Source organism: Bidens hawaiensis, unplaced genomic scaffold (assembly GCF_021521415.1).
Source record: "Bidens hawaiensis isolate Kalapana, Puna unplaced genomic scaffold, B.hawaiensis_p1.1 tig00009623_1, whole genome shotgun sequence".
NCBI lineage: Eukaryota > Viridiplantae > Streptophyta > Magnoliopsida > Asterales > Asteraceae > Bidens > Bidens hawaiensis.
In genome coordinates this window covers 156,147-228,235 of record NW_027491722.1, presented here as the reverse complement: position 1 = coordinate 228,235, position 72,089 = coordinate 156,147, and the positions used below count along the sequence as shown (strand labels likewise).

General features: G+C 35.3%; 5 protein-coding genes and 1 pseudogene across 5 annotated transcripts; 5 read left to right on the top strand and 1 right to left on the bottom strand.

The window, feature by feature from the left end:
* Positions 1–48,252: 48,252 nt before the first annotated feature.
* LOC143533193 (uncharacterized) lies at positions 48,253–49,422 on the top strand. The gene has a single exon (XM_077028047.1). It carries the CDS (start codon positions 48,375–48,377, stop codon positions 49,248–49,250), a length of 876 nt encoding a protein of 291 aa, XP_076884162.1. The 5' UTR covers positions 48,253–48,374; the 3' UTR covers positions 49,251–49,422.
* Positions 49,262–49,874, top strand: LOC143533184 (uncharacterized; annotated as a pseudogene).
* Positions 49,875–53,624: 3,750 nt separating this feature from the next.
* Positions 53,625–54,085, top strand: LOC143533183 (uncharacterized). The gene is made up of 2 exons (XM_077028038.1): positions 53,625–53,930; positions 54,029–54,085. The coding sequence occupies exons 1-2, from the start codon at positions 53,625–53,627 to the stop codon at positions 54,083–54,085; spliced, it is 363 nt and encodes a 120-aa protein (XP_076884153.1).
* A 44-nt stretch (positions 54,086–54,129) lies between these two features.
* On the top strand, positions 54,130–54,800 carry LOC143533182 (uncharacterized). Its single transcript, XM_077028037.1, has 2 exons — positions 54,130–54,591; positions 54,696–54,800. The coding sequence occupies exons 1-2, from the start codon at positions 54,130–54,132 to the stop codon at positions 54,798–54,800; spliced, it is 567 nt and encodes a 188-aa protein (XP_076884152.1).
* Positions 54,801–57,595: 2,795 nt separating this feature from the next.
* On the bottom strand, positions 57,596–60,777 carry LOC143533192 (exosome complex component RRP45A-like). The gene is made up of 8 exons (XM_077028046.1): positions 60,665–60,777; positions 60,271–60,415; positions 59,990–60,199; positions 59,827–59,922; positions 59,616–59,730; positions 58,392–58,472; positions 58,111–58,299; positions 57,596–58,025 (listed from the first exon to the last, which is right to left on the bottom strand). Exons 2-8 carry the CDS (start codon positions 60,405–60,407, stop codon positions 57,774–57,776), a joined length of 1,080 nt encoding a protein of 359 aa, XP_076884161.1. The 5' UTR covers positions 60,408–60,415; positions 60,665–60,777; the 3' UTR covers positions 57,596–57,773.
* Positions 60,778–64,303: 3,526 nt separating this feature from the next.
* Positions 64,304–68,319, top strand: LOC143533202 (V-type proton ATPase subunit H-like). Its single transcript, XM_077028057.1, has 11 exons — positions 64,304–64,373; positions 64,732–64,857; positions 65,009–65,111; positions 65,251–65,323; positions 65,457–65,522; positions 65,612–65,717; positions 65,814–65,975; positions 66,452–66,577; positions 66,657–66,782; positions 66,858–67,037; positions 67,812–68,319. The coding sequence occupies exons 1-11, from the start codon at positions 64,338–64,340 to the stop codon at positions 68,058–68,060; spliced, it is 1,353 nt and encodes a 450-aa protein (XP_076884172.1). The 5' UTR covers positions 64,304–64,337; the 3' UTR covers positions 68,061–68,319.
* Positions 68,320–72,089: the final 3,770 nt, after the last annotated feature.

Genomic DNA, 72,089 nt, shown 5'->3' with positions numbered 1-72,089 from the left:
TAAACGTGTCAAAGATTGATCGAGCGTGTGTTGATAAGAAGAATAGAGTCGAAGTGCTGCCCGAGTGAGAAGGGAATACTAAGCCGACAAAGGTAGGCAAAATTCCCGACCAAAATAATAATAAAATATTGAAAGGGCTTAATACCCTAAGTCGAAGTTATTCTCGATAATCAAAGAAAGAAATAACAAAGAAAATAAAGAAAAGAAAAGAAAAGATATAATATATGAATAAATATATATATATATATAAGTTTATTCTTTGTTATTAAAATATATTATTTAAGTATAATGAGTATACTTAAATAATAAAGAAAAGAATACGTTTCTTAAAGAAGAAGAAACGTCGGGTTTTATAAATAAACTAAAGGTTTTTAAAGATTACTTTTTAACTAAAGGTTTTAAAGTAAAATAAAATAATGAACTAAAGGTTCATCGAGATGATAAGACTAAAGGTCTTAAGCCGGATCGTGTATCCGACAATTGAATGTTATACTCGTACTATAGGTGCGAGATAGAGAAGGAAAGACTAACGGACGGTGTTGGAAGCCGATCCCATTGAAAGGTGAATACGCCCCACTTTTACAAACTTGTTTTCAAACGAGTCAATTTGATTATATGAAAAACTTTACATGAGGCTACGTGTCTCTAAAAACATTATAAATAAGACTATAAGCCAGCCCTCAGGCTATGGTATACGTTTGTCTGGATCCTGTCATATGTGGAACGCGGTGGGCACATCGCACCACGCCTGGTCACGACCTCCAGCCACGATGGGCCGGACCTAAGTTACGTCCGAGTGGGGAATGGCCATGTGTATATTTATAGTACCTAAGTTATGTCATAAACGCTCCGGTGTTTCGCTGAGGTGACCTAGTGCAGAGACTCAAATTTATGATGATTGTTTAACTTGATTATTCCTAAGCCAAGATGGGACGAGGCTTACGTGGTCTTGAGGGGTAATTAAGTAAAGAAAATATTTTAGCGTCAGCATATTCACCAGCATACGTTGCTGACGTATTTTATTTAACATTTTGCAGGTAATCAGGATTAGAGCTTGAAAGGACGAAGAAGCTCAAGTATCTGATGGCTCGGATAACTTTTATGTAAATATTAAAACGTGGTGGTTTTGTAAAACATATAAACAAGTAAAACCAAACGAGACTTTTGTCTCGTATTTTGTATTGTAAATATTTATAATATCGATCCTTATATTTTTATAAAACTTCCACTAATAACCGTAACTCTGATTTATTTACAAATACGATACCAACTATGGTTCATACTCCTAGCCTAGAATGGGGGTGTGACAGTGGACAAGAGACATCACTGGTTCATAAGTAATGTCCTGCCTCTTCAATCACCAACGCGTTTTGGGCAACCAAAAACAAATCCGTGAACTCTTCGTGGGCAGAGCGCACAATATTGGTGGTGCGAGGGGCCGCATGTTACAATATTCACGGATTAAACGTATTAAAATGAACATAGATGTATCATTCAACGTTTGCATTTAACCATTAAATCAAAAGTGAACTAAAAAGTACAACTGTTTAAATGTTCATACATCCAAATACTAAAAATCAAAATAAATCACTAGCAAGTCTAAGCCCGATAGCATCTCTATGCTGATCATGCTTGTCCTGAGTTATTGGCTTAGTGAACAAGTCAGCTAGTTTTGATCTGTGTTTTCTTTGCTTATCACAATGTCTTTATGTGCCAGTAATTATCGTACATAGTGGAACTAAAATGTGCTTGGCCTTGTGATGAAAATTGGGCTCTTTGGCTTGAGCAATAGCACCTGTGTTATCACATATTACGTCGATTATGAGCGAGAAACATCTCGGTCATTCTGGAAGTTAGCGTCAGTGTAACACCTTACAATGAGCTCCTCTTCCACTCCTCCAAACACGCTTACGAGACGTCAGGTCTAGTGCATAATACAGCGTACATGACAGAGCCAATCGCTGAAGCATATGGAATTGCTTGCATGTGCTTTGTCTCAATGTCCGTTGCCAGAGATTGCGATTTGCTAAAACGGTTCCTTTAGCAATGGAACAGCTCCTATCTTGGAATTGTCCATTGAGAAGCGTGTCATGACTTCGCTTATGTATGTACTTTGACTTAGCCCTAGAAGCCGCTTAGATCTATCTTGGTAGATCTCGATTCCCAGAATATAAGCAGCTTCTCCAAGATCTTTCATTGGAAAACAAGATTCCAACCAGTGCTTAACTCCCTTAAGCATAGGAATGTTGTTTCCAATTATCAGTATATCATACACATACAAGATGAGGAATGATATAGTGCTCCCACTAGCCTTTCTGTAAACATAAGGCTCATATTCATAGTTGATAAAACCAAACTCTTTGATTTTCTCATAAAGTGAAGATTCCAGCTTCGAGATGCTTGCTTAAAATTCACTTGCTCCCTATTGCCCGACCTTCGGGGGGTAGCTCAATCAAGTTCTAGACTTGACTGTCGTGAATAGATTGCATCTCGGCATTCATGGCATCTCGCCGTTTCTCAGATTCCGTATCCAAGATTGCAGATATGTAGTTAGTAGCTTCGTCGCCAGACTCGGCTACTAATAAGACTTCCGGACCATCCAGATGCTATAGGTATCTAGGATTGGGTGCGAGAGTCCTAGTACTTCTGTGAGCGCTCGAGTTCATGTCTGATGTATCAGCAACAACAACTTGTTGATCAGACACTCTAGCTTCTCAGCAGTTGTTTGTGGTTCTTGAATATCTTCAAGATCGACAAAATAATCTCCAGTTCCATGATCGAGAAATTCTTTCTCGAGGAAGTGGTCTTTCCTTTTGATAGAAATCATATTTGAATAAGGATGAAAGAAGTAATAACCGCTTTGGTAGTAGTATTTGACGAATGCGGGAAACGGTCATAAGGGCGAAACTCCAAAATGAGTGAAGCAAGTTAGTTCTACACATCATTGATCGAACCATGTTTAGCAAAGTTCGATTCCTCCTCTCGCTCACGCCATTTTGTTGGGGTGTGCCAGGTGGAGTGAGCTGTGAAACAATTCCACGCTATTTTATATCAGTGATGAACTATGGGCTGAGATACTTTCTACCCCGATCTGATTGAAGTATCTTAATGTTTTTACCAAGTTGGTTTTCCATTTCGTTTTGAAACTCTTGGAACATTTCAGAAGTTTCATGCTTGTGTTTCATAAGATACACATAAGCATATCGACTATAATCGTCGATAAAAGAAACGAAGTATCTTTCATGGTTTTTAGGCATGGTTCTGAAAGGTCCACATACATCAGTATGTATGAGTCCTAACAGATCTCTTTCTCGTTCACTTTTATGAGTGAATGAGTCTTTGGCGAGTTTGCCAGCTAAGCAAGACTCATAATTGTCAAAAGATTCCGGTCCTGAGGATTCAAGAATCCCTTCGGATTGGAGTCTTTTAACTCTTGCCTTGCTTATGTGGCCAAGTCGGCAATGCCATAGAAATGTATCATTGATGCCAGATCTAATATGTTTTGAAAGATTATATATACGTTATTGTTAGTTTGAACATCAATCTAATAAATACCATTTCGAGGTTTAGCCTCAAAATAAAAGATATCATTTTAAGTAAGTAGGAATAGCCATGCCATTGAAAACATACATAAAACCTTGTTCAAACAGTAAAGAAGCTGAAACGATGTTGCTGGTCAAACCAGTAGTATACAAACAATTATTCAAATGAAAAACTAGGTCAGATGGACAAGTAAAATAAAATACTCCAGTTGCCAGAACTGGTACTCTCTTCTCATCTCCAACAATGAGTTCCATGCTGCCTTTATTCAGTTTCTTCCACTTCTCAGGCTCCTGCAAGACATTAATGATGTGGAAACCACATCTGGTATCAAATACCTATGTGTTGCTAGAGACAGTGAAAAGTTTAATAACCTATATGGAAATACCTCAAGAAGAGCTTTCACCATTGGCTCTCTTCATCTTGATCTCAGCAAGGTACTCGGGACAGTTTCGCATCCAGTATCCCATTTGGTTGTATCGGTAGCACTTGCGCTCCTCAGGGGGCGGCGGTGGTATCTTTGGAACCCCTTTGTTAGCATTGGTGGCACAAGTGGCAGCAATGGTAACATTCTTCATGCCTTTACCCTTATAACCCCGGTTCTTGGGATTAGGCTTCTTGAAACCAGCAGATCGGATCATAAGAACTTGATTGGTCCTTGAAGGAATGTTCATCTCAGCCGTCTTGAGCATGTTGTGAAGCTCCGGCACTGTCTTCACCCAGCCATTCATGTTGAATTCATTACGAATTGGTCGTATGAGCTGGGGAGAGAGTTGAGGATGAAATCAGCTGCCATCTCATCAGGCAGGGGATAATCAAGTTTCTTGAGCTGATCGATGTGCCCCTTCATCTTAAGAACATGCGCACTGACGGGAGACCCTTCTGCCATCTTGCAACTAATGAGTTGTTACATGGTGTCGAATCGTTCTTGACGGGCTTGTTTCTGGAACATGCCCTTGGGTTGCTCAAGCATCTCATAGGCACCAAAGTCTTCCAAGCCTTTAGCAAGCTCAGAAGTCATGGTGGCTAGCATAATACAGGAGACCTCAGCCGAGTCATCCTTATGCTTGTCAAGAACTTTTCGAGCAGCGGCCGTGTTGTTTTCAGGCTCGGTTGGAACAGGTCCATCGAGAACATACAGGCGCATTGCCATGGTGAGAACAAGTCTCAAGTTGCGGTGCCATTCGATGAAGTTGGTACCATTCAGTTTATCCTTCTCAAGGATAGTCTTAAGGGCGTAGGGTGAGTATTCGTTTGACGACATCTGATTAATTAAGCAAAAGTAAATTTAATTAGTATTTTCGACGTTGCAGTCCCATTATTAATGACCTAATAACATTAATGAAATAGGAGCATGAGAATCCGACTTTCAGTTATTAAAGGCAGTTGTAGCACACAACATTAATAAGTGGTTAGGCAGACTGACAACGATTGCCAATTGTGTATAGAGCACAACTCTCGGTTATGAGACCTATAGAGACAACGATTGTCTGTATTGATACGTTTAGCCTCATCTTTGCCCACTTTAAGTCTCCAAACAGCTTTAGCACGTAATAGGAAAGTAAAGTAATAGTTATCCTAGTATAGTGACGTGTGAAAGGGCCGAATAAGTCAACGAAACGCTTTCACCTTGATGGGATATGCTAGAAAACAAGTGCGGTGCTGTAGCTCCAAACACTTGAAATTTCGCAGTATGCCTCAAGTGTGACTTGTAGTAGGATTGGCATGAACTATTGGTTTTAAATTGGGATCACTTTTAAAATTACCAAATAGAGTAAAAGTCAAATTTTACTGTATTTATTATCGGGATGAATTGATGAACTCTTTCATCTCTCAGGACACTTAGTTTTAAATAACCTATTAAAAACTAAGTTTGTCGCGATACGACTAACCAATTTTAAGTTAATATAAATCTATTAAGTTATTAGTTTTGGAAATCAAAACGATTTTAATTTGCAAAACATTATTGGTTAATAAAATGTTTATTTTCAAATTTATTTGGTATTAGATCGGTGATATTATAATCCTATTATAAACAATCCAAGCAACCACAAAAGCAAATAATAATATGTAAATCCTTATGGCCAAAAGGTGATCGGTCTCGCTAGAGCCAATTAGGGAGACCGATCGGGTCAAGGGGTTCACAACACAAAACAACCACAAGGATGGACTTCTTCGTGCATCCCGTCATCTTGCTCGAACTCCCACAAACTCCAAGAAATCCTTGAGCTCGTCCTCGGTTATCTTCGCGTCTTCTTAATTACAAATTTATAAACTAACAATAATTTGCCCTATTACAAATTTGAACCATCTTTATGGCCAAAAGAAAACCGAAAAATAAATAATAACCGTTAACAACTTTTGAACCATCCATATGGCCAAAAACAAGCTCAACAACCAAACACAACCAAACAAACATAGGTCGGGGCCGGATTTATATATCCAAAATAAATAAAATTTCGGGTTCTTTCGACTTGGTCAAATAAAATAAACAAAATTTTGACCAAATCAAAATCACTCGAAGATAAATCTATATCAAAACTTTAAACTATTTAAAGTTTATGACGTAGATCCGGTTTTAAACGAACCGGGATCGACTCGTACGTTGTAACCGCGGCTTTGATACCACTGTTGGGTTTCAACGGTGGTTCGGAACGAAAACGGTCAAACTATTTTAACCCGTTTTAGTTAATTATTTCGTTTGGATAAATATTAATCAATATTAATATATATGTATAAACGAACTATAAAACGCAGCGGAATATAAACGATTAACACGAACCAAAAACCGAAACCCAAAATCCGGATCCGATTACAACGTAACACGAGCACGATTAATAAATAATAACGAATCAACAATAGTAAAGTTTGTCGATATACCTCGGTTATCGAAACCGGGAAGACACCGAAGGCTTAACGAACTAAGCTAGATATGAACACAAAGAGACCCGACAATGATTCCGGCGATGGACGGCGGCAGATTACGGCGGCGAACGGTGGCGGGTTGTCGGAACTGGAGCAGCAGGTTGACAGTTATGGTGGACAGCAGCGCCGGCGACTAGAGGTTGGCGGCGGTGGTGACTTGCAGTAACTGATAGCAACAGTGGCCGGAAAATCGGCCTCACCGGAAAAACGAAGTGGCTGCCATAAAGCTTAAAACGCCGCTGTGAACGACTTGATGTTTATCCGGTGGTGGTGCGAGGTTATAGTGGTGCTCTAAGGGTAAGTAGTGGCCGGCGTAGGGTGGTGAGACCGGAAAAGCGTCTGGCAGCGGCGGCTGTGATAGAGGTATTAGGGTTTTATTGATTGTTAAAGATTAGGTGATAATATGTATATATATAGTATACTATATATGGAAAATATCTTTTAGGGTTTAATCAATTAATCCATTGGGCTTAAAGCCCAAATACAAACTCAAAGCCTAATCCATTATTTACCCCTTTTGATTTATGTGTCGGGCCCAGTTAACATTTAATTGAGCATGAACTTCGTTGCCCTCGGTGTAACTCATACCGGGTCACATTCGGGTCGGTCCGCGTTGACTTAACCCGAACCGACCATTAAATCCAAAAACCTAGTCAATGCCAACGTTGTAATGTGATGCCACTATCACCTCGTTGTTCTTAAAGGTATTTGTGGACAGTATTATGGTTATTTATGAAACTATAGCCTATATTAAAGAATAAACTCATAATCATAACTTTCAATATTTATTTGGAGTTGTTTTAAAAGTAAAGGAAAAGAAAAAGACTATTAATCGTAATGATCTGAAAAAAAATAATTAAAGTTAAATAAAATAAAATTAATAGAGATTGGAACGTTAGCTAACATGGAATCTTGAAAATGAATTCAAATAATATTATAATGGTGTTTAATTTATTAAACATTAGTTAAAGACAAGAGGTAATTTGTAGCATGTAAAACACCACAAGCGCCAATGGCCCAATGTTGTCATGTTCATGTAAAGTAAACTATTTCCCTTTTTTGGCGTTGGTTTTTGTTGGCGATTATTTTTAATAATTAACTTTTTAACTAGTTCTAACTATATAAAGGATATATTATATTGCGTACGTTTGTACTTATCCAACTTAACTTTTCAGAATTACGTATATTGTTCTTAGACTATAAGCTACTGCATATGATAAATTATAATCAAGAAATATAGCTTAAACTAACAAATTTGATAATTCGGGGAGCATTAACCGGGAAACGAAAAGTGCACAATCTGCAAGTAACTTCATATGTGACAGTATATCTAGAACTAGAAGTACACGTTACTACGTTAGTGTTATATTTTAGTCTATGCATATGTGATTGTGTGAACAAGCTTGAGAGTTGAGGGTATGCTTAATAGGGTGAGTAACTGTGTACGATGAAAGATCAAGGGAGTATGTTGAAATATATGAATGTTTTAATTCAATAGAAAATTTATGAGAAAAAAAAATGTTAGTATAAATTAGCTAGACTTTATTAGATGGCCTTTTAGCTACAGCTGATCAACATGGGCTTGCAATTGATTATTAAACATTTAAACCAGTGAAGTGAAGCTGGCGTACAGTTGGGCCTCATATATTTTAGTCCAGTACTTTTTGCTGGCGTTAAAAATGCCAAAAGATAAAAGAGTTAAAAACGTTTTTAATTAACGCCCTAAACGATCTCTGATCTCGTTTTTCAAAATCGCTCTTAGTCTCAGTCTTCGTCTTCGTCTTCGTCTAATATAGGGTTTCATCACGTTAGCGATTTTTAGTTCTTTTGTGATTCTAATTGTATTCGTTTGTGTGTCAAAATCTTCATTTTGATTATTTGAATTTTGTTGTCCATTTGATCTAGTTTGTATTTCTTCATTTTTGTATAGTTGTAATTGCTACAAAGAGTATATATCATGACAAATAAATCGTAGCAAATAATCCCACGTAGAATAAAAGAGTTTATTTGTTTAACTTTACTTTGAAGATAATTATCCTTTTAGTTATTTTTTTATTAGCATCTAAACTAACCTATAAAATGTAGTGAATAATTCCTCGACCAAAGAGATTATTATTTATGTAAAATACTCCGAAAATATTACCCTCTTAATCATTTTTATTAACATCTAATTTAACCTAATAATTAATGCTTCAAACTTTATACCTACCTATAGTTTTCTTTAGCAAATTACCAAAATAGCCCATTTCATGAGAGAGAAAATACAAAATAGCACGTGAGATTTCATTTTCCTAAAATAGCCCTCGAAATCCAACTTCCACGTGAGATTAGGATATTCCCCGTGAGTTTTCGTGGACCAATCAAAATCTGCCATGTGTCAAGCATCCCTACCTACCACGCAAGTTTTCATCACAAATCCGTCTTAAACGTTACTTTTCGCATCAAATCTAACCTTATGAAAACCAAGTTTAACGTGATGTTTCAAGCAGTTTTCGTCTCCAACGTGAGTTTTCAAAATTATGTTTTTTTTAAGTTTTTTTGAAATTCATCTCCGAAGATGAAATGTAAAAGAATTTCGTCTTTTAAAAAAAACACATTCTTCATCATCTTCATCATCCTACTGGAAACCACCACCACCACAACCACCCACCACCACCATGAAATTTGAGCCGAACCATGTTCCACCGCCACCACCGCCGCTATCACCGCCGGTGATTATTCCGGTCACCGTCACCGCCACCGCCACCACAGACATCCACGATATTGTTGTTAATGGCAGCAGTGGTGGCGGTGATAGCGGCAGTGGAACATGGTTCGACTCAAATTTCATGGTGGTGGTGGGTGGTTGTGGTGGTGGTGGTGTCCGGTAGGATGAAGATGATGAAGAATATGAGATGATGAAGAATGTAATTATTTTAAAAAAGACGAAATTCAAATGAAATTCATCTTCGGAGATGAATTTAAAAAAAAACTAAAAAATCATCTTTTTTGAAAGCTCACGTTGGAGACGAAAACAGCTTGAAACATCACGTTAAAGTTGGTTTTCAAAAGGTTAGATTTGATGCGAAAAGTAACGTTAAGACGGATTTGTGATGAAAAATTGCGTGGTAGGTAGGGATGCTTGACACATGGCAGATTTTGATCGGTCCACGAAAACTCACGGGGAATATCCTAATCTCACGTGAAAGTTGGATTTCGAGGACTATTTTGGGAAAATGAAATCTCACGTGCTATTTTGTATTTTCTCTCTAATGAAATGGGCTATTTTGATAATTTGCTCTTTTTTTTAAATCCTCAAATGATATAAAATTTAAAGAAGAAAATAATAATATTATCATAAAATTGTTTTAAGGCCATTCAAACCAGACCACATAGGCACATTACACTTTTTCTCTAGATAAAAGGTTACACGTGGCATCAACCCATTTGTGATTGTCCTCACAATCCAGATAACAAACAGATCACCTTTCACATAACAACTTTAACCTAACATATTCAACCAACACTTTGTTTCTCAAATCACAAACTTCTAATCCACTTCAACAAATGGCATCAATGACAATGGCATCCTCATTCCTCGGTGGGTCCGCCGCCATCACAACCACCAAGCAACCCACCAGCCGCCGTGGAGTGGTGGTGATGGCCAATGCATCAAAGGTGGCTGAGAAAGTGGTGGTGGATGAAAAGAAGCCAAATGGGCGTAGGGACATGATGTTTGCGGTTGCGGCGGCTGCGGCGTTGTCGGTTGCGAACGTTGCGTTGGCGGATGATGAAGAGCCGAAGCGTGGGACGGAAGCGGCTAAGAAGAAGTATGCTCCGGTTTGCAACACGATGCCGACTGCACGTATTTGCCGGTACTAGGTCATGCATGGATGGATGATTGATTATATGTGAAATTGTTTGTGTGTTTGGTTGTTTATTTGATGGAAAACAAATGTTTATCATGCTCCTGGAACATTGTCCTTTTTTATATTATAAGTTATAAGTTATAACTGTTAACTAAATAATCAAAGATGGTATGGAGTGTTAGGGGTCTTAATTATATCAATGAAAATGAACCATAGTTTAAGTTTGTTGTCATACACTTTTGCTAATTAGGACACTAGAGGTGCACAAATCGGTTTAAAACTCACGGTTCGGGTTGAAACCGGTTCGATTTGGTCAACAAAAGTCAAAACCGGTTTATGATCAGTTTCGGTTCGGGTTGAAACTGGTTTCTTGACTTGGTTATAATCGGTTTCGCTTTGGGTTTTTGATCAGTTTCGGTACGGGTTTGACCGGTTTTTGCTCAATTTTGGCCGGTTTCGGTTCGGTTGACTGGTCTAAAACCAGTTTTGGTGAAGAAAATTGCAATCCAGTTCCGAACATACAGTTTCAATCGGTTCCAAACCAGTTTTTGCATAATCGGTTTCAGTTTAGATTTCGGGTCGGTTCGGTTAACCGATTTATTTGCCCACCTCTATAGGACAGTAAGAAAGATAAAGAAATTACGATAGACGTTAGGCCGGAGGGTGTTTCATTGTTGATATGTAATAAACTCTATTCTTCCGGCCAATAATATATGTTGCATATGTAGATCTTCTTCATTGTTGCATATATTTAGACTTCAAGAGAAGATTGAATATTTGACTTCTAGACTCTAGTACTTGAGGGTCGTTTGGTTCGTTTAATCTTTTAGAAGGACTTGTAAATAATCCAAACTAGGATTTAAGACCCCGCGTTTCGTGACGGGACCGTTAAATCGAACAAAAAAAGATAAGTAAAAAAGTTAACCCATAAACTCGCTGCAAGTCGATGCGAAGTCATTCTATATCAACTTACGGCATCGAAACTAAACAAAATAAATAAATCTTTCAATGTCAAAATACAACAAATTATCATATGTAGAACCAAAAAACCGGCACATTATAGTTGCAAACCAACACAAATCCAATTAGTATCAACGGTACCAACACAAATTCGTAAGTATAATAGTAAGCAAAAAAAATATTTTAGAGGGGAGGTATCAAACGTTGAAACACGAATATAAAACCATGCGATAGGATATTTTCAAGTCATGAAAAAAATTTCGCTCATGTAATGACGAACTATAAAAAATATGAAATAAAAGTTTAAGAAAATCGTTTTAAAACAAAACATGTAAAACCGACACTTTTTTAAATTTAATGTTTAAAAATATAGTTTATTAAATGTTTTAATTAGTTAAAATGAAAAGTAAAATATAATAAATAAATAGAATTATATTTATTTATGGAATAAGAGCTATTGATTTAGTGCTATAATAAGTAATTAATATAATACTAAAAAAATGTATAGTAAAAGGAATCGTGATTTTCTGGGAGAGTTCGATCCTGGCTTAGGATGAACGCTGGCGGCATGCTTAACACATGCAAGTCGGACGGAAAGTGGTGTTTTCAGTGGCGGATGGGTGAGTAACGCGTAAGAACCTGCCCTTGGGAGGGGAACAACAGCTGGAAACGGCTGCTAATACCCCGTAGGCTGAGGAGCAAAGGAGGAATCCGCCCGAGGAGGGGCTCGCGTCTGATTAGCTAGTTGGTGAGGTAAGGGAAACTCGATGGAATTCATAACTATCTCAATTTTTCCCGTTTTTCTTTTTATTGTCTGAATATTCGTGAGCTAAGACCATTCCAATGCTCCATTTCGCCATGCATAAACTAAACCAACGATTAAGATAAGCACAAAAATTAAAGCTTCTACAAATATAGATACACCTAATACATCGAAACTCATTGCCCATGGATAAAGAAAAATCGTTTCAACATCAAAAACAACAAAAACTAGAGCAAACATATAATAACGGATTCTAAATTGTAACCAAGCGTCACCTATTGGTTCTATACCTGATTCATAACTAGAAAACTTGTATCCTCATTTTAATATATATATTAATAGGAATTTAATGGAATTTGATATAAAGTGTAAGTACGAAAAGGTAATAGAAATTATGGGTGACAATCTTGACCTAAACCCTTTTAGATATATGTTGTAATTGTTTAGCGGCGGGGGAGTCGGTGGACCATATATTTGCTTCATGTTACGTTGCGAGCGTGGTGTGGCAAAGAATTGGTAGGTGGTGTAACATTCAAACTTCCCATATCAAAGACGTTCAAGGGCTATTTGTGGCTGTCAATCAAGTTCCAGAGGTGGAGCATAAAAGAAAAATGGTATATTCCATTGTAATTGCTGCTATTTGGTGCTTATGGGAAACCCGAAACAAGTTCATCTTCGAAAATAAACCGGTAAAAATTGATAAAATGAATGGAGACATAAAGGTTTTGAGTTTCTTATGGATAAAAAATAGGGCGAATAGTTTGAGTCTAGATTGGAATAGATGGAAAATGATAGTGTTGTAGTTTCTGTTCTCGTTTGTTTGTGGTTCCAGCCCTTGCTACTTTCTTGGTAGGAAGGGTTTTGGTTGTTTTAGTAATAAAAGTTGTTCAAAAAACAAACTAAATGGGTCAAAATGAGTCATTTGAAATTACATTCTTTTATTTTCGGGTCAAAATGGGTCGAAAGTTCACAAAAATGGGTTGATGTGGATTAGTGTCATAAGAAAATGTGACAGGTTTCGGATCGAAACGGGTTTTCGTACAAGACAGGTTTCGGCACGAAACGGGTTTCAGATTGAAACGGGTTCGGTTCACGTTTCAAGCCAACACGAGTTTTCACCCGTGACGTGTTGGGTTTTGGTTTCTTTTGTTTCTTTCTGGTCGATTCCGGACTCGTTTTTGTTCGTTTTTTCAGTTTTGTTTTTGTTCGGTTTGGATTCTTTTAGTTTCGTTTTGATTGATTTTTTCGATTTCGATTGATGTGGTCCGGTTTTGACTTTTTGTTTCTTTGTTTCATTTTCATCGATTCTTTCGTTTCGGTTCGATTCTAGGTGGTTTTTTTTATGGTTTTTATGGAACGAGGACAGCGTAGGAAACATTTTAGTGTTTTTACTTTTTTTGTTTATGATTTATATTTTGAGTTAAAAAATTTTTATTATTATTTTTAAATATTTCTTTGAGGGTTTTTGATCTTAATAGAAAACCCTTAAAAAAATTCAAAAAAAATAATAAAAAAATCATAACTTAAAGTATAAATAAAAAACGAAAAATCTAGAGAAAGTAAAATGTTTCCACCGTTATTCTCTTTCACAAAAAAAAAAAAAAAAAAAAAAAAAAAAAAAAAAAAAAAACTCCAAACCCGGTTAGACCCTAACCTATTTCGACCCAAACCAAAACAACCCTTTTTTTAATTGACTCATTTTGACCCAAACTCATTCTGACTCATACTCGTTTTGGCTCATGACTCATTTCAACCAATGACTCGTTCAACCCAACTCAACCCATTTGCCACCTCTAATAGAAATAGAATTTTGTTTTGGACACATTTTTATTGATAAAAATGACCATGTTTGATTTGTAAACAAGTTAAAAAGGTTAGAAGTTAGAACGTCGTAGTATCCATAGTGGCAACGAAGGAGGTGGATGTTCGCGTGCTAGGTGAACGCGGTGGTTACCATGTTGGTCGTGGCTACTCATTTGGTGATCCTGGAAGCAGGGCCGTCTCTAAGAATGCAAGGGGCCTTAAGGGCCTTGTGCGAGAAAAAATTGGGCTCTATATTTAAAATGTTTTAAAAAATAAACAAAAATATGACCCCTACTCATTTTATTTGGCCTAAAATACAAGTAAGTTTTATTCTTTAAATTATCCAAAACTAAATAGGCTTTTATTTTAACTTTTAGTTGGGTTTTAAATTTAATTATGGTTCTTTATAAATAAAAAGTATATATAAAATATATAACAAAAAAGATCATAACGTAAACAAATAAATGAACATGAATATACCACCAAATAATAAAAAGGTACGAAAATTTTGATGCAATCAAAGATACATAAATAAAATGAATAAAAACTTTCCTAATATAATCAAAGAAATTAACATGAGTATGTAATTAATAAAAAAAGATGGTGGAATAAAAGGGAAATATACATTCGAATTGGTAAACAATTAAAAAGTTAAAAAAAATGGTGAAATCAAAGGAAAACATTACACATCAGGGAATAGAACTCATGTGGCCCAACTTACTTATGGTACAACTTACCATGTGAGCTACAAAGGATTACTAGTTCTTTAGCATTTGCTTATAAGTTATCTATTAATATTTCAAAGTTGATTTTTCTTTCGGCCCCTAAAATTTTGGGCCCTGTGTGGTGGCCTAGCCTGCACAACCCACGGGCCGGCCCTGCCTGGAAGTGGGGACAACGTACAAGAGTAGTGGCGAAAAGAGTGATTTGCAATTGTGTGGAAAACGGCATTTTTGTTGGCAATGATGATGGGGTGCCAGGGTGGTGGTGAAATTTTAGAGTGTTGGCAATGATGATGATGGTGTGGTGGCGAAATTGTAGATAGGAGTTCATATAAGCTAGATTCAACTTTCATATAAAACCTGGCTATGGTAATGACACAAATTCTTAAACACTGATATTAACATGGTAGGTTATATAAACTTAAAAAAAAAAAGAATTATGAACGTGTTGTTCGCATAGAAACAAGTCAACAATTAAATAGAAAAGAAATAAAAGGCTCTGGTAATATGAAGATAAACACTTAAAGAGAGTCGAAAATGATATTGAAGAACAAGGTGTGCACGCTGATTCGAATGACAGGTCATGTAGCAACCAATGTAGAAAGATCAATTATCGTAAAACCTTGAAAGTGTTTCACAAATAAATCCATTGACTTTGAAAGTTTTGACTTGATAAAACAGTTATCAAGATTAACATAAAAATGATTTTATGTAATAACATTACAAATTAGTTAAGATAACATAACAAAATCAAAAGTACAAATCTATACTAGTTATGAATTCCCAAGGCTAACTGTTATAAATTTCATCATCTTACTTGTTTAGTAAATATAAAGTGACCTAGTGTCAAGAAATCACGGTCACAAAAATGAATGGCTCTTGACCGGTATCCACACACAAATTATCATGAACCACCATAATCTCAAGCGCTAGCAACCGAGATCTACTATTTACGAAACCTTAAAGTCAAATTTTTTATCCGGGCATGTTATGATCCCATACCATAAATGCATCATTTCGATTTATTTAACACGGTGGTCTCATATGAGCTCGAGGAAAGAAATTAAGAGTTCAGCTAGGTAAAGATAAGAAATAAGACAAGCACTAATTTAGTATCAAGAGAAACTAATAGTTTGATCAAGATTTCCTTCAAGTACAAGAATTAAAAGGACATAATATTATACACTATAAACTAGAACACTTGATCAAACACATACCAAACCTATAAGTTACACCACTCATGGTTACCTTATCTAATAAATATTTCATGGTTACCATGTACATGTACGAACTTCAAATCTACAAGATTTGGTCCATCATCATCAAACTAGTTGTTTCTACCACCACAACTCGTAGCTATATCATTGATTATCGTTTTTATTATCGTACCCCTTGGTGGAACCGGATCTTTCTTTTTATTCGCTAGCATTTCGTTTAAAACCTGCATCGTTCTTCGAGTCGTCTTGCCAACTAGCAGCTTGGGTTGGGTAGGTGGGCACGGGAGAGCGTGAAGTGAGGCTGGCACAAGAGAGAAGCAAGTAACCACATTATTATATAGATGATTGATGATCGAGTGACGCAATAAATAATGACAGAATACTTCTTATTTTCTATTTTGAATCATCAAGTGACGTAATAAAAATTAAATTATCATATACCGTAAGATATTATATTTCATACTAGGTTTGATGAATATTAGACGTATCTTGATAAGGTATAAAACAAATTAAGAAAACGCCTTAATACATTCTAAGATTATTAAAAACACAAAACACTTTCAAATGAAATGTGGTAAGGCTTTTGATGAAAACAAAAGAGCATAACGAGTACGACCAACGCCCCCTGGCGCTCGCGTTTTCATCCAAGCTTCACCAGTGATTAAACTTAAGTAATACTTAAATTTATAAAGGCAAATTCATTTCTTATCAATAATATATACAATTATTCAAAAGTAATATTCATGTCTAATACATCACCATTCAAGTTATTCAATGTACAATTGAAATTACCAAAAACAACAATTTATAAATTAAGTCCAACTACCACCCAAAGAGATAATGAAGATGCAACATCATTCTATGGGGGACCAAACGAGACACAACCACAGTAGTACCAAAGTTATATCAGATTATCAATAATTCACACAAATTGCTATCACCAAATTAGGTGCACCATTTTCCTCATTAAATTGACTCATAACTGCAACCGGTTTATCACACGAACATTAATGATATCTACTTGTATTATTTGTGTCGTCGCGACTCATAAATGACAAATAAACACACATGCTGGAATTTAATTATTATTCATTATTAGATTCTAAATAATGAACATTGTATCACCAATCAATTGACAAAAAGATCGACTTAAGTGACCAAACTTCATGTCAAATTATAAAAACACTAAATGAATAGAATCTAATGTCAATCATCCAATAATCTAATACAGCTTTGATAATCAAGAAGAGAATTGAAACTGCGACCATGTTAAGGCGGGCTCTTACCTTCATAATTTAGTCACTTTTATAACATAAATTGGTACATTATTTCCTAGTTAAAATGCTTTGTATAGGAAAAAAAAACAAAGGCGCGTTCGTTTCACATAATGGAATGAAATTGGAATTGGAATTTGCATAGGATTGGAAATTTGAAAGAATTAGATTTGGAATATGAACATTCCAATAAGAATTGGAATTAGAGGGAATTGAAATCCAATTGCATTCTTAATGTGTTCGTTTGACAAATGAATTGTAATCTATCACCACAAATGAATAGGAATCGTCTTTTTTTACCGAGGATAACGGTGAAAAAATTTTAGTTTCTTTAGATTTTTTGTTTTATTTATACTTTGCGTTATGATTTTTTTATTTTTTAATGGGTTTCTTATTAAGATCATAAACCATTAAAAAAATATTTAAAAAATAAAAATAATAAATTCATAACTCAAAATATAAATTAAAGCTAAAATTGTTTTTAAACTTTTTGTCATCACAATTAAACTTTTGTTAATTGTTCTTGAAATTGTTAAACTTTTTAGTTTTCCCATCATGTTCAACAACATTAACCGAGGATGAGGCTTGATATTTATCTTTGGTTTTATCCACTTCTTGAGCCCGAAGTAATTCTTCAATTCGGATATGACTTCCTAATTGAACCAAAGATAATTCCTCCTTTTGATGTTTGAGGTTATACTTGACATCCTTCCACAAAGATGGAAGTTTGTCAATTATACTCGAAACCGAAATCGACTCATCTATTTTTAAATCATGTTGTGTGAATTGACCCAAGATATGTAAAAGTTCATTGTATTGCTCCATAACGGGCTTGGAATCAACCATTTTATAGTTATTAAAATTACTAACCAGGAATTTCTTACTTGAGGCGTCCTCCCCCATATATTTTGATTCAAGCGAATCCCAAAGTTGCTTTGCGGATTCTGCATTTTGGTGAACATCAAAGAGTGCATCTGTAACATTCGTTACTTTTCAAATCCGAGACCTGGCCCGTTAATTTTTTTTACCGCAATTATTAATACATCGATGAATTTATTTTAGTTTTATAATTTGTTTAGAAAGAACATTTCTTTTAGTTAATGGGTGATTTATTTATTATATAAAGTGGAAGGATCATTTTTGCCAAATCTATAAACTTATTATGAACACCTTTCTTCTTCACGCACACTCCTTGAACATTCCGGCGAATCTTTAACACCAAATTAATGATCAAATCCGACAATTTATTATACCGTTTAACTCGGGATCTCATACCAAACTTGTCGCCACCATTTCTGAGGCCTAATTTCATTTTATTGTTTACAATTATTCAAGCATGAATCGCGGATTTACCAAATTTGGTTACGCGGTTATAACCCTATAAAAAGTGTAACGATTTTCACTTGTATACTACGCATCACAACATCCGCCCCTTTCCTCACTCAAATCGGCAGCCTCCGTTCTCTTTTCCTCCGCCGCTGCCGCCAGTACTCCGGTGAAGATCGCTGGTTATTGTTTAGCATTGGTTCCAGGTAAATCATTCCGCTAATCGTCTAATCGGTTCGCCCGAATTTTCTTATCAAAAGCTATTTCGTTCCATTTGTTAATTGCTAGTGTCGAGATCGAACTCCTGAGTCAAATGTAAGTTTAACTTGTGAAGAAAATATAGCAATATTATTAATATTATTTTCACATCTGGATATAACTTTTTTTTTTCTATTATTATTAACTTTATTTTATTATAACGTAACGCATATGCCTACGTGGTTTATTATTATTAGAGAATTCTGCAATTTATCTCCCTGGTCAATATACACATTCGATGGGTTTCCCCCTGAAAAAGATTTTGCGAAGTTTGGGCCCCTGTGTTTCTTCGGCGGGTTCCTCTGACTTCTACCGTCAGTTGACCCGTCGTTGACCGTTAATGTCGAAGGGTGATATAGTCTTTTCCTTATTTACACACCCCTGATTCAATAAAATCCCCGATTTAGGGTTTTTTTCCCCAAACACCCAAATACAAACCAACCATTCGAACATTGAACCCCTAATTTTTCCGATCACCGTTAAAATCAAACGTCAACTTCACACATCGCAATGTCGACCTCGTATTCTATTAGGCCGGGCAGTGAGTATTGTGACCCGTACGACCTATATGTTAAGGTGTTACTGTGTGTTCAAAATTTTCGTTTTATTTACTTGTGTGTTGTTAACGGGTTGATGTACTGTTGTTATAGGTGAAAATTATTCGAATGCGTTCACCATAAAACTTTTCCATGGAGGGTCTTTCGCTACCGAGGGGCAGCGAAGATATGAAGGGGGGAAGATCACTTACGTTGATGAAGTTCAAGTTTCAAAATTTTGTAAAAGTTTGTTGCTTGGAATACTTTGTAAGTTACAATATGGTTGTGGTACAGCTTGTTGTTTTCATTACAAACATCCGCGTATTAGTTTGGACTTGGGTTTAAAGCCGTTGGTTGAAGATTATCATTTTCAAGATGTTTGTGACATGATTAGAGGTAGTGATGGTATATGTACTCACATTGTTGAGATTTTTGTAGAACATGGCAGGACTAGTGGTATAGGTACTGAAATTGTGGTCTATGATTCTGGATTTGTACGTGGTTATGGTTTTGATAGTGTTCATGAAGTGAGTGGTCAAAGTGTCCATGAAGTGAGTGGTGAAAGTGTCCATGAAGTGGGTGGTGAAAGTGTTGATGAAGAGAGTGCTGAAAATAGTTATAGTGAGGAAGATGATGACAGTTATGATAGTGATCGATCAGATGAAAGTGATCCTGAGTACACGGCTGCCTTTCAAACACCTTTGGAGGATGTAGAAGTTGACATGAGGTTGTATAAAGCTATTATAGATTTTGATGTGGTAGAAGTAGCAGCTGATCATATTAGTGATGATGATGGTTTAAATCCTTGCATGGATACCTATGAGAGCTCTGATGATGAGCGTCTGAGTGTCTTGAATAGTATGCTAAGAAAGTTCAAGGGTAAGGAAAGGAATAATGATGATGAGTGTCCATTTTATGTTGGTCAATTAATACCATTAAAGGAAACATTGAATGAAATGGTTAAGAGTTATGCTATTCATGCTAGAAGAGATTTGTATATCAAGAAGAATGATCCTTTAAGGTTTAGGGTGATTTGTTTGGGGACCAATCCTAATTTGGTTGCTGGTGAGGGGTCAAATGTGTCAAGTCAGGAAAAGTTGAAGGTAAAAAAAGGGAAATGAAACCCACTTGCCCTTGGACGCTTCACATCTCAAGACAAAATGTTGAGGATAATTGGTGTGTGAAGGCCATTCCCAGAAAACACGACTGTCTAAGAAGTAGAACAATTGGTTTGTACACAATGTCTACTATTGCCAAAGAGATTGAGGTTGAGCTACAAACCACCCCCAACTTATATGCCAAAGAATTGAAGGCCAAATTCCAGCAGATGCATCAAGTACAACTTTCTGAATCCAAGATGAGAAGAGCAAAGACAATAGCCTTGCAAAGGAAGGATGGTGACTACACCAAACAATACACCCACCTCAGATCCTATATTGATGAGCTTCTTAAAGCAAACCCAGGTAGTACCATTAAATTAGATGTTGAACCATGTGCTAACCCTAACCTTAAAACAAGGCAATTTAGAAGGATATGTGTGTGTTATGCTGCTTTGGTTAAAGGATTTAAATTGCTTGGTAGAGAACTTCTTGGGTTGGATGGTTGTTTTATGAAAGGGAAATACCCCAGACAGATTTTGACTGCTGTCTGGACGGACGGTAACAATTGCTTGTATCATGTTGCCTTTGCAATAGTGGAAGCCGAATGCACAGACTCATGGACATGGTTCTTAGATCTCCTTGGAGATGATCTTGACTTGCCTCATGATGCCAATTTTACTTTCATAAGTGACCGACAAAAGGTATGTACACGTAGGATATATTTGTAATAGGCTAACTCATGTACACTAATTATGGTGATTTGACTGTTGTAGGGACTTATTCAAGCAGTTGAGAGTGTTTTCCCTAGGGCAGAGCATCGGTTTTGTTGTAGACACATCAATGAGAACTTGAGGCAAACCTGGAGGGGAGATTTGTATAAAGGCTTGTTTTATAGGGCAGCATCGGCCACTTCTGTCCCCTACTTCAACATGGCAATGGAGGAGATTAAGAAAACAAATCTTGATATGTTTCTTTGGCTTAGTGAGATCCCGGCAGCAAGATGGTCAAGATCACATTTTTCAGGAAGGGCAAAAAGTGATATGTTGCTGAACAACCTTTGTGAATCTTTCAACAAGCAACTTGTTGGAGCAAGAGACAAGCCGATCATTACATGCTTGGAGTATATTAGAGAGTATATGACCATGAGGATTGTCACTGTGAAGAAGATGCAAGCCACTGCAAGGGGCCCATTAACACCGCAAGCAACAAAAGCATGGGATGAAATCCAAACAGAAGCAAGCAAATTGACGGTTATGATGGTTGATGATGTGACTTACCAGGTATGAAAATTTGCATGACTATGATATTACAATCAATCTTTTGTTAATATGCAAATATGTTCATAGGTTAAAAGTCTGAGAAGCCAATGTGTGGTGAATGTGGGGGATAGAACTTGCACGTGCAGGAGATGGGACTTGACAGGTATGCCATGCAAACATGTTGTGGCAGCCCTATATAACATGATAGAAAACAACATGTATGACGGTCCATCGGAGAAGTGGGTTGATGAAGCTTACTGGTTAGACACTTGGAAGAAGGTGTATAATCACCAAATCAGGCCCATACCAGGCCCTGATATGTGGACACCATCAAATTGCCCAACAATAATAACTCCTCCAAAACATCATACCCAGATTGACAGACCGAAGAAGAACAGGAAGAAGACACTAGGTGAGAAGAAGAAAGTGGCAGCTAGCAAGAAGAGGAAGAGGAAGATTGAAGAGGTTCGGGAATTGTTTTCTGCAGGAGGAAGACTTACCAGGTTGGGGCATGAAAAAAGTTGTGGAAGATGTGGAGGTTACGGACACAACATCAGAACTTGCAGGGCACCAATTCAACAATAATGATGTCAACCATAAAGTTGTGTTTGAGATAGATTGATGGTATGTGTTTGAGACTATTTAAGACTTTTGTTTTGAACTTTCTGGTACCATGTCATGGTTTGTGTTTGAAACAATCTTAAGACTAGTAGCATGTGTGTTTGATTTGGGACATGATAGTTTTTGTATGCTATGTTTGATTTGGGACATGATAGTTTGTATGCTATGTTTGATTTGGTACATGATGGTTTGTATGCTATTTTAACAGTATTTTGGTTAATGCTTTTAAAACTAGTAGCATGTAGGCAAATAATGCAAACATTACAATAGTCAAATTAAAGTACAATTCAAATGCAAACAATACTAGAAGCCAACTACAATGTTACTTCCAATGACAATCATCGTTTGACCAGTCAGAGTCCCACACTGGATCGTCTTCATATGGATCATGATAGTAATCTTCTTCCGGCTTACCGGTGTACATGAAAGCTGCTTTCACAACCTCAGGGTCATAATCATCACCAGGATCCATCTCATGTTCTTCACTTGTTCTAAATAAGCCATCTTCTTGCACTAAATAAGCCATCAACTCATCTTCACCCAATTGATATTCCTTGTCTTCCCTTTAACTTTTGTCTTGGTCAAACTGAACATTCTGATCATCCTTCCCTAACTCAACATTATGATCATCCTTCCCTAACTCAACATTCTCATCATCCTTCCCTAACTCAACATTCTCAGTTTCATCATGGCTGCAACATGACTGATAATGTGGAACACAAATTTAAAGTAAAGATATGAAACAAGAAACTGTAAACATTTAACATAAACTACAATAACAACAATAAAGATTACATTATCCAATACTAAAAATACAATGTTAACAACTAATCAATAAACCCAAACATAAACAAAGAACAAAAACCAACTAATTGCTAGCAATATCTTCAAGCTTGTTACTTCTTTGGTTTTCATTCTTGCAAAATCATCTTTCTTGTTCATCATCTTCACCATTGCTTGTATTACCTTTTCACAACTAGGGCATGTGGGATCATCAACCCATTTTAGCCATCCACAACTCCCCTTCTGTAACGGACTAAATATATCAACAAACAAACAACCCTAATTCGATTCACAATTCACAGATCACCAAATCATCATCATCATCATCGATTAACAGATTAACAAACAAACAACCCTAAAATTGACCTAAGCAACACGACAGACCAAATCATCATCGATTAACAGACTAGAACCCTAATTCGTGAGTAATTAAAACTTACACAGCATAAGAATCGACGCCCCGGGTTTGCATCGGTCCTGGATATCCGGTAACATGTCGCGGCACCACATGAACATCTCACACAAACCTCATCTGCACGACAAGGCTTGGAAGGTGAACCCGAGGAGAACTGACTTGACTTGGATTGAGACATCGTCAATCGGGTCGCCGGATAATGCCGCTCAATTACAGCTTTAGAGAATCGCCGGAGATGGTAACATAAAGGGAAAGAGGGTAGATCAACTGATTATAAACGAATCAGGGGTAATAAAGTAATTTCCTTTTTTTAACGGGTCAACGACGGGTCAACTGACGGTAGGAGTCAGAGGAACCCGCCGGAGAAACACAGTGGCCCAAACATCGCAAAATCTTTTTCAGGGGAAAACCCATCGAATGTGTATATTAACCATGGAGACAAATTGCAGAATTCTCTTATTATTATTATTATTATTATTATTATTATTATGCATGTCAGTGTTTATTATTATTATTATTATACAACACATATGTCTACGTTGTTTATTATTATTATTATTATTATTATTATTATTATTATTTATTTTTTTGTCAAATAAAAGTAAACCGTGGATACATTGTGTTTTATTAGATTGTATATATTTTTGAGTTATAGAGTTTTAATTTGAGAAACACAAACCATCTTACAACGACAACTTAAAACGCAACACTTATTTATTCACTATAGCTAGTCTTAATACGCGTTAACTACTTTGTGGCCTTCTCGTTGACGACCTTTCAACCTTAAAACTTTCGTGTGGATCATCTAGTCACTTATCATGTGAGTTTACATATCCCTTTTTTTTCATCTTTTAAGTTTTGGGGGTGGCATGTATACCCTATTTACATTACTCATTTTTATTCCCACATCTTTTCGAAACACAATTCAATATATGTTTATGTGTGATTATTGCATGCTCTATGATAAATGCTCTATGTGCTTAATTGTTTATTTTATGTTTGGTGGTTGGTATCTCATCCTCATCTATCCTCGTCTAGTATGATCATACAGTTACCCAAGTACATTGATTTCGTATCAATAAGAACGGGTCTACATCTATTTAGTTGTTTACATTTTCATAGAAATAGTAATACTCATCATTTACATATGAATTGTGACTTTTTTTTATCTATGTATGTATCTCAACTAAAACTTATGTATTTTCTCCAACATTCGTGTTGACAAACTCTATTTTTATACATGCTACAGGTACAAGTAATTTACATTGTTCAAGATTGAAGAATTTAGTTTTACCTTAGGATATTATTCAAAATACAAAACATGATATAATTGTTGTTCTATTTATTAAATTTGTGTACTTGTTTTGTTATTAATGAATTTAATAATTATTGTCACTTTAATTAGTGTCTTTCGAGCTACTGTCCAATCAATACGTTACGTCCCGGCATATTCCACCTTTGGTCGGGGTGTTACAGTATCCGACATCCCATTGAGAATGTGACCCCTACAAATATAATCACCGTTTTCCCATTTAAGTCTTCTCCTTGTTTGATCAATTGTCTTGTTTTCAATTTCTTCCGGAAACAGCGTGGAGAGAACATAAACAACTTTCAAAGTTGTTAACAGGAAGTGCATCTTCTTCCTCCAACGTCTAAAATCTTGTCCTTCAAATTCTCCAACTTTGCAAACTTGCTTGACATATCACGAACAGATTCACCCGAAGCCATAATTGAAATAGTTTGGTCTTTGTTGTATTTCTGGAATTTAACAGTGAATCAAATGCGAAATATTGCTTGGATTATACTAAGAGTCGTGTAATCACTATCAGAACAAACTATTTGATCGGTACAATCAAATGTTTGAACGGATAAAACTTAGTATTTTTCAAGAATCAAATTTTTATTTCTAAGAGATTTCTTGTACCGTGTTTCTATTTTGATGATTCTGGTTCGTATATATATTCTCATAATCACTGAATGACTAAAGATAATCTCCACAAAAGTCGGAAAATGGTTGTATAGCAGTTAACTCTCAAAACTGATTTTTAATTTAATATTAAAAATCAAATACACATTACAAATTTGCCTCTTGTCAACAACTAGATGACACAACTGAGCCCGTGGTTAATTAATTCAACAAAAGGCCTAATACAACAATATTAATATTAGGCTCAACAAAACAATATTAATATATAGCCTATTATGTTAACTAATGATTCATTAAAGTAATCCGACCTGGCCCAATTATATTAGTAATAATAACTGCTCAAACAACAATATATGAATATCTTATTAGAAACAACCGAGCTCGCACTCCTGCATCACCTAACTCAGTTAATAACTAATAAGATCAGTCTTATCGACAAGTCAATTCAATATCACTAATCATGTCGATAACACTAAAATTACCATCATCACGCTCAAAGGCAAAAACAAAAAAGCTCAAAGACAAAAATACTAAAACGCTCAGCCAAAAAACTAAAACGCTCAAAAACGTTTTCGTGGAGAAAAGTAAAAAATTGATCGATTAACGATCCAAAACTGTTTATTTTGGTGAACCAATGATTAACTGGATATGCATTAACGATTTCAAGATATTGTTATGTGATTTCATGGATCGATATTTGTTTTGTCATTCTTCGAACACGTGGTTAGTGATTCGACCCAAATTGTTCAACACACTTAAAAGAAACTGGACCATGAACATGCATTATTATGACTAGTATATACGCCTAATGAAACTAACAATTACATCACCTTGTGTACAAAAACCATGTACATGTATGACTAGTATATAACCATGTACATGTACAATAACCATGATTCAAAATTACCAACTGTACATCTTTGGTTGCATGTGAAGCACTGCGCACTATCATCAACTTTTTACCAATATCAATACATGTAAACAGCTTTATTTTCAATGGCTTGTAGTTTACTTGTCTAGGCAGTACACTTTTAACCTTTTCTCATCATCCTCCTTAATTGATGCATCTTTGATCACATGACGATCGAATCTTCAGGGTGCATTTGGAACTACTAGAGATAGTGTGGATAAAGAGGTCCCATGATATATAGACATATATGATTGTCAAGTAAATAGTTTATAATAGGATAAATTAGTTCTTTAAGTGAATTTGAAATATCATGTTAAAAGTAAACTTTCATGATCGATAGACATACATGATTGTCAAGTAAATTGTTAAATAGGATAAATTAGTTCCTCAAGTGAATTTGAAATATAGATACTACATGTAATAGTTTTATGACTATGGTATGAAATAAAAGTAAATTTTCCGGAGTCTACAATGAATGGTCTTGTGGTCACGCCATACTTCTAGGGTGGGCGGACTTACACCCGAGGGGGATATATATTTCTTTTTGTGGTTTGGGTGCGGGGTGGTGTTAGAAAAAAAACGGATTTGAGTTTCCTTTAATAATAATTTACGAGGGGTAGCGGTTCATTAGACTTTTCTAAAGCCTATTCTAACCCTACTATAAAGAAAGGTCCTATTACTTGTGTGAAATCAATCACTTGAGAGCTTCTGGCTAGGTTATGGACGACAGGCTAGCTACTAATTTTGAAAATATTATTATAGTAAGACATCATATACTTTTTGAATTTAGACTTACACTTAAATATGAGAAAAATAATGGTAGTGTTCATATGTATAGCTACTGAAAACAATCATCTCCATAGAATAGAACCATCTTTAAAACATAAGATATGTGCTAATGTTGTTTTCTTATTTAACATAAAGTTCGTCTCCTGCTAATCAATGATAGATATCTATGTATATTATTATACATAAACAAACGTTTTTTAACGACGAGATCTATTATCGCTTTTTGCATGTCCTCGGAAATTTAAAGTAGGCGCAAATTCTCCTAATTTGTGTCCTACCATACGATCTGTTATATAAATAGGTAAATGTTCCTTTCCATTATGGATAGCAACAGTATGGCCCACCATTATGGGTATAATGGTAGATGCCCGGGACCAGGTTATTATTATTTATTTTTCTTCTTTTGTGTTAAGCTTATTTATTTTTTTTAATAAATTATTCGCTACAAAAGGATTTTTTTTAGTGAACGTGTCACAGCTTCCTCCTATTTTTTTTTTTAAGACGAAGAAATAAATTCTATTTTCTCTCCTATTTACTACCTTACACTCAAATAAAAAACCCATATGTCAGGAGGTGTAATCATAATGAGGTTTACCCCGAGATTTGTGTACAACACCATACCATAATAGTTTTAATAACAGTTCACATGATATTAGTATAAAACTATATAAACTGTACGAAACAAACAGTGGCAAGAATTGATGAACAAAGATGAGTAGGATTATCAACATATGATTACGAACACAAATATGAACAGAGGATGGAGATTGGCTCGATCAATGACTGCAGCACAGAAGAGGAAGAGGAGAGGCGATAGATATAGTAATCGGCAACCAAAATTCAACCCTATAATATACTCCCTCCGTCCCATTATAAGTGTCCAAGTTTGAAAAACACAAAATTTAACCTTGATTGTATAGTGTAATTTAACATCAATTTGTTTTTTTAATAAGGTGAAGCTACAATTAAATAAAATGCGATTCAATCTAATTTAATTAATTTCTTTTTTCTTTTTTGGTACAATTCTTTTGTTAATCATAATATAGTTAAATTTTATGAACTTTAAATCATGAAACAAACACACAAGTTTCATAAAACGTTAATAGGGGATACAAGACTTATAGTAAATAAGAAACCACACTTGAAGAAAAAAAAACAATACCCGATACCCACTTGGAAACAAGATAAAAAGACCATGAGATCAACCGACAAACAATTCAATAGTTTTGTTTTTTATGATATTATGTTGATACAACTTAAACTCCTTTAAATCTTCCTCCTTCACACGCAACATCGAAAAAAACTTGAGTTTGCTATCAACTCCATCTTCAAAAAGAAATTTACAAGTTAATTGTAAGTCCTCACTCATGCATAAACCCCGTAGTATCTGTCTCGCTTGATTAGTCAACATTGAAAATTTGAAATCGATGGGCAACTGAAACGTATTTGTGGAGCAGGTTCCAACGTACTGGACAGCCAAAGTACCGTCTCCCGTGCTTTCCCATTTCTCTCCGCTATAAGGCCACTAATGTTGGGGCGATAAAGGGGAGGGGGCGCTAACCTTTTGTCGTCGGCTCATGTTGTTTTTGTTATTATTATTATATTGTGTCTGTGAGAGAGTGATATATATATATATGTATATATATATAGGGCTAGAACACTGTTACAACCCAAAATAAAAAACCCATCATTTACTAAATGACCGTCACATGACACTAACACCACATTTTGTATAGTTTTACTTTAAGCTCCCTCAAGTGGATTCACCTGTTCACCTTTGGACAATTTTTGGCTACGACCCTCCTAGACATAAGAAAGAAAAAATATATAAAATGGATAGCTTATAGAGGCACTTTATCAACAAAAAAAAAAACAAAGAAAATAACAGACTCAAGATCTAGAAGAAAAAAAAAACAAGATATATATTATATGCAACCAGTTTGGTATTTATAACATGAGTATAAATTAGAGAAATCATCTTACAAGCGGCAAGGCAATTTGGTCACAAGCGCCGGTATGGTACAATGAAGAACGAATAGGGCAGAATCGATGTTTTATACAACCTTATTTTGCAGTTAGCTCCTCATACTTCCAGACTTTTCAGTTAGCCCCTCATAATATGAACACTATCACTTAAAAATAAAAAATAATAGGGGTATTAGAGAAAGTGGAAGGACTCTATGGTGCTGTTTGTTTTTCAGAGGTAAAATGTCAGAAGACTGCGAAACCACATCTGCCAACATCTGTAGCAGAAGAGGTGGACCAAAACTCTGCAGTCTGCAACAAGAAGACTGTTTGTTTTTTAACATCTGCAGACTGCTAAAATAAGCTGAAATTTAAATAATTAAAAAAAAATAAGTAGTATAAACGATGAAAAACAAGTAGTATAAACGATGATGGTTCGGGTGAAATATATGACTCAAAAATCTTCAAATACCATCATCTATAAATATCAAAAGAAACTGACATTTGATTTGGGTTTTTTGGATGGTTGTTTGAAATATAACTTGAAATTCATCAATGATTTAATAATCACTATAAAGAGGCTCAGACCTATCGAAACATTGGTGCAAAAGGTTCAAAGTACCATGGCTGCAAGGGTACCTGCCATCCTGCATTTTTGCCACGCCAGGCACATATCCTGAGCTGATGTTAACTCGAACAACATTAGATCATCACAGCCACAAACCTGATTTCATATTTCAAACAACCATCCAAAAAACCCAAATCAAATGTCAATCGACATCGACAGAGGCGGCAACCGGCGTCAGAAACCGTGGATTTAAAAGCCATCACTTCCCCACACCGGAGTACAGCCACCACACCGAATCCGGTAACAATCAGAGGTCATAAACCCTAGATTTAACAACCGTAATTTCCCAACATCGGAGAGCTGCCACCACCACACGATCGCTGCCTAGGGTTCGTAAATCAAACCCGGTAACAATCGGCGATGATGGCGGCAATCGATAGAAAAACACAGCCATAAACAAATATTATGGTGACAACAAATGAAAAGAATAAAATGAAGAGTGAAGAATTGCTGGTGGAGTCATCAGTAGCAAATTGGCTCATCACTTCTGGGAGAAGAGGTTAAAGAAGTAATAATACCAACACTTCTGGGAGAAGAGGGCGCGCAGACGTTTTTTAATGAAACGTCTTCGAAAAAACAAACACACTGCAGAGCCTAACGTATGCGCGCCCTCTTCTCAGTGCAGACAAAAGAGGTGGAGAAGTCCTTCTGAGGAAAAACAAACAGCACCTATGTGTCGTAACAATCAAATGCCTTATAATATTTTTTTATAAAGTGGACGACTGATATTTTCTATTATTATTATTATTATTAGAGTCCATATTTTTATGAAAACAATGGTATATGAAAATAAAGGTTTCGAAAACTATAATAATCTTCAGAAAAACAATATTATGATTTTCCAAAATGAATTAAGATTTATTCGTTGAATGCTAACAATCATGGACCCATGAAACACTAGGTACTAAACACTATTAAAAAGGTCTTTAACGAAAGGCTTACAATGACATGCGTCAATCTATGACGCGCAACTGTGTGTCATTAAAATAAGTCATGTTTTTAAGAAACTAGAATATTTATGACATTTATTTTTGTACGTTATTAAATCAGTGTCATAATTTTAAAAATAACCAGTGCTTATCATATTTATATGTTATCTTGCAATCCCATATAAAAAGCTTAACACTTGCCTAAATTCTCTCGAAACTAATGCCCCCAAATAAAAAAACTTAACACTCTGCCTTTTTCCTAACGTCTTGTTCTTGAGTTTTTTAATCAATGAAAGAAAATGAAAGGAGTTGGAGGGATAAGAAAGGGAAGGGAAAAGTTTTTTAATTAGGTGTGTTATTGAGTTAGAAGGAAGGATATCTATGTTCTTAAGTTGGAGAGAAATAAAAGGAAAATAACACTTTTACAATTTTACCCTTAAGTTGGATGTTCTTAACTATGTTCTCGGTGGGTAATATTGTAATTTGGTTTTTTATCCTTAGTAATCAGTCCATTTTTATAGGATAATTTGTTGGGAAAAAACATCAATTTAATTCCTCTTAACTCCTCGTACTCATTTCCTTTCCATCCTAAAAAAACTCAAGAACACCCATTTTTTAACCATCCTTAGTTTTCATTTCTTTTCCATCCTTTAAAAAAACTCAAGAACAGGGCGTAAATTCTCACCGTCCTCTTCTCCCCCAAAACAATTTAGTCACCACCACGTTGCAACACCACCACTGCCCACAACGACACACCGCCACCACCCATCAGAATACGTTCTTGCACCACCACTACGGTCTTTCTCCTTCAAGATGATCTTTCTCCACCACGACGCAACACCACAGCTAGGGTTTCGAGTTGATTGAAAGATTATTGGCAGGAGTTCATCTATAGTGAGGTATGTGCCTTTAATTTTACTTTGTTCTACTGTTAACTGCGGGTTTCATAATCTGTTCGTTAATTGCTGAAATCTGATTATATGGAATTTTTTATTGTTTTTTGAAACATGTAACCCGAATGCTGATTTCGGTTAGGTTTTAATATTGTTAATTAAGCTTAACAGTCAACATGCACTTTGAATATTGATGTTAAACCCTAAATTATTTTCATACAGACAAACAGTTAGTGTCAAAGAGGACCATATTATACAACGTACTGTAGAAGTTAATAAAGCATCATGTAATATGAAATTAATGCCCTAACTAACTAACGTAGTTTTAATTTTAATGTTGTTAATTAGTTATTTGCTTGTCTGCTTATTGATCAATAATCGTACAATCAGTATTAGAAAATATGCTTAATAATAACGAATATTAGGTGCTGGACGTGTAAAATGTAAAGGTTCTAATAGTTAAGTAGGTATAGTTGGATATTAGTGTTCTATTGTGTATACATTTTACATTTAGGTTGAAAGTTTGATTTTGTTTTTTGTCATGGTGTCAAGTAGAAACAAATAGGCATCGATAAATCATAGATTTCATGTGATAAACTATCAAATGCATATGACGAAGGTGTGGAGGCTTTTTTAGAGTTTGCACAAAGCAATAATCCAAACTCAAATGTTATACCATGTCCTTGTCTAAAATGTATCAATTTGTGTCACCATTCTATTATTGATGTTCGTTATCATTTGATTGCCCACAGTTTCAATGAAAATTATAAGGTTCGGTGTTTCCATGGAGAAAAACTTCCTAATAACTCTACGTCTCCAAATTTTGACGAAAATGGTACAAGTGATTATCACTATACAAAGGAAATGCTAGATGATACCAAAAACGCTCAAAGACAAAAATACTAAAACACTCAAAAATGGTTTTCGTGAATAAAAGTAAAAAATTGATCAATTAACGATCCAAAACTGTTTATTTCGGTAAACCAATGATTAATTGGATATGTATTGACGATTTTGAGATATTGTGATGTGATTTCATGGATCGATATTTGTTTTATCATTCTTCGAACACGTGGTTAGTGATTCTACCCAAATTGTTCAACACACTTAAAAGAAACTGGACCATGAACATGCATTATTATGACTAGTATATATGCCTAATGAAAAGATAACAATTACATCACCTAGTGTACAATAACCATGTACATGTATGTCTTCATGCATTATGGGTCATAATGATTCAAAATTATCAACCGTACATCTTTGGTTGCATGTGAAGCACTGCGCAGCACTGTCATCAGCTTTTTACCAATATCAATACATGTAAACAGCTTTATTTTCAATGCCTTGTCTAGGCAGTACACTTTTAACTTTTTCTCATCATCCTCCTTGATGCATCTTTGATCACATGACGAATCTTCAAGGTACATTTGAAACTAGAGATTGTGTGGATAAAGAGGTCTCATGACATATATGATTGTCAAGTAAATAGTTAAATAGGATAGATTACTTCTCTAAGGTTATGTAGTGGGAGTGGGACCGGCCGATTTTTGGGCGCGAAGGGGCTAGAACACCGCCCCCTGGCGATAAGTGGGCAAAAAGGGGCGGAAGCGGGTTGTTTTTGTCGTCGGATGGTTTAAAAAATAATAATATTATATTACAAATGACCATTGCAACTGTCAAATGTAAAATAAAAAATTTAATTAATTTAAACAATATATATATATATAAACATACACCTTTCTCTCTATTTTATATCCATTTTATACACAATTCATACCCAAATTCTTACAAAAAATTAGCAAAATGAATCTTAGAAACAACCCGAACCAACCGAACTACCAATTCTCTGCTTTCGGTCAAACGTATTGTCACACTCTCATCTTAGGCCTAGGAGTGTGATCAAAAGTTGGTACCACATTTCTAAGTATATCAGAGTTACGAGTTATTAGCGGAAGTCTTATAAAACATGTGGATTTAAGTTGTAAATATTTACATTACAAAAGATGAGACAAAAGTCTCAATTAAGTTTACTTGTTTATAAGTTTACAAAACAACCATTAATTATAATCACGATTAAAATATCCGAGCCATCGGAATCATGAGCACTTCGTCTTCACAAGCGTTAATCTTGATTACCTGCAAAATATTAGAAAATACGTCAGCAATGAATGCTGGTGAATATGTTGGCGCTAAAAATATTTTCTTTACTTAATTATCACTCAAGACCACGTAAGCCTCAGCCCATCTTGGCTTAGGAATAATCAAGTTAAAACAATATCATTATAAACTTGAGTCTCTACACTAGGTCACCTGAGCAAAACACCGCAGCGTTTCGACATACTTAGGTACCATAAATATACACATGGCCAGTCTCACTCGAACGTACTTAGGTCCGGCCCATCGTGGCTAGAGGTCGTGACCAAGCGTGATGCGATGTGCCCACCGCATTTTCCACATATGTAAGGATCCAGACAAATGTATACTACAGCCTGAGGGCTAGGCTTTTACTCGTATTCATTATGTTTTTAGAGACATTTAGCCTCATGTAAAGTTTTTCATATAACAAGTTGACTCGTTTGAAAACAAGTTTGTAAAAGTTGGGGCGTATTCACCTTTTGATTGGGATCGGCTTCCAACATCGTCCGGGGATCTTTCCCTTGCTATCTCGCACCTATAGTACGAGTATAATTTTTTGTTAGTCGGATATACAATCCGGCTTAAGACCTTTAGTCTTAGTTTTATAATCGCCACCTCGATTTACTTTAAAACCTTTAGTTTATAAAGAAATCTCTTTTCTTTTATTTTTAAACCTTTAATTTAAAATATCTTTCCTTATAAGATAACCTATAGATATCTTATTTATAAAATCCAACGTTTCTTCTTCTCTAAGAAACGTATATCTTTCTTCTTTATTATTTAAGAATACTCATTATACTTAAATAATATTTATAACAAAGATTTATATATATCCACACATGTATTTGAATATACATTTATATTTCTTTCTTTTCTTTTCTTTGTTATTTATTCTTTTATTTATCGAGGTATCGAGTATTTACTCGGCCTTAGGTTTTAAGCCTTTTAAATATTTTATTATTATTTTATTCGGGCATTATGTCTACATTTTCTTGGCTTATCAAACCCTACACAATTGAGCAGCACTTCGACTCCTTTTTCTATTTTTCAACTTTACTTGATCAATACTTCACTTTAATCACGCAAATCGAGACACAAATTTTTCACAGCATGCGCTTCGGGATGATCGTCGGAATGCCGAGATAGTACACCTTCTTGATATGGACGTCTTCGGGTGATGGCACGAGTACTGGGTTTACGGCACGAATAACAAGGAATCGGGGCACACTTATCGAGGTGGATCGAGGGCACGCTTCCCAATGTTTAGAGAGAGAATTGTATGTGTGTTTTGAGGTGTGAGAGGATCAAATCCGGAGCCTCCTATTTATAGGCAAATCTGGTGTCCCTTCGTAATACACGATGGGCACCAGATTACCCTATCACGTATCGCGATATAAGGTTGGTGAGAAACCACGTAGGCTTGCCACGTGGCGACATGTGGCCGGCGCAGTGTCACGTGTGGACACGTGGCGGTACATCGTGCCACCGTCTGCCACGTGTCACAATGTGTCAGACTACGTCAACGCGATACGCGATGACGTTGGTTCAACAACGATCGCGTATCGCTATTGACTCCTTCTAGAATCTTTTGACCAAGCCCTTCGCGATACGCGATGGGCCTTTCCTTTGTCCCGTCGCGTATCGCGAGAGGACAAGAAAACAGAATTTTCATTTTAAACCTTGGAGTTTGAAAGTTGGCAGAAATGGTCCCTTGACTTTGAAATTTTGACATTTTTAACTCGAAATTTACGTGATGTTACACGTATGGTTCGCAACCGAGCCAACCGAACTTACAATGGAACCTGTTGAACCAACCGAGCTATCCGTTTCAATTTTCCGACCGAACCTAAACATGTACGCCAACTATCTCAGCCCCCAAAACACAATGCTGGCGTTCGGGTCTACACCACCGGAGTCAGAGCCGGAGACGCAAACGGCACGGGGCTCCGGTTCAAGCAAAAAGGCGACCCGTAAGAAACACCCGGGGGAGCCGATGGCGCAACGTGATCCATACAAGCATTGGAGCGAGGAGGAGGAGGTGGCCCTCGCAAGGGCTTGGATCGTCATTTCGGAGGATCCCAACGTCGGTAAGTTTTTTAATATTAAGTATTTATTAAAAATGTATTTAGTGTTTATTAAAATGTATAATAATTGTGACAAATAATTTTAATTTGTAGCTAAGTTTCAAGCCACCGGGGTATTTTGGAAGAAAGTCTTTGCAGCTTGGCTCACGATAACCAATAATCCCGAGGACTACCAGGGAAAAGAGCGGTTCAAGCCCACTGGAACGGGCTTAACGCCGATTGTCAAAAATTTTCCGGGATAATTAACCGGTTGCAGGGGTTCGGCTGGCGTAGCGGGCATAACGACGGCGACATTATAACTCAAACCTTGAGCGACTTTCGAGCTCAGGGCCAAACTTTTGAGCGGCCCGGAAAACCGTTCAAGTATTTGAATTGTTGGGAAAAACTACGTCGTTGTGCGAACTGGAACGGGGCACCAATCATTCAGGTCGCCCGACGAGCCGGCTAATCCCGGCCTTCAAAAAGGTCGAAGACATCGTCGTCGACAAATCCGAGCACACCGAACACACCCTCCGATGCTCGTAGCTTCTTCCTGGACGACACGATTAATTTAGTCGACGATGTTAATATAGCCGACGACGAAGTAAAGGAGTTGCCTCGACCACGAGGGAGATCGAGAAAAAATAAGGGGGAAGGTTCTTCGTCAACAAGATTCAATACGGCGCCCGATGAAATAAACGAGTTGGTCGGTCATTTGGAAACAAATGCCACGGAAATAGGAAACGACCTTCGAGCATCCAACAAACAACAAGAAAAGCTGAACCAGACGTTGGAATTACGTCAAATGAAAGAAGACTACGAATCCCTTAAAGCGGAGGGGTTTCACGAGGAAGCTGCATTATTGTTTCAACGACGACGTGAAAAAATGCACGAATATTACGGATATTAGTATGTTTTTTAGTCATGTTTTTTATTTTTATTTTTTTCTTTAGTTATGTTTTTTTATATTTTTAGTTATGTATTTTTTTTAGTTATTTTTTTTTTGTATTTCTTTTTAATTTTAATGCATTTTTATTTAATTATTTAAATAAATTGGTTTTTATTTGATTAGTTTAATTATAAAAAGAAAATAATAAAAAAAGATACTGTAGGCCCAACTTGTAGCCCCTACACCATTACAGCTCGAAAACAAATTTACACCCTTTGCTTACTGGGCGCCACGTGTCACAATTAGCCCCATTTGTAGCCCCTAAACTACACATAGCTTAAGTGAATTTGAAATATAGATACTACATGCTAATAGTTTTATGAATGTAGTATGAAATAAAAGTAAACTTTCATGATCGATAGACATATATGTTTGTCAAGTAATTTGTTAAATATGATAAATTAGTTCCTCAAGTGAATTTGAAATATAGATACTACATGTAATAGTTTTATGACTACGGTATTAAATAAAAGTAATTTTTCCGGAGTCTACGATGAATGGTCTTGTGGTCACGCCATACTTTAGGGTGGGCGGACTTACACGCGAGGGGGATATATTTTTCTTTTATGGTTTGGGTTGGGTTGGGTTGGGTTGGGTTGGGTTGGGTGGGGGGGGGGGGGGGTGAAGTGCTAAAATAAGTTATAAAATAAATAACTAAAATTATACTAATCTAGACACTAAGTAATAATTCTAGACTACTAAACTTAACTTAAACTACTAACCGGCAAGTGAACCGGTCGACTCAAGTACAGCTAAGTAAATCCGGATATCGAACCCACGAGACTCTTTAAATTACGAAACTAGCAAATTAGACTCAACTAAAAGACACGACTATTTATTAATAATATTTGAGGGGGATTTAAACTAATTATTAAAACTAATTAAAACAAAACCTAGTTAATAAAATAATAATAAAACATAATCATTACTTTAAACTAATTAATTAATTAATTAAACTTAAACTCAATTACTTTAAACTAAAGAAAACAATTAAGAAAACTTGGATTGTATCAGATGATTAAAATAACTACCAGGCCTGAATCCCCACAGTTACGGTTATTAATTTAAATGGAAAGACGCAAGTTATGGAACCGGGATCATAAGATAGACCTTTGACAGAAAACCCGAACATGACCCTTGAACTTCAAGAAGACGCCTATGGATTTCTAACAAGTTTTAAGACTCACCAGTTTTATATTAAACTTCCTTACGGTTATTTAATTGCTTATGTCTAAGTATCTTTTACGACGAAAGACTACCTTACAGCGCGGAATTCAAAAGATAGCAAAGCAAACCCAATTAATTTAATAGACTAAGCTGACAATCAAATCTAGACGGACTCCTTACGAATAACTAAATCTAGAAATCCCGACAAGCAAAGATCTATTAATAGCCTATCACTTTACAGCTTTTTAGACTAGCAGCTCACTTTTATTTGTTTAATTGATTTTATTGTTTCTATGATCTTAATCGATATCAATCATAAACTAGTCAAAACACACAGTAAAATGACCTAACAAAACCCTATCATATGAAACAATCAACAAGGTCAATGTGAAACAATAAATTCAAGTAAACAAAACCAAACAATCATACGCATCAACTAAATAAAACTCAACAGTTTACTTAGAACATAATATCCATAACGAAACGAAAATCCAAATAAAATCAAACCGTACTAAGGTTCATCACGACCTAGGCAGTCTATGAAATTTAACCTTGCATATTAAAATCTAATTCAAACAAAACAAATAATAACGAAAACATGGTGAAAGTATAAGAAACGGGGAATCGAAGATGATAAAACCCGTAAACTCGAACGTGAACGTGTAGCTCTTCACCAGATGTTCTCTCGCCTTCAAAATCACCAACAAACGCGTAAAATAGCTCCATGAACTCTCCAAAATCGGCTGGTGGCTTTCAGGTTATGTCAGGTTTAAGTTAAAGGTGTTTAAATAGCGAAAACAAGGCCCGACATTAAGCGAAAACGAAATTGATTAAGCCCAGTTTTGCCTAGGCGCCGCGCTAAGGGCATTTGGCCTTCCCCCTTCGCGCGGCACGGCGTGCTTCTCCATGGGGGCCAGTCAGATCGGCCCGGTCTGACCGGTTATCTGTTCTGGTTCTTCCTGACGCGTTCCGGATCTCCGTTTCCGCTCGTTTTTCGGCCTTTTTAATCACGATCAAATCCCGGAACCTACGAAACATAGAAACGTTGGTAGTATACAAATCTCGACTAAAAACAAACAAAAACTATTAGAATATTAATTAAAATGAACAAAGGAAACATATATATTTAACATTATATCAGGGGGTGTTGTTAGAAAAAAAAACGGATTTAAGTGTACATTATACAATAATTTACGAGGAGTAGCGGTTCATTAGACTTTTCTAAAGCCTATTCTAACACTACTATTAAGGGAGGTCCTATTACTTGTGTGAAATCAATTACTTAAGAGCTTCTTCCTATTACTTGTGTGAAATCAATTACTTAAGAGCTTCTGGCCAGGTGGTGTTCATATGTATAGCTACTGAAAACAATCATCTCCATAGAACCATCTTTAAAACATAAGATATGTGCTAGTTATAACCTTACACTCAAATAAAAAACCCACATGTCAGGAGGTGTAATCCTAAGACCATGCTTTATGGCCGGCGTTTTGGGTTATAACGCCGGCGTTTTGGGTTTATCCCGAGATTTGTGTACAACACCATACCGTAATAATTTTAATAACAGTTCACATCATCTATACTCTCTAATAAAAGGCTACAAGTTTTGTCACACCTCACCATTTTTAATATATATATATATAGGGGAGGGTTATTTTGAGAACCATGGTGAGTTTTAAGAACTTTAAGAACTCAATTTTGAACCACACATTTAATTAAATGATATGAAATATGTGGCTGAGATTAAATTTAATTAAAAAATAAAGCAGGAGAGAGAATAAGTATTTTTGATAATTACACAAGTTTAAACGTTAGTTACACATGTTTAAAAAGTCGATTCGGTGTGTAAAAAAGTACCGTAATTTTAAGAACCACTTTGAGTTTTAAGAACTCGAAAGAACTCAACGTAACAATTTTTTTTTCGAAATTTTTTTTACACATGTGTAATACGTAAGTGTAAGTGATGTACAAAAAATTACGGTACTTTTTTACACACCGAATTGACTTTTTACACATGTGTAACTAACGTTTAAACTTGTGTAATTATCAAAAATACTTATTCTCTCTCCTGCTTTATTTTTTAATTAAATTTAATCTCAGTCACATGTTTCATGTCATTTAATTAAATGCGTGGTTCAAAATAGAGTTCTTAAAGTTCTTAAAACTCACCATGATTGTCAAAATAAACTTCCCCTATATATATATATATATATATATATGGTTGAGTTATAATAAGAAGATTAGTTTTCCTAAAAAGGATAGGAAATAATCTTGTCCATTCATTTTAAAATTGAATGGTTGAGATTAGATTAGAGAGATCATAAAGTGTAAAACAATGGAGGGATAACACATTTGTTGACTTTCTCTCTCCACATGCAATGCACATGTCAAATATCCTCATCATTTTAAAACGCCCATAACTTTTTTACACGACATTTTATTTCAAAACAATTTCACCATAATAACGAGTGTTTTTTTATCTTTTATATTAGTACCATATTGCTATATAAAAATAAAAAAAATTCATGGGTTTCTTACAAAGTGTGTTTTACCAAAATTGTGTTTTATAAAATTGTGTTATACAAGTGTGTTTTATTTTTTCATAGTGTTTTTTGCATTGTGTTTTTTACATTGTGTAATTTAATTGTGTTTTTGTCATTGTGTTTTTATTTTTATAGTGTTTATTCCATTGTGTTTTTTACATTGTGTTTTTCATAGTGTTTTATTTTCCGACGAAATTTCCGAAGACTTTTCCGGCAAGGTGGTGGCGGTGGGTGGTGGTGGGCGTTGGTGGTTGTAGGAGATAAGTGAAAATTTAAGTGTGTTTTTGAAATTAAATTAAGTGGGTTTTCAATATTAAAGTATTAGACAAAAATACCCTTCTTCATAGCCTTCTTAGGATAATCAAACTTCTTATTTTATCTTTTCTCTCTATATATATACTCTCTAATAAAAGGTTACAAGTTTTGTCACTTATCACCCCTACATTAAACCTCACCATTTTTAACAAATTTATAATAGTTAATAATTGTTACCATTTTTAAAATTAATGCTTCAAAATTTGTTCATTTAATATTTATTTTCTATTTTTTTAAACATTTGATATTTATAACTATCTTTTACTATAAAATTGTTTAAAAGACTATTGTACAACGACTATATTAATAGTGTTTAACGAGTTTATTGTTTCTTGTATACTGAGTGTTTATTAAATATTGAATTTTCAAGAACTACTCATGTAGTACACGGGTCTCAAACTAGTATTAGTATAAAACTATATAAGTTATATGAAATAGTGGCAAGAACTGATGAACAAAGATGAGTAGGATTCTCAACACATGATTACCTAGAAATATGAACACAGAGGATAGAGATTGGCTTCGATCAATGACTGCAACATAGAAGAGGAAGAGGAGAGGCGATAGATATAGTAACCGGCAACCAAAATTCAACCCTATAATATATTTGATTAGAATTAATGGGTCATACATATTAAACCCATGGCATATGAACATCATAAATTGAAGAGAATAGAGATTAGAAAAATAAGAGGCTAAGAATGTATGTGGACTTGTGTTATGACAATCTTAATTATTTTTGTTTATTAGAATAGTTGGATTAAAATTAAATGTTTTGGATTATGTTTTCTAAAGTTTCATTAAAAGTAATAAGTTTTTTATATATATATTTATATTATTTATGACGTCATCTGGGTTAAACACACGTTCGTCCAGGTTGGTCTGACCTTTGACCCGGTAAAGTGTCAAAGACCAAGTCTGAAAACATTGATTGTATAGGGTAGTTTAACATCAATTTGTTTTTTTAATAAGGTCAAGCTACAATTAAATAAAATGCGATTCAATCTAATTTAATTAACTTCTTTTTTCTTTTTTGGTACAATTCTTTTGTTAATCATAATATAGTTAAATTTTATGAACTTTCAATCACGAAAACAAACACACCAGTATCATAAAACGATAATAGGGGATATAAGACTTATAGTAAATAAGAAACCACACACCAAACCACTCGGAAACATGAGATCACCCAACAATACCTGATACCCACTTGGAAACAAGATAAAAAGACCACGAGATCAACCGACAAACAATTCAAGAGTGTTGTTTTTTATGATATTATGTTGATACAACTTAAACTCCTAGAAATCTTCCTCCTTAGCAAGCAACATCGGAAAAAACTTGAGTTTGCGATCAACCTCATCTTCAAAAGGAAATTTACAAGTTAAGTGTAAGTCCTCACTCATGGATAAACCCCGTAGTATCTGTCTCACTTGATTAGTCAACATTGGAAATTTGAAATCGATGGGCAACTAAAACGTATTTGTGGAGCAGGTTCCAACGTACCGGACAGCCATAGTATTGCCTCCCATGCTTTCCCATTTCCCTCCGCTATAAAGTTTTACTTTTAAGCTCCCTCCAGTGGATTCACCTGTAGATGATTCACCTTTAGACAATTTTCGGCTACGACCCGACATTCTCCTAAACATAAGAAAGAAAATATATATAAAATGGATAGCTTATAGAGGCACTTTATCAACCAAAAAAAAACAAAAAAAATAACAGACTCAAGATCTAGAAACATATAAAAACCAATATATATATATATATACAACCAGTTTGGTATATATAATCAGGGGCGGACCCACATAGTGTGGATCGGGGTCCCGGGACACCAATGTTTTTTAAAAATTTATTAGAAGCGGTATATTAAATTTTTTGAGGACCCCATAAGATTTAATACTTGGAACCCATACTATTAATGTTGATGTGGTCTGGTGGAAAGTCCCTTGTTTTATCTTTGAAAGGTCATGGGTTCAAGTCTTACAAGGCTCAGTTTTTGGTTTTTTGTGTTAATTTTTAGTGTTAATCAATCATTTGATTGCTAATGTTGCAATGATAACTTTGGAAACATTCAAACACCTCTAAAATACATATCATTGTTTTCAACTTTATGCATGGTTTTCTTTAGAAACATTCAAACACTTTAAAATATCAGTTTTATTTTTCACTAGTTTAAGTTAATGGTTTTCAACACATGCTTATGAAAGGGTGGATCTAGGTTCTATCTCAAAAATGTTTAAGAAAGGGAAAACAAAGTGTTTATGTGTCAACCCGACCCATTTTGACCCGTTCAGGTAGTGATGATTGAAAAGAAAGTTTTGTTATGATATTGTTTTATATTATGTTCTTCGCCTCGACCCGACCTGAACAACGACCGACCCGAAAAATTTGAACGCCGAAAATATGGGACCCCATTGGCAAAAAATCCTGGGTCCGTCACTGTATATAATAACATGAGTATAAATTAGAGAAATCATCTTACTAGCGGCAAGGGGGAGGCAATTAGGTCAGAAGCGTCGGTATAATGAAGAACGAATAGGGCAGAATCAATGTTTTATACAACCTTATTTTGCAGTTAGCCCCTCATAATATCATGATGTTTGGAACTTTCTAAAGCGCACATGTGTTTTGTTTTAATATTTTAACTAAATAACGTAGGCAACTTTATGTAATAAAATCACACGTTGCAACTGGATGCTATTAGTGAGGGTTAAAATAGTCGAGTTACGCAAGAGTTCAGTTAAGATTAGCCCATATCCAATGCGACACCAAGTTAGATAAAGCCCATTTGAAAGGTAAACCAAGAAGGCGAGAAGCCCAACTGCAAAATATACTAAATTAGGAATCAGGAAAAATAAATATTTTGGATTATAAAATTGAATTGTTTAGTTTAACATACGGCGTGGTGTAAGGTCCCATATATATACGCGTTTTCGGTTAAAGATTTGTTGGAGTTGCATAGGTTCACCCGTTTCCCGAAAAGGAAAGCAAAAGCTTTTAACGTGGTTTGCTTGACGACAATTTGATGCATTTGGAGTGCGCGTAACGCCCTTGTATTTGAAGGTAAACCGATTAATATCAACAATGTGGTTGGCGAGATTAAGGCTCTTAGTTTCTTGTGGGTAAAGAATCAGGGAAGGAATGCGAGTCTTACATGGGAGAAGTGACGGGCTTTTAACTTCGAGTTGTAATGAGTAGTTGGGTTGTGTTGTTTTTTTGCGGTGGGTTTTTGTTGTTTAAAGTTGGTTGGTTTTGTACTCTTCTGGTATGAGCGTCTTGCTTGTATTCGTTGGTTCGTTTATATAAAAATTTTGATTGATCGTTCAAAAAAAAATTAACAACCCCCTCTATTTATTAAATCCAAACATATAATTATCAGAAATCATGTTGGGTTGGATTCATACCTTTAGTAAATGTATCTGTAGTCTCCTGACTGTTTTCTCAAAGCCAACTTTTTCAGTTTCTTTTAAGTTAAACACAGTATGGACCACTTTTTCGTGTAGTGTAAGAGTTAGTTAATGCACGTGACTACGTGGTCATATTTAATAAGTTCATAATTACAAAAGTTCATAGAAATAACAAAAAAAAAAATGTTTTGACATGTTGGCCCAACTAGGGCTATTCATTAAGCTTTAGCTTGGCTTGGCCTGGCTCGGCCCGGTTCAGCCCAACTCAAATGATTGACCTGAAAATTCAACTTGACCTCAACTCAGTTTTTAAAAAATAATTAAAAATTCAAGGTGGGCTGAACTTATATATGTTATTTGGCTCATTGGTCGGGCTAAGTTAAATAAAAACAAGATTAAAATATATGAGTGAACAGACGAGCAAGCTGGCCTATGCTCAAATTTTTAGTGAACGGGTCAAAATTTCGCTTTTACTAAACGGGTCAAACGTATATATTGGATGTGGGAAAACATTTAAGATTCTTACAACTCAACATTCCATCATCAATTATCATCTATATAGGCTTTGGTTCCTTTACAAATATATATGTTTAGTTATACGTTTTGTAAATGTAACATTAAAAAGTAAATTGCAAATGTAAAATATTCAAAATCATATGTATTTATTTGTTAAAAAAAATCTTAATTTTATAATTTTTTTTGTAAACAACCCCGATTGTATCACACTAAGTTTATAACTTAGTTTTATATTATTACAAGCCATGAAGGGACGTAAGATCCTTCACTTGGTTAGAACTATATAAAATTAGAAACTATTTTTAACAAGATTCTGAAAATTGGACCGGTCAGATAAAAACCAGCTATCCCAGAGGTTTGTTTCATATGCCTTGGTACATCCTTTTTCTTTTCTTTTTTTTTTTTAAAATAACCATTTAATTATTTAGTTGGATTGAGATTGTATGTGTGGATCAAATTAAAGAGACCTAATGACTTAATTGATTTATGGAAGATGAGAATTCGGTGTAATGTGTATATAACACATGGGCAATGAAAGATTGGTTTCCACTAATTAAAGTTACAATGAAAAACATTAGAAGGTTACAAGTTTCAGACTTGCCTTAAAACATGTTCACCTTTGCCATATGGCCGGTCTAGCACATGCACATGTCAACAGCCCCATTGAACCATCGAATCAGTAATGCAACTTATTCGGAGATCGATTCTCAAAACATTAAACATTACGTACCTGGTGTCTCGTTGTTTCAAAAAACTCTCACTACTATGTATGAAAAATCATTTTTAAATTGTATAAGTCTGTATATATTATATATAAGATCACCTATGTAACAAGTATAAGTGTATAACAACAATATAAGACTCCCAAAAATTAAGTTGTTTAAGAATTTAAATATTATAACTAAAAGTGTAATTTAAGATATTCATCTAGGAATGGCAACGGGGCGGGTTTGGGGCGGGTTTTGCTTAACCCGAACCCGAACCCGAAACCAAAAACCATCCCCGTACCCGCCCCATTACCCGTCGGGTTTAATTCGGGGATTCCCCGTTTGGTTTTTTGTACCCCCCCGACCCGCCCCGTCCCCGAACCCGAAAACCCGAAACCGATCCGACCCGACCCGAAATTGACTATTCTGGGTAATTTTGACCAAAACCTTAGTAATATGCTTATGAAGTCTATGGTCAACTGTTCAAGAATCCATCACAAAACTTACATATTGATTATGTAGCAGCGGCAACAACCAGTGGTGGATGTGCGGTATCGGTGCTAGCTGGTGCGATGGCGGGTGGAGGCGGCGACACAAGGTGGTGTGGAGGCAGTGACGCAAGGTGGTGTGGCGGTGCTTGGATTGCGGCGGTGCAAGTTATCGCTTCACCATTGGTGTTGGATTTGGTTGACCTCAAGCTATTTTAGTCAAAATTAACATGTAAGAATTAAGATGTCTGGATGTAGGTTTTTAATATATATATATATATATATATATTATTTATATTTATATTTATATATTATATCGGGGCGGGTCGGGGCGGGGGTACCCGAACCCGAACCCGAACCCGAACCCGAAACAATCCCCGAAACAATCTCCGAAACCCGACCCGAAACCGAAAAAACAAAACCCGACCCGACCCGAAATAAGCCGGTTTTCGGGTTTCCCCGTCGGATTCGGGGATTTTTGCCATCCCTATATTCATCACGAGATATTAACTTTTGATACGAAAATGATTCTTAGTTCTTAATTGCTTATAAGTCACGTGTTCTTCTGAAAATGGATAGTTTTCTTGGTTCAGTCAAAATGCACTTAGTTGAACCAAAGGTAAAAAGACACCACCTTATTTAATATAATAGTGATAAAAACTAGTCATTGTATCCATCATCCAACACCTCAATGTTAATATTACACGACAATTTGTTCAAAGAAGGCTATTCTAATAATTTTGTTTACTTTCGTATTTATTTCCAGAAGCGTAGATAACTAGATATCATATATATTCATGTATGAAATATAAAATAGGGTAAAGTTAAAATACAAAGGATAATAAAAATGAGAAGGGTGAGAAGGAATCCAGTCCATTGATCTTAGATTTGAATGACTGAGATTAATTTAATAAAAAAAATTGATGAAAAAGGCATGAATGTAATAATCCATCTTTGTTCAATTTCTCTCTCCACATGCAAGGCACATGTCAATTCCCCCATCATTTTAAAATGTCCATAACTTTTTCATACGACGTTATTTTTTAAAAAAAAAATTTCACCATAATAATAAGCGTTTTTTTATCTTTAATATGAGTATCATATTGTTATATAAAAATAAAAAAAATTAATGGTTTTTTTAATTGTGTTTTTTTTGTTGTTCATTGTGTCATTGTGTAATATGTTGTTTCCATTATATTTTACGTTTCAAGTAATTGTGTTATACGTATTCACCATTGTGTCTTACGTTTTAGGTCATTGTGTTATACGTATTCACCATTATGCCTTACGTTTTAGGTCAGTGTGTTATACGTATTCACCATTGTGTTTTACGTTTAAAGTTATTGTGTAACATGTATTAAGCATTGTGTTTTATGTATTAGATAAAAAGACACAATGGTGTGCGAAAAGACACAATGACGAAAAAAAGACACAATGATAAGCGAAAAGACACAATGGTGTGCGAAAAGACACAATAGTGTGTGAAAAGACACAATGACGAAAAAAGACACAATGATAAGCGAAAAGACACAATGGTGTGCAAAAATACACAACGAAAAAAGACACAATGGTGTGCGAAAAGACACAATGACGAAAAAAGACACACTGATAAGCGAAAAGACACAATGGTGTGCGAAAAGACACAATGACGAAAAAAGACACAATGATAAGCGAAAATACACAATGACGAAAAAAGACACAATGAAAAGCGAAAAGACACAATAGTGTGCGAAAAGACACAATGACAAAAAAAGAAACAATAGTGTGCGAAAAGACACAATAAAAAAGACACAATGATAAGCGAAAAGACACAATGGTGTGTGAAAAGACACAATGACGTGATTTTTGTTTTAAATTTTATATAACAAAAATCATACTCATATTAAAGATAAAAAAACGCTTGTTATTATGATGATTTTTTTTTTAAATTATCATACGAAAAATTATAAACGTTCTAAAATGATGGAAGTATTAACATGTACCTTGCCTGTGGAGAGAGAAAATGTGTATAATTACCTCTATACCTTTTTTGTTTTGGTCTCCACTTGACATATGTCAATTATTTATGGCTTCTCACACTTCTCATTTTTGTAACACTTTATAGAATAACTTGACCAATATAAAATATACATATATATATATATATAAAAGATAACTACATCGAAAGATGGCTTAATTTACGATGATCATACCTTTCATTTAACACACTTGACACACAAAATATAACTTTAGATACACTCATACACCATACCTCGTTAAGTTTATGAATGTCATGTTCTCTAGTTGTTTTTTAACATTTAGGTTATTGTTATTAAAGACATTTTGTACTTCATTGTAACCAAATACAGCATATCTTCCCGTTGTCAATCAATCAAATCCAGTAATATTTTCTCGCTGTGAAATCTTGAATTTATTTTTAGTTCTTGTATATGAATAATTTTTAATCCTTAACTGTTCTGGCTGGAGGAAGAAATGTAAGCCTCAAAATTTGTTGTAATTAAGATATTTGACATCCCTAGACGAAAGGTAAATAAAAGCTTTCCTGGAAGAACAGGAATACAACTTAAACCTATAAACCCAAAGAATCTATAAAAAGTAAAAAACTTGTGTACAAAAACAAATAAGTTAATCGAATATAATCAACCACAGATTGCAACAAGATTCAAGAAACCAACCCTTTGATGAAATGAACCCACAAAAGCATAATAACATTTTCCCAACAAAATTAAACCTATGCAAGATTTTAGCCGCAACAGCCTTCATTCTACACATTTTAACCGTGTATCATAATTCTGAATCCTCCATCAGCAACTTACCAGACAACAAAACATTGAATAAAGCCGCTTTTGTTTCTTCTTCACCATCACCATCACCTTCGCCATCATCGTTAGCGCATCTATCTCCGCCTACAAATGCTAGCCACCTGGTATTCGGTGTCTCAGGATCCTTCAAGGCATGGCATGACCGCAAGTCGTATTTCAGTGAATGGTGGCGGCCAAACATCACGCGTGGATACATATTCTTTGATAAAGAACCCACCGCGGATATTCTCCCATGGCCTTATTTTAATCTCCCTCCATACCGCGTGTCTGAGAACACCACAAAATTTAAGGTGTACTCCAGACACGTAAGGCCTGACGTTATCAGGATCGTGAGAACGGTCCTGGAAACGTTCATGGAGGGAGATAAGGATGTTAGATGGTATGTTATGGGAGATGATGACACCATTTTTTTCTTGGATAATTTGGTGGAGCTTTTAGGGAGGTATGATCACACCAAATATTTCTATATTGGTGGGATATCCGAATGTGTTAAGTCGAATTTCGACTTTTCCTATGAGATGGCCTTTGGTGGTGCGGGGTTTGCGTTTAGTTACCCGTTAGCCGAGGCTTTGGTCACGAATCTTGATCGTTGCATAGGGACTTATCCGTTTTATTTCGTTAGCGATCAGATTTTGAGTGCTTGCATTGCTGATCTTGGTGTTTCGCTTACGCCCGAAAAGGGGTTTCATCAGGTATATATATATGTATATATTCATCTTATATGCTATGCTAATGCATAATTGCATACCTTATGTCAAGTCCTGATATATGTCATGATGGTTTACAGATTGATCTAGTGGATGACATTTCCGGGTACTTATCGGCACCCACAAGCGCTGTTGATCTCTCTCCACCACCTTGACATTGTCACTCCAATATTCCCCACCATGGACTGACATAAGTCCGTCAGACATCTCATGACCGCGGCTAAAGTAGACCAGTCACGCCTTCTCCAACAAACCGTTTGCTACCACAAGCCAAAAAATTGGGCATTTTCGATATCTTGGGGCTACTCGGCTTACATTTATGAGCATCCAATCCCACGAAGCATTCTTAGAAGACCTATCGAGACGTTTACTCCATGGAGTTTGAAACGAAGACCACCGGATTATATGTTTAACACGCGATTAGTCACCAATAATTCATGTGAAACTCCCCATGCTTTCTTCTTTCATTCCATAACCAGACTCGATAACAATAACAGTAACACTAATAGTAATACCACAAAAAATGAAATCATGACGACCTATGTTCGTTACAAGCCACGTCAAGTGCCGCCTTGTTCTCCAAATCATTCTGCGGATTATATTTCAAAGATTCGAGTATACAATCCAGCGACAAAGCTAAACTTTGTAAGCCCGTGATCAACTATCCTAATAAACATATTAATGTGACAATATTATTTATAAATTAATGTGATTATATATACAATGAAACTAAAACTTGTTCTTTTGTTTCATCATTTAGGTTGAAAACAGAGGGGTATGTTGTGATGTAGTGAATGTTGTTGGCAAGAACACGGTAGAAATCCGGATAAGGGATTGCAAGAAGGCAGAGATCATAATAGTTTAGACAGCATACACAAAATGTGTAATACATGTATATAGTTTGTGTACACCTCACTTTTGTTTAGGTTTACTATTTGTAACTAGGATACCGTTGTGTAGAAAATATATCATTAGTTATTTGTAATATTGAAATATTGTAATCCTATATCTAAAGTTAGAATAGATCACACTTTGTACTGGTTAGTGATAATGAGAAGAGAAGCAATTCCATTATTCTCTTATATGGTATCAAAAACCTTAGCCGTCGCCCCTATACCATCTTCGTCCTATACCATCTTCGTCGACTTCTCTCTTCGTCCTTCATCGTCGTCTACCTCTTAATTCTTTTCCACCATGGATAACAAGCTTCAACCCGGATAACTGTAAAATATCATGAACTTAATTTATTCCAAGGCCACCCCTTCAACACTGACATTATCATATTCAACAGAGAATGAGAACGCCGGGGAACACAGCACCCCTTGGCGTTTTGTTTGTGAACGCCGAAGGGGGGAAAGGTTTATCCTATCAAAGTTTTTTGTTTATAGTTTTATACATATTGAAGAAATAACAATTGTGTAAGGTGTAATGGTTACTGCAATATTTTGACCACGTTATCTTTTTGCAAATCTCTACAAAGCTGACTGGACGCCATGTGGCTTAAAATGTTCAACGGTCAAAAGTTTTGACTACGTATGGTCTAAGAAGGTGTTGGTTATAAAAAAATGTAGTTCCCAGAATAATTTGGACTTGGGTTTCAGTTTGAAAATATTCTTTTGTTATTAATATGTGTTAAATTTATTATCAAATCAAAGTCAATATTTAAAATTTATCACTATATAATAATAATAATAATAATAATAATAATAATCAGGTTGCTAATTTATCATCAAAACAATGATTAATCTTAACTAATCCTTTCAGTTTAATTAAGGTTTTGCTAACATTTTAGTTATCACTAATTTTTTTGGTGCAAATTTTGTTGCAGATAAATAATGTGAACATATTTAACTAGTTTTTCTAGATACTAGTGTAAATTTGACAATAAACAAGAAATATTTTCACTTTGCCTCAAACTAAATATTCGTTCCATATATTAAAATAAAAAACTAAAAAAATAAGAAAACATGTATATTTGTATGTTCTTATTAACTTCCAGTAATAAATTGTTGTGTTTAATTAGTTCAGCAAGCTTAGAAAATAAAATTCATAAAACATTGCTTTCACAATCAATATTACATTTTTATACTTATCTACAAAGAAACATTTTCATGTCAAATTAGTTCACTTTTAAAAGTGTAGAGTTAGAGAAAATTACTTTGTACGCATTTGTCTAAAGAGGTAGGGTACGTAATCAAATGCCTTATGTACGAAATGTATCTTATCTAAAATTGATTAATTGTGTTCACTTTCATCTTATAAACATATGATCAAGGGCACGTAAACGCCTATACTCGGTGAAAAGATTTTAAAGTTAAAACGTTTCAAACATTTTCATAACTAATTCAACTTCTTTGGTTTTTCTGGTTGAATAATAAATACCGTCATTTTCCCAAACATGTGTTGGTAAAAAAATATATATTTAAAAAAATAATCGTTTTAAAAAAAAATTCAAAACGGTGCTTTTTATTTACGTTTTTATTTTTAACTGGTTTATTATAATAAAAAAAATTGTCTTTACTCAATCAATCTATTGTAGTTTTTCTTTAATTTTTACTCAACCTTATTTATTATTATTATTATTATTATTATTATTATTTAACTAATTTTTTTTTCTTGTTCTTTTTAAATAAACCGTGTTAGCGAAGACTAAAAGAATCATTCAAACATTAAAAGAGCTAAGCAAACATTTAAATTTTACGTTCTCAATATCAAATACAAACAAAAATAAAAATTTTAAATAAGGTCGACTCGTTAACAACCTTATATCAAATGCCAATGAAAAGAAAAATGTCAAAAGCTATTCAACCTGTTTTCACGAAGAAACTTTCTTCAATGACTAAACAACCGAATGAACAAAATAAAAAAAAAATTATAGTTGGTTTGAGTTTTAATGTTTGTTCATTTATTCGATTGAACGTAAACAAATAAGTGTGAACAAGTCCACCCTTGTACGGTACCTCCTTGATTTGTGTTTGTGGGCCTAATTTAGAAACCCGAAATCTTACTTGATTTATGGATCACTATATGACAAACATTTAGATGAGTACTTCAATATCACGAACCATAATTCCCCTAGAACATGTTCGCATTTGACATCTTATCTAGCTACATGCATGTTAACGTTTGTAGTTGTTAGTGATCTCTAAGTCATCAAATCATTTAGATAACCATGATTAACTTAAGATCAAAGAGAAACATGATCAAACTTTGATACGAGTTAGAATGTGTGAAGTACACTCCCGTTTAAAACTAATGTGATTTTCAGCTTCGGCAATATATTAATTAACATGGGCCAAGGGGGCAGTACCCGTGGCGAGGTCTGGGAAGCGTAACTAATTAAATGTTCAGAGCCTCTAAATCTCGCTTAAGATTTAACCATTAGTTGTTTTAACTGCCAAACTGTGATGAACTATTGTGTCATTTCAACAAAACATGTTGAAGGTTCTCATACTATAAAACACAATCGTTGGTCTACTCCAGGTATAGCATCGCGACATAAACATACATAATAGTTCTTGAATTATCTGATTATACATCCAACTAAGATTAATTTCGAGTGATAGCCTGGCAGGCCAATATATTTTATTAATTTTAAGTTCAAAAGCATAACACGTATCAGTTCGTGTTAGATAGTAATTTAATACCATTACAAAAAGAGGTAAGATAATGAAAATGAAGACTAGTTACATTTGCGAAATCTTAACATATTCGTCTAGTTAAAGAAGAAATCTTAGCCACAAATATGTTTATATGGTATTAAAGATGTATCAAACTTCTCTGGATGCCTAGGAAGACAACTTAAACCAAAAAACCTAAAAGAAGTAAAGATAACATAAGTACAAAAACAAGCAAGTTAATTAACAAATATATATTATCAACAATTGTACTAGGGAAGAAGAAAGCTTTTGTTGAAATGAACCCACAAAACAATAATGATGTGTCAACAAGATCAAATGTATACAAGATTTTGGTTATTTCAGCCTTTGTTCTATACATTTTTATAATGTATCATAATTATCAATCTTCTGTTCGTATATTACCAGTCATGAAAACATTGGAAAAGGCTGCTTCTTCACCTACACCATCACCACCTCCATCTACAACTACAAATATTAGCCAACTGGTATTTACTATCGCGGGATCCATCAAGACATGGCGTGATCGTAGGTTGTATTTAAGAGAATGGTGGCGGCCAAACATCACGCGTGGATACATCTTTTTTGATAAAAACCTCACGGCAGATATGCTCCCATGGCCATCTGATTTCTCCCTCAATACCGCGTGTCTGAGGACACCACAAAACTTGAGGTGTACTCCAGACACGCGAAGCCTTACATCATCAGGATCGTGAGAACGATCCTGGAGACGTTTAGGGAGAGAGATAAGGATGTTAGATGGTTCGTCATGGGAGATGATGATACCATATTTTTCTTGGATAATTTGGTGGAGCTTTTAGGGAAGTATGATCACACAAAATATGTCTATATTGGTGGTGTATCCGAATGTGTTAAGTCGAGTTTTGACGTCTCGTTTGAGATGGCTTTTGGTGGTGCCGGGTTTGTGATGAGTTACCCCTTGGTTGAGGCTTTGGTCGTGAATCTTGATCGATGCATAGAGACGTACCCGAATTATTTTTTTGGTGATCAGATTTTGAGTGCTTGTGTTGCTGATCTTGGTGTTCCTCTTACTTTGGAAAAGGGGTTTCATCAGGTAATTACTTTATATTAAGCAATACATATTGTCAATAAATGAATAAAAGTTATTTAAGTTGTAGTGCATGTCTTAATACTGTGTTAATAATTTTATAGATTGATCTAATGAATGACATTTCCGGGTTCTTTTTGCCCACCCACAAGCACCGATGATCTCCCTCCACCACCTCGACGTCCCCTCTCCAATTTTCCCCAACATGGACCGCCATAAGGCCGTTAGACATCTCATGAACTCGGCTAGAGTAGACCAGTCACACCTTCTCCAACAAACCGTTTGCTACCACAAGCTTAAAAATTGGGCATTTTCAATAGCTTGGGGCTACTCGGCTTACATTTATGAGCAGTTTATCCCTCGAAGCATTCTTAGAAGACCGTTTGAGACGTTTACTCCATGGAGTTTTATAGGAGAACCACCACATTATATGTTCAACACGCGATTAGTCACCAATAGTCCGTGTGAAACTCCCCATGTTTTCTTCTTTCATTCCATAACCAGACTCACTAATGGTATACGTAATAATATCATTAATAGTTCGACATATGAAATTGTGGTGACCTACGTTCGTTTCAGGCCCCGTCAACTGGAACCTTGTTCAAATAGTTCAGCGGATTATATTTCAAAGATTCGAGTTTACTCTCCAGCTACAAAACTAAACTTTGTAAGCCCATGGATATTCTTATAAAAATATATTGTGCACATCATTGTTAGTTATAAATAATCGTATATATGATGAAACTGATAGTAGTTTTTTTAATGGTTCAGGTTGGAAATAGAGGGGAATGCTGTGACGTATTGAATGTTGAAGGCGAGAACACGGCAGAAGTGAGGATAAGGGCTTGCAAGAAGACCGAGATGATCGTCGTTTAGATGATATACAGGTATACTTTGTTGATTGATATTTCGGTTATACGGTTGACTTTTGTATAAATGTATAATTGTAGCACATATATTTCACCAAAAAGAAAACTTAAATCAATCTTTTCTTCCTCTTTTGAAATAATAACTGGTTTGTTCTCTAAAACCTTTAATTGCCATGTTTTGCACAAGCCAGTTCTTGCAATGGGTGCAAGAGCATTCGAACTAGTTTACTGCAAAAACACCCCGTCTGGATCTTGCACCCAAATCATACGATTTAATCTGAATTAACTCATTAATTATCTCGAGAAAACGACTCAAAATGTAAGGCCCCGTTACCGGTAGCCCTACTTTGGTGTTGGATTTACTCATAAACGCAATTCTAAAACCAGAGTTAATTAAAAACTTTCGCGGAATAATAAAATAGTCAACCATTCGATACAATCATCCATAATTTGTCTTTTTAAAACATAACGACCAATCTTCAGATGCCAGCCTCTTCAGTATTGCCATGTGTCTCCCTCAAGCCAGCTGCCTCCGTCGATTAGCCTGCGTGCATACTAAAAGTCAGCTACGCTGAGTGAATTCTAGTTAATCAGGCAACGTATGATTCATTCTCATATCTACATATGCACCCGAAGGTACATACCTTCCTATTATCTTACATACTTACATACTTACGTACTTTCATTCTTTCTTTCATATTAACATACATACTTTTATTCATACACATACATTTTAAAGAATTTTCCGCCCTATAACATTCGCCGATATTATTAGGGTCGGTTCCCTACATTCGCCGACATTATTAGGGTCGGTACCCTACATTCGCCGACATTATTAGGGTCGGTTCCCTACATTCGCCGACATTATTAGGGCCGGTTCCCTACATTCGCCGACATTATTAGGGTCGGTTCCCTCGTTCTATCTATACCTTTCGTACCTTTCTATACATTCATAATTAAAACATTCATACGTCCAACCATCATCTATACATCATATATATGTCAATCATATCTTTATACTATCCCTTGACGGCACATGCAATATCCGAAGATCGTTCATGCATCGTCAAGCATTCATTTATACATAAATCATATAAGGCATACTTTTTATACTATCATTTGACGGCACATGCAATATCCGAAGATCGTTCATGCATCGTCAAGCATTCATTTATACATAAATCATATAAGGCATACGCTTACCACTTAAGGTAAGTGTATTAACTAATCACATCGAGTATGCACAGTCCCGAAAACATAGCAAGGAAATGGGGCTAGAAACTCACCTGAATGCGGTTACGTTCACCGTTAATAGTGATTCCCTTCTTGAGCTGTGCAAGGCTAACTGTATAATACGTACATGTATCAATTAACTATTGCTACTCATATCGTATTTCTATCTTTATATAACCCACAACAAACGGGGGTCCGGGGGCAGCGCCCCTGGCAGCGAGGTTCTAGGGGCGGCAGCCCCTAGCGGGGTCCAAGGGGCAGAGCCCCTGGCTGAGGTTAAGCTGTCAGGTCAGCTTGGAAAAATTTTATTTTCATTGACTGTCTTATCACATTTTCCACTAACATTTTAAATTATTTTCTAAGCTGGGCTTATTTGCAAGGCCTAAGTTAATGGGCCAGTTTGCTTTATATTAGTTATGAGCTTAACTTCATGTGGACTTAGCTGGGCCCAACTGTCCATTACGGCCCAACTAGACTCAGCCCAGAACCCAATCAGTGAACTGGCCGAGAACTCCTTGGCAGATAACTCGTGGCCGAGAACACAATGTTGACCGAGAACTCTCATATTGGCCGAGATCCATACTTAACCGAGAACCCGTGTTTTCGGCCGAGAACTTGACCGAGAACACGTGTTCACCGAGAACACTGACCGAGAACACAAGATCGCCGATAACATCTGGCCGAGAACCCCTGTTGGCTGTCCGTTTGACCGAAAACCGTAAAGGTTTGACCATGGATTCCCAAACTTGGCCGAGAACTCCCAGTTCAGCCCCTTTTCTATCTTATGTTTCCATCCTACCCAGATTACTTGGTTCACGGTTTAAATCATGAAATTTTAATCCTTTATCATCATCGTCCATACCCGTATACACCCATTACTATCACGGCTTCTAGATCTATCTCGTTTTAGGCATAAAGCTTAGACCTTTATGGGTTCAAAACGTTCTAGGCTAGATCTAGGGTTCATCTTTGAGCCGTATACCATCATAAGGCCATTAGGTTCATTTTAATCATCAAGTTTGTATTTTTATGAGACATCTAGGTCCAATCTACTCTAGGGTCAAGTTTCATGGCAAATTGTTCATAAAAATGTAACCTTTAATCATAGGGAACATACCTTTTGATGTTTCAAGGTTACGGTTTAGCTCGATGATCAATGATGATCTTGTATCTAGCTTGAGAAATCACTATCTAGCAATAATCGGCTTGGTCTTGGCCTTGGATCCCGTTTCCTTTCTTGCGGCCGATTATGGGAGGTTTGTGTGTGTTTTTATGGTGTAAAATGGATAAGATGGATGGAAATGGAAAGATTTAGGGTTTAAGGGGTATTTATTCTCCCTTAAGCCCATGGACCTAAGGCCCATCTTTCCTTTTTAGTCCACGATTAATTTTCTTTAATTAACCTCCTTATCTTTCCCTTTTTACCATTTTACTATTTATCTATTCACTCAAGTAACTTTTCCACTATAAGAAATAATATGTAGAATATTATTATTTGAAAATTCGGGATGTTACACAAAACCAAAAAATAATATCATTTTCCAAAAATAGAAGCGTTAACGGATCACCTCACGTTAAACTAGTCTTTTATACACAACATATCTTTTTCTCCTACAATTTTGCAAAGTTGCTTCTAAAACTGAGACACGTACCCTGACTCTTAAAAAAGCTAAAATCTTGATTAAAAACACTAAACCAGATAGATGAAAATTGGCACATAAAATCAAAATATATAGTATAATTTGATCTAACTTGAATTAGCATTGGAGGTCGATTTCTTTCTCTTCTTGTGCTTTAGCTTCACTTCATCTTTTAGTGTTTCCGATTGTTCTTCTGGTGATCCAATGCTTAGTGTTGAAGCAGATGAATTGATATCACAAGATTGTTGAGTAGATTTGGTCTCGGGATTCACTTGTCTGGATTCTTCTTTACTCGCTGCAGATGAAGGATTGTGACGTTTGATTTTCTTTAACGATCTTTGTGTGTTATACGACTCAACCTGAAAACACACAGTTGCAGATGCAACAGTTTTGAAAAATAGCGACTTCCACATGTCATATCTATATTAAAATTAACAAACTCACAGCATTTTTTATTTTGCTTGTTATATCACCGGCCTTCACAGAAGCAATACGCAAACACTGCATAATAACACTCTGCAAGACTCCATCTCCCCCGGCTTTCTGAATAGCACAAACATCACCGTTTGTGTTGAGTGTAGCGGTCAATGCTCCTCCCATCACCGCCTCTTCATGGTATGTGGGGTCAATCACCTAACATCACGAAATAAATTAAAACGTTTCCGCAATGTTTGTGAGTCAACCAAATTATCAGAATATCTGATCATAAAATTCAATTTGCATACCACAATGTTTTCTTCACCAATAAACCCAAAAGTTACTGCAACTGGAAAATGATGAATTATTAATGGAAGCGGCTCCATCACCTGTACAACAATACATAACACGATAGTTAAATTAATGATAGCTAAGCATAAGAAGATGGGTGTGATTGATAAAAAGGTCAAAATGGGCTCAGATGAAATGGTCAGGCAAAACTTTTTTTCCTTTCTTTAATAAATAATTGTGTTACCAAGATTGCATTTCAATAATAATCTGGAACTTTAAGTGAAAAGGATTTAAGAAGTTTGGTGCATTAAAATAGACTTTGGATGTTTGGGCCACTTTCAACCTGTTGAGACCAATTTGATCAGTGCCCCTTTTAGTTAAATTTTTTAACTGACCGTTCGATAAAAACACAACCCAATTCAACCTCTTCAATCGTAAATGGGTCAAAATTGCCAGCTCTACTATCAGGACTCAAGTGATTTTTGTTGCATATATAAACAGAAAAGGCAATACACTAATATGTCGAACCAAGCGTTATCGCAAGAACTTTCTAGCAATGCATATAGACCTGTAAACAACCAGAACGACCACAAACAGGACTTGTTCATGTTCTATCGTTCTAACTTTAACTAAACAAACAATCAAACACGAACAATTAAATGAACGGAAGTTTCTTGTCTGTGTCTGCTCGTTAAGAAAGTGAATGCGTCTGTGTTCATGCTTGCTTATGTCCATTCGTTAACGGTATAAACATAGTTATAAAAATGCGCTAAGTGCACTCAATGCGCATAGGCCTCTCATGGTGCCTAGGCGCAAAGCGCAAATGGTTCACGAATGTAAACAACTGAACAAGAATAATTGAGTGAAAAACAATTAAAAGTAAATGCGAATACCAATCTGTGTTAGCCTAAAAAATAGTTAAACTAGACTAAATTGTAATGGGTAATATTTTAATTTCTTAAAGTTAAACTAAAATTTAACAATCTAAAAAAACTAAATAAGCATATAATCAATCATTCATAGAGGGTAAACAAATTTGAATGAACGTTCACAAACATAAATGAATAAAAAAACATTTGTTCATGTTCATGCGTTTAACTAAATAAAAAATTAATGTTGTTCGTGTTCCTTTGTTTATAAAATAAACAAGTATAAACGAACTTTCAGTCAAACGGTTCACAAACAGTTCATTGAAATCGAGAAAGACAAGTTTGTTAGTGAATATGCAAGATGAAACTCACATCAGGCGGGTGTACTATCAGCTCCTGACCATCTTCTCCACCAAATGTACATTCAGGCCTCCTGAATGTTGAGAGTGCAGCCAATGCAGCAATATTGGCAGCATCAACAAGATTCCTGTTTATCAACAAGTTTAATAAAAACATTAAAATGTAACAGCAAGAAGTTACATGCACTTGAATTTGCAATAATGTATTTATTTTTCCAACTTACCCTCCATTATCTATAATATGAAGGTCAATCCGAATAGACCATACTAACTTCCCTGCAACAACACAAAGTGACTCTGTATCTACAGCCCTGCTTTCCCTGCAAAATCAATCTCCTTTATAGTTAAAAGAACGCCATATTAATTAAAATATTTAATAACCAATACCTTAAACCACGATCAACAATTCGACCGAGTTCAATAGCCGAGTCACCAGGACGACCCGGTTCAAATGAAGGATCAGCCATAGGCGAAAACTCAGTAAAAATCGCAAAAGTGCCTTCGTTCGGTCTGTCTCTATAAGGCGGAACGAGTTGACCCGTAACGAAAGCAATCACTTGAGTCTGACCAAGTTGCACCTCTGATGAACCGTCTTCACTACAGTCACAAACGCGTGTCAACAAGATATACTCATCAATCTTCTAGGTTTTACACAAATAATATCTTACCTGCCAAATCTGATAGTTAGGTTTCTGTAGTCAAAAGGTCTTCTACCATCAACCCTAATGTCGGAAACTAACGCGGTTTCGATGAATTGCTTGTCGTTTACTGTCATTGTAAAGGAATTAGCTAGCCTCTGCTCCATTTTATGTTCTGCAGTTCATTAATTGAAATTAGGGCACCGGAATACATAAATATCATACTGACAAATACTCAATAGTTTCTCAGTGATGCTCTAGGTTTAATTCTACTAAATATAAAACCAGAAATCATATAATCGTACATAACACGTTTTCACCGATTAAAGTACATAGAAAGTTGAAAACAGGCATTATGCAACAGTTTACTAGTATATTATACAGACGCAATTGAAGATAATAAATACAAGTTGAATTGGCTTGCCTGTGGACGGAGTAGAAGGCGGCGGCGGCGGTGGTGATAGCTGTCACGGTGGCGCCGGCGAGGTTAGGGACGAGGGGTTTACAGAAGGGTTTTTGGCACAGGACAGCAATAATGTAAAGATGATATTATTATAAAAATAGCCCCGTCACTATACAAATGTGACAATAGTGTGGTAAAATTACTACATGTTTTGTTTGGTAATTATGATTTTTTTTTAATTTAATTAAAATTTGAAGTTAATTATAGTTATTTTGTAAGGCTATGTGTAGTGGATAAGCTATAAAATGAGACGATTTTTGACACGTGATAAAATGGGTGACATGTAACCCAGGGGGCGGTGTTCTCGTCCATAAATCGTCTCACCCTCCAATCATTGATCACCATGCCATCATCATCATCTCTCCACTCGGCGACAAATTCTCGTCGTCCCTTCACTTATCGCCCCTTTGTCGCCTGGGGGGCGGTGTTCTCGCCCTCGTCGCCCCTTATCGCCCATATTTGTAGATTCACTACGCATAGCCTAAATACATTAAAATTGTGGTCTTTTTTTTAATGATCAATCAATAAAACTCATAACAACCAAAAGAGGAAAAACAAAGTCAAGCGAGGTGTTGGGCAACCCACCAAACAAACCACCTATCCCAAGATCACTTTGATCTATGACGAACCCATAAAAAACTTAACGCTTTTATCTCACTAAATAAGTTCCCAACATTTGTCGGCTTCCTCTCAAACACCATGTCATTCCTGACTTTCCAAATACACCACATTGTCGTGAGACATATCGCATGGAACGTCTTAGCACAACATTTGGACAGCCTATAAAACTTGTGTAAATCCAAGATATCGCAAATGGAGAACGCGAAGACTGCCGGAACTTTGCACCAACTAGCTATGGCGTGCCAAACTGCTTGGGCAAAACAAGTTTAGTCTAACCGAGCATGTATAATGAAAAATAATCAAAGTAACCAAAAGTAGTTTTATTAACATTAGTCTTAGATGCAAAGCGTTATTGGTGTCGCTTGACTCAATAATATGTACATAATTCATTTTCATTTATGTGATTGTTTACACTTAACATCTTTCCAAGAATGCTATAATTTAGCAATAATTTACAGCCATTTACTCATTTACAGAATGAGATGACCATCCAAAAGCCCATAACAGGCCCAGTAAGAATCCAACCACTCAAATATTCATTGTACAAACAAATTACTAAAACATGGATATATACAATACTGTGGTTGATACATATACATACCATCCCACTAGCATAACACGTTTGAATTTCCATAACAAGTTACAATTATTGCAATACCATTCGGTATTCCCACTGATTAAAATCAATTACCTACAATTCATAAATTTATAGTGCCATTTGGTCTTATAGACATAAACCTTCACCTTTAAAATGCAAAGCCTAGACCATTTGGTTTTATAGTGTTTTAGTTAGAGGTGGCAATGGGAGTGGGTTGGGTTGGATTTGGGTGATGGGTCAGGATGGGTATGGGTCAGGATAGATATGGGTCAGGATGGATTTTTAAAATAGAGAGTTAGGATGGATATGGGTCAAGATGGGTAAAACTAACCCATCTAGACCCAAGTGAAGGTTGACATACAAAGGGTTTCAAAAACCTCTCAAAAAAATATTAAAAAAAACTATTAAAAAAATAATAACTCAAAATATAAATAAAAAACGCAAAATGTAAAATAACTAAAATGTTTCCCCCATCATCCTCGTTCATTAAAAAAAACTGTTTTGTACCGGTTCAGGTTCGAGTTTTTCGGGGGGTTTTCAGTTCGGTTTTGTTTTTTCATTTCGGTCGTTTCGGTATCTGCTCGGTTTCGATTTGTCGGTTTTTTCGGTTTTAGTGTTATTTTGTTTTAGTCAGTTTTTTTGGTTTCATTTCGTTTTTTTGTTTCGTTTCGATTCATTTGTTTTATTTGGTCGGCTACGTTTCAGTTTTTTTGTTTCGTTTTGGAAAGCTTTTTGATTGCATTTCGTTTTTTTGTTTCGTTTTGGTTAGTTTTTCGGTTTCATATCGGTTTTTTTTGTATCGTTTTGGTCGTTTTTCTATTTCGGTTCAGTTTCGTTTTAGTTTTTTTGTTTCGTTTGGTCGGTTCGGTGTTTTTGATTCGTTTTGGTCCGGTTTTTAAATTACATTTAGTTTTTTTATGTTTCCTTTTGGTCAGGTTTTCGATTTCAATTCGGTTTTTTTGTTTCGTTTCGGTCGTTTTTCTATTTCGGTTCAGTTTCGTTTCGGTTTTTTTTGTTTCGCTTTGGTCGGTTCAGTGTTTTTGTTTTGTTTTGGTCAGGTTTCAGTTGCATTTCGTTTTTTTTTTGTTTCGTTTTGGTTGTTTTTCTATTTCGGTTCAGTTTCGTTTTGGTTTTTTTGTTTTGTTTCGGTCGATTCGGTTTTCTTTTCCGTTTTGGTCGGTTCAGTGTTTTTGTTTTATTTTGTTTTGTTTTGTTTCGCTTTTCAGTTGCATTTCGTTTTGGTCAACTTTTCGGTTTCATATCGGTTTTTTTGTTTCGTTTTGATCGTTTTTCTATTCCGATTCAGTTTTGTTTCGATTTGGTCGATTCGGTGTTTTTGTTTAGTTTTGGTTAGTTTTTCGGTTGCATTTCGCTTATTTTGTTTCATTTTGGTCAGTTTTTCGGTTTCATTCCCGTTTTTTTTGTTTCGTTTTGGTCGTTTTTATATTACGGTTTAGTTTCGTTTTAGTCGGTTCGGGGTTTTTGTTTCGTTTTGATCGTTTTTTAGGTTTCGGATGAGTTTTGTTTCGCACGTGATAGTTTGGATATTTTGAATTAGATAAATTTTGGATAACTTGGGTATTTTGTTTTGACCCATTTTAACCTATAAATGAAACTCACCTGTATATTTTCAACCCATCCTGACCCACTTGAAGAATTATTGTGATCCATCCTAACTCATTTAACTTTTAAAGTTTATCCATCTTGACCCAAAACAATCCATTTGGGTTGGGTTTGGCACCCTTAGTTTTAGTGATTAAAACGTAAAGATCAAATTCATAATGTAAAGTTAATAATGAAACCCATAAAAAGCATGTTCAAACACCCACCCGTAGGCCTCTAAACAGTCAAAGTTAACACGAACATTTAATCAGACAAATACTTGTGTTTGTGTTCGTTCGTTTAAGAAATGAACATGTTTGTGTCAGCTTATGTTTGTTCATTTAAAATATAAATGAACAATTGGCGAACATAATTAAACAAACATATATGAATAAACGTAAATAAACACAACCAAACATTGATTAACACACTTATATCAACACAAGCATATAAACATAAAACATTTAGCAGATCATTCATCCAAAATAAACGAATGTTCGTGCACAAAATGAACGAACAAAACATGGTTCATGATTTAATTAAAGGAACACAGTTTTTATTTTTTATTTTTTTCGTTCAATGAACGAATATAAACAAACTTTCTGTTAAACGTAGATAAATCGGAAGGAAGGAAAGAAAGAGGCGTGTCTAGAAGATAGTATATAATAACTGTCATTGGTATTTTCGAACGTGACCAAAACCAGAGAGCCAGCCAAACACACCACACATAATAATAATAATTATTATTATTATTATTATCACACTCTAGATTCATTCATTCATTCATTCATTCATACGTCCGATACTCATCAAATGCCTACGGATCAAGCTGAGCTCACTTCCGATCAGGTATTATTCACCTCTCAATCACATTCTTACCTCTAATTTCTCATTATCCTACATACGTAAACCCTAATACTCCAACTTACTTCCTGTCCTGTATTAGATCCTTACTCAATTTTGAATTTCATCGAGATTAACCTAATTAGAGTTATTAGATCGTGACCTATCTAGTACGCAGAGTACTTATTATACTTTTTAGGGCTGCTTATTGAACAATTTCATGTGGAATTGTAAAATTGAAGTCAATTAGGTGAAAGCCTAACTGACTTACACTATTATTTTAACTGTTTCTGTTATTATTCTGATTAATACGTTATGTTTAGTTTTGCATAACTTATTGCATATTATTATGATTGATGTCAAGGTGTTGAGGAGGGACATACCATGGGAGACCTATATGACTACTAAGCTCATCACCGGAACAGCGCTTCAGTTATTAAGGCGGTATGACAAAAAGAGCGAAACCGAAAGGGCATCACTGCTTGACAATGTAAGACTACATTTTGTTTTAAGTTTATTATTCGTTTCCTGTGTGCTAATAAAATAAAAAGAAAGATGGTGTTATAGTTATTCAATGCCTATTTTTACATGGTATATATTGGCATTTAGGGTTGAACTGACGAGATATATCTTTGTCACAGGATGGCCCATCTTATATCCGTGTTTTTATCCACATCTTGCGTGACATACAGAAAGAGGACACTGTTGAATACGTGTTGGCTTTAATTGATGAAATGCTTACAGGTGAATATACAAATTAATCAAACCTACTCTTTGTTTTCCTGTGTGTGCTGTTTCATCGTTTCTCATCTTGTTAATCATGCATCCATGGCTTAAATTAATGTTGCAATCAGTTAACTTACTGAGCATCCTTTTTTTGCAGCGAACCCTAAAAGAGCAAGCTTGTTTTATGACAAATCTCTCGAAGATGAAGATATTTATGAACCTTTCCTAAGGTTGTATTCTTGCAATGTGGGCTGTTTACTTATAGTTTAATGTTAATGAAAGTGATTCATAAAATGTTTGTCACATTTATTTATGATTTTATTCATAAGTACCTGAAATAATCCAAACCCTGTTGCATTTCAGATTGTTATGGAAAGGTCGTTGGTTCATCCAAGAAAAGAGCTCTAAGATACTTACGTTGGTAGTTAGGTACTTAAAGCAATTTCATAATAATACATTAAGATTCATAGACGGTTACACTAAAACTTATTGATCTCTTTTTTTTTCTGTAATTATAGTGCTAGATCAAACAAAAATGGCCCGACTACAAATGGAGATGGCAAAAAGAAAGGCACCTCAAGTGATGATGTTTTGAAAGGATTAGTGGAGTGGCTTTGCATTCAGGTATGCTATATAATCTGATACATGGCTCGTATAAACAAATGTATTTTTTTTTATAATCTGAGTAAAATCTGTTGTTAACGGGTTTGTTTTTCACAGCTGAAAAAGCCTGCTCATCCAACCCGTAGCATTCCATCTTCTATCAACTGTCTAGCAACTTTGTTAAAGGAACCGGTTGTTAGGTCTTCGTTTGTTCAAGCAGATGGTGTAAAGCTTCTTGTGCCACTAATTTCTCCAGCATCCACTCAGCAGTCGATTCAGGTAACCTTAAAATGTGTTAGCTGTATTTTCACTGAATGTTGGAAGCTTATTTAGTTATGGGTGTAGGAAGAATTTTGGTATAAAACTACAAGGTTAATAGGTAGTCTACAACATGTCAAAACGGTAACAGTTAAAGAAGAATGGGTCAAGTGGATTGACTGGATCAAAAGTTGACCACGTTATATTTTAAAACCATAAAGCCTCTGAAGTAACTGAAACCAAACCAGACACGTCATGAAAACAGCGAACTGATAAGACCAAGACCAAATGTTTTTAAAACCCATTTTTGGTTTTGGTTTGCTTTGAGCCCAAAACTTACTGAAATCAACCTGTGCACACTCCTACTTGACGGGTGGGTGTTTTGGACTTTTGGGTCAACCTAACTGTTTTGCCACCTACAATGAAACCTTTTTATTGCATATGCTTCTTGTTTATTTTATCATAGAATATTACTAACTTGAGGTGTTGTGAAACAGCTTCTGTATGAAACATGCCTCTGTGTTTGGCTCTTATCCTACTATGAACCCGCAATCGAGTACTTGGCTACGTCTAGAGCCCTGCCACGGTTAGTGGAGGTTGTCAAAAGTTCAACAAAAGAGAAGGTGTGTGTTCTCCATTAACTTTTTTTAATCTCTTATTACTGTTGGGATGTTTGGGTCATCAATATTTAATGATTAGTAGGTTGTGAGGTTGATCGTGTTGACTTTCAAAAACTTGCTTTCAAAAGGAACTTTTGGAGCTCAGATGGTAGACCTTGGTCTTCCCCAGATTGTTCAAAGTTTGAAAGTGCAGGCATGGAGTGACGAGGTGAGAATTACTAATTTACTGTCGACATTTTAATATGTTTGGCTGTTTTGTTTATCTTTTTGGTTATTTTTGTAGGATCTTTTGGACGCGTTGAATCATCTGGATGAGGGGTTGAAAGATAATATCAAGAAATTGAGCTCTTTTGACAAGTACAAGCAGGAAGTCCTTCTTGGTCATCTTGATTGGTCTCCGATGCATAAGGATCCTAATTTCTGGCGAGATAATATTACAAATTTTGAAGAGAATGATTTCCAGGTATTTTTCTAGTAACTTCCTATACACTTTTTTTTTCTTTATAGTTATCGATCTTTAGATACTTTTGCATTAATAGATGCAAAATCTTTGGTTGTGACACCTTAAGCAGATTCCAGTATCCCACACCGTAGGGGTGTGGATGAAACCGAAAAAACCAAACCCAACCGAAAACCAACGATTTGTTTTTTGTTTTTGTGAAATTCAAACTTTGGTTCGGTTTTGGTTTTGCATGTAACTAAAACCTAAAATACCAAACTGAATTTATATATTTTCATTTTTCTTTATGAATTCTAAGTGATTTATAAGAGTTAAATAGATATGTATCTATGTGTTACCCAAATTATATAATTCGTTAGTTATTAATCAACAAAAAAAAAGTTTTGGGCCCAAGTTCATTGTTTTGGGCCAATTTTTTTTGCCTCTAAATTTTCAAGCCCAAATGGTAAAACATAAGAAACCTGAACAGTTTTCAAAATCTTTTTTGCAGTTATTTTGGCCGTTAACCTTATGAAACCTTTTTGTCCCAAATAGTAAAACCGAAAAAACTTTTTTGGCCGATTTTTTTTACCCTAGACTTTTTGGTTCGGTTTGAGCTCAAAACTTATCCAAACAGATTTCTGTGCGTCCCTATTGATTGGTATAACTTGCCAGGTGTTGCACCATCGATAAATGATTTACAATTTCCGGCCTTACCATAAAACAACAAAAAATTTCTACAACAAAACAAACTTTAGTAGTTTTGCCAAACTGACAATCTTATGTTATTTTTGGTAGACTTTACGGGTCCTGCTCACAATATTGGAAACATCAACCGACCCACGGGCACTAGCAGTTGCTTGCTATGATTTATCCCAGTTTATCCAGTACCATCCTGCAGGCCGGGTCATAGTAACCGACCTTAAAGCAAAAGAGCGGGTCATGAAACTGATGAACCATGAGAACGCGGAGGTCACTAAAAACGCCTTACTCTGCATCCAAAGGCTCTTCCTTGGTGCTAAGTATGCAAGCTTTTTGCAAGCTTAATCATACTCCCTTTTATGTTTACCGGTTTCCTTTTCGAATAAAGTTTCTGCCTGTATTTTTTATGTTTATGAAATAAAAAAGTTGAGGGCTATGGATATTTATGTTGTTATTGTAAATTAAACTTTGTCTATGTATTTAATTTGGTGTTTGCCTGTTGGGTGATGCATCATATCTGTAGGATTTGACTGGCTTCTTGTATGTTTTGTTTGTTTATTGATTTTTGTTTTTTGGTTTGTTGTGTCATGTTCATGCCACTTTATAGTTTTGTTTTATTCTCGATTAATTCATGCGTCAAGAAAATTATTGGGAGAAATGGGGTTTTAATTGTTGCCTAATTTTAATATCATATTCAATTGTTAATAGTTATTAGTTGGAGTATTAATAGACCATAGGTAAACATTTTTTTTATATATGTTTATGGTTAGGCTTCAATGCAACCCATTTTATAAACGGATTATCTTACATTTCATTTTAGTTTATTTTAGTAATAATTTAGAAGTATTGAAGACAGGCAATCTATTATGCCATTTATGCCAACAATAAGAATTTAAAACCATAAACAAATAATTTGAAACATGTAAGACCAAGTGTAAGGTTGGAAAGCGGAAGTGGGAAAAATTGCGACATCAACTGAGTCACACAAACACTAGGGGTCCTTGAAAGAACTGATGTATACCCCTTATGTGATGAGTTACTAGAGTCGGTGGAACATGTGCTAATCTCATGCTATGTGACTACGGTTATTTGGCAATGCATAAGCATTTGATGTGGTATTTCCCTAGTCTACGCCTTCAGGGTTAGAGATCTACTTCATGAACATTTAAAGATAAAGGCACACGATGGAAAGAAGAAAGCTATCCAATCGATCATTATCATGGCATGTTGTTGTGGAAAGCACAGACGGATACTCTATTTAGCAAAGCGTGGATATCAATTACTAGAATAAAAGAATACATCAAACGGTTTTCATTTTTATGGGTGAAGAGAATATGTCAAGTCTAGTTAGGGAAGAATGGTGTAATTTTATTTTTGAATAATTATAATTTTGGTATATTGTTCTTTGTTGTAGTACGTTTTGGTGTATGTATCTTCTATGGTTAATGGCTTGCTGGTATACTGTTATGTTATAAGAAAGTTGGTCATTCAAATAAAAAATGTAAGACCAAATGTAATGGAAGGTGGTTGGTTAACCAAAAGTGCAGTCACGTCATTGTCATGTAGCATGTGGCATTCACTGCCTTTTTACTAAAAAGGCTTAATAATTCAACAAAAAAACATTTATTATTAAATATTTTTATACAAAAAAGTGAGTGGATAGTTTGATTAATTGCAGGGAGGGGGTGGTCAAGGCAGAGCTTGTATTGTGGACCGGGGTGGCTCCGGGCATCCATATTTTTTTCTTAACAGTGTAAATTTATGTGTTTTCGTCATAATTTTTTTATATGTAGTGTATATTTACCTGCTTTCACCCAAAAGTTTTGAGTTTGCCCACCCCGGTTTATGAAAATTGTTATGTGTATAGAGTCCAGCTACCCCCACGGTTTTTTACAAGTTTCGGCACTTGGGCTGGTTAATGCATCGAATATCATAAACAGCTTCTTACACATGTTTCAATAGTCGACGGTTAATAGAAACCTACATGGTTTGTTTAATTTTGTGTTATCAAAAATGAAAGGGGGAAAAAGTTGTAGATGACAAAAGATAAAATCATAATAAAGATTAAAGAAGAAAAAGTTAAAAGATCAAGCAAAACATTTATAAAACTTTAAACTAGAAAAAACATTATTGATCTTGTACAAGTTCGTGTGAATTTATGGAAAAGTAATAATTACTTAACCATATACACATAAATAATTTGTAACGTACAATTGATCTAGTTTGTTGGATCTTAACTTTTTCTTATCCTCGTAAAAATTGAACGGCTTTATAGAACATAACTTAGGAGTGGGTCCCATAAACTTTGAAACGTAATGTCAAACACATGGTGTGATAAAAAGGTAATTAGATTGTAGGAAATGTGATAGCTCAAAGAAACTTGTATGAAAATTGGCTCCTTTGGATTTATTAGGCGTGGTGAATGGCAATCACAAGGGTCAAAAAGTGACGGAACTAGATCTATCAACATGCTTATAATTAGCAGCATCATTATACGAGTTAGATTCACCGTTGTATACATGACTTCTGTTATATACGAAGTTAGACACACTGGTATAATCAACAATAAATAAAATCCTTTAAAAAACTGAACGCCTATGAAAAAGTATAGCAAAATGTCACGGAGTAATTCCCAAACTCTCGTGTGGCTCTTAGACCCCTTCTAAGATCAGCCAAGTACACCCAAACGCAGCAGCGATTCAATGACTTCGACAAGGGAACTTAAGACTGTTTAAAGGGAACTTAGATTGCTTGAATTGCTTAGAGATCTTAGATGATTGAAGAGTGCTTTTTATTGCTGAAATTCTGGATGGATTACACACTGGGATTTCTGTTAAAAAGGAGGCCCATGTTAACTTTCTCACGGATCCTCTTGAAGGGAGGTCTACCTTACGACCAACTGATATTCTTGTGTTCGGATGGGCAGGGGGGAAACACGCCTGTGTGGATCTTACAGGAGTGTCTCCTCTTGTTGGGCTCAGGGACCGTGGGTTTGTTGTGGGTCAGGCTGCGTTGAAGGCTGAATCGGGCAAAGTTGTTAAACACGAGAAAGCTTGTTTAGATAATCAACATGTCTTTCTACCATTTACCTTTGATACATTTGGTTTTCTGGCTTCAGAGGCTGTGAAATTTTTGAGTATGGTTCAGCGCGTCGTACACGGAACCTCTTCAGCTTCTAGGTCCCAAAGCTTCGTTTTTAGCAGGATTGGCTTTGCTATTCAAAAGGGGGTTGCGGCGCAGCTTGTTGCCCGTTTGCCTACCACTTTATTGTAATCGTTTTATAGTAAATTATATAAAATGGCTGCAAAAAAAAAATTACAAATGAGCTGGTTACAAGTATTTATATTTACACCCTCTACTTCTAGATTGTTCCATCTAGGTCCTTCTAATATTAAAATATTACAAATATCTAAGATATTTTACAAGTAAATATCTATGATATTTATAAGGACCTTTCTAGTAACTTTGGTCCAGAATTTTCTAAGTAAATATCCAGGATTTTCTATGGAAAATATTCAAGATATTTTCCATGGAACTTGGCTCTTGATTCAGCCAGAAATCTCCGGAAAAACGAGTTGATGCGGTCTGATTGTAGGCGGGTCGTGACAAAAAGCTATTCTCAAATTGAAGAGGACTAAATTTTGGATTTTGTAATATAATTTTTCACTTTGCTCTAAACTTTTACAGTCGGTTTTAGTGATTTGATATCTCACTTGGAATAAAAAAACACACTGTGTAGAAAACTCAGATAATCATTATAGCCTAATCACACGCTTCACTGGAATTAGATGTTTTAAAAATGCTAAAGACCATAACATTAAAAGAAAATAAATAATAAATAAAATCCAAACGTGGGCAACCTTATCCAGGATTGATTTCACTATTATTATAAAAGATTAAGGTACAAGTTTCTAGCACTAATAACAAATTAAACAAAAATAATCACAAACATAGATGCCAACATGTTGACCAGACCCATCTCCCTATACAAATTGTCTTTTACTCCTCAAATTTGGATTAAACTAGTTGCATAAAACCCAATCGTTACAACGGATGAAAATACAATCTGTTTTCATGAACTCGTTGTAGCAATAAAAAAAAAAGAAAACAAAAAATGTGTATCCATAATATATTCAAAACCGAAAGGCAAAACCCAAAATATTTGAGTTGCGCAAAAAGTTTATGATCGAATTAAAATAAAAACTAACCAGGAAAAAAACTGAAAAAACAAAACAGTAAACCAGTTTTAGGGGGTAGGACGCGGATTCGAACCTATGCTGACCAGCTTTCAAGTCATTCGGACGATATATGTTTGCTTTTTTACGTTACCGACATTAAAACAGTTAATAAAAACAAAACATTAAAAAATAAGAG

Coding starts and splice junctions, on each gene's coding strand:
- LOC143533192 (XM_077028046.1), bottom strand. CDS start 60,407: ATGGAGCAGAGGCTAGCTAATTCCTTTACAATGACAGTAAACGACAAG. Junction 60,200..60,270: donor CTAACTATCAGATTTGGCAG/GTAAGATATTAT, acceptor TTGTGACTGTAG/TGAAGACGGTTCATCAGAGG. Junction 58,026..58,110: donor CAAGCAAAATAAAAAATGCT/GTGAGTTTGTTA, acceptor GTGTGTTTTCAG/GTTGAGTCGTATAACACACA.
- LOC143533183 (XM_077028038.1), top strand. CDS start 53,625: ATGGGAGATGATGATACCATATTTTTCTTGGATAATTTGGTGGAGCTT. Junction 53,931..54,028: donor TGGAAAAGGGGTTTCATCAG/GTAATTACTTTA, acceptor ATAATTTTATAG/ATTGATCTAATGAATGACAT.
- LOC143533202 (XM_077028057.1), top strand. CDS start 64,338: ATGCCTACGGATCAAGCTGAGCTCACTTCCGATCAG. Junction 65,976..66,451: donor CCACTCAGCAGTCGATTCAG/GTAACCTTAAAA, acceptor GTTGTGAAACAG/CTTCTGTATGAAACATGCCT. Junction 66,578..66,656: donor AAAGTTCAACAAAAGAGAAG/GTGTGTGTTCTC, acceptor AATGATTAGTAG/GTTGTGAGGTTGATCGTGTT.
- LOC143533193 (XM_077028047.1), top strand. CDS start 48,375: ATGAACCCACAAAAGCATAATAACATTTTCCCAACAAAATTAAACCTA.
- LOC143533182 (XM_077028037.1), top strand. CDS start 54,130: ATGGACCGCCATAAGGCCGTTAGACATCTCATGAACTCGGCTAGAGTA. Junction 54,592..54,695: donor CAGCTACAAAACTAAACTTT/GTAAGCCCATGG, acceptor TTAATGGTTCAG/GTTGGAAATAGAGGGGAATG.